Source organism: Amblyomma maculatum, chromosome 1 (assembly GCF_055883805.1).
Source record: "Amblyomma maculatum isolate TAMU_Amacu chromosome 1, ASM5588380v1, whole genome shotgun sequence".
NCBI classification, from domain to species: domain Eukaryota; kingdom Metazoa; phylum Arthropoda; class Arachnida; order Ixodida; family Ixodidae; genus Amblyomma; species Amblyomma maculatum.
The window spans coordinates 330,688,564-330,760,652 of record NC_139344.1 but is presented as its reverse complement, the minus strand read 5'-3'; the positions used below and the strand labels follow the sequence as shown (position 1 = coordinate 330,760,652).

The 72,089-nt window shown below is 46.1% G+C and overlaps 1 protein-coding gene and 1 long non-coding RNA gene across 2 annotated transcripts; one reads left to right on the top strand and one right to left on the bottom strand.

Annotated features, from left to right (window-relative positions):
* Window positions 1-18,291: 18,291 nt before the first annotated feature.
* LOC146207420 (uncharacterized) lies at window positions 18,292-20,246 on the bottom strand. Its single transcript, XM_084587231.1, has one exon. The coding sequence runs from the start codon at window positions 20,134-20,136 to the stop codon at window positions 18,766-18,768; it is 1,371 nt and encodes a 456-aa protein (XP_084443357.1). The 5' UTR covers window positions 20,137-20,246; the 3' UTR covers window positions 18,292-18,765.
* Window positions 20,247-22,626: 2,380 nt separating this feature from the next.
* On the top strand, window positions 22,627-71,468 carry LOC146207419 (uncharacterized). The gene is made up of 2 exons (XR_014700285.1): window positions 22,627-22,831; window positions 71,424-71,468. It is a non-coding gene; the product is annotated as an uncharacterized LOC146207419 (long non-coding RNA).
* The last annotated feature ends 621 nt before the right edge of the window (window positions 71,469-72,089 follow it).

The window sequence follows — 72,089 nt, the reverse complement described above, 5'->3', positions numbered from 1 at the left end:
TAAAATAAATAAATCCCCCTCCACCGGAAATCAAACCTCCATCCTTTGGATCCCCAGCCGAGCGCCTTAACCAACTGCGCCACGAACGGGATCGTGAAACGCGCATTATAATTTTCCTTGTCTACCGTGCGTATAATAGTAGCGATTACAATGACGCTGAAATTAGTGATAACAACAATGATGGTATTAGCAATGATAATGATGGTGCATTTATAGCTGATAATGATAATGAGAGCAAACGTGATAAACCGTGTGCACCAGCAACGCTTAAGCTTTCGCATTTTTGAAGTGTAGATTCCACAGTGCTCTCGGAATTTTTTTTTAAGCACACAGGGTTCACTGTCATCCATGAGCAAAGCTCTTAGTGACATTGTTATATTGTTTTCGGACAAGCGGTTTCGTTTGTTGATTTTTTTAGCGAATAGCAAGGCGTCAACCCAGGCATGTGTTGTTTTTTTTTAAATAGTTTTCATAGAATTGTTGCCAGTGATGCTGGTAACAAGGTTTGAGTTCTTTTTTAGAGCCGCCGAATCAACACGGATGATACACGATTCTACACGTTATCCCAAAGTACCGACAGGAGCATCTCTGTGGGTAATGTGCTGGCGCAGGAGACTAAGCCCATGGCAATAATATCGCGAGAATACCTCAAACCTATAGTGAACGACGAGTAACGCTTCAAACCAGCCAAACCTATAATCAAGAATATCGGTGCTTCTCCACGGACGTATTCACCTACGCCCTGATGATTTGGAAGCTTCGCCTAAAGAAAAGGTCAGGAATAAAGCAAGGAACACAACAATCTTACACAACAATCTTGCGCAAGCAGTCTCTCAGCGGCCGCCGAGTTCTTCCTAATCCTCCCTGTGCGGGTCACTCTACCCGGATGCCATCGTAGAGCCTCGATACAACCTGACAACCTGTAACTCCCTTTCCCTCCCCCCCCCCCCCCCCCCCCCCCCCCCCACACACACACACACACACCAACCAGCGTTTTCGCTAACTTCTCTAAGACTGCACATCATTCGGTAGTCTATAGGGAGAGCACAGCCTAGCAACTGATTTGATCTGTTTTGTTATGTGTACTATGGCTCCGATAGATGGAACGTGAGAAGGACTCACAGAAGAGGGGGATGGGCTGGAAACCAAGACACGTCATGCAGGCATCTCTGGCGAATATGTGATAGAATTGATTTATTCAATCCATGTTAGATGCGAGCAAACAGCATATCACGACGACACGACCACCGCGCTGTGTTCCCCTCGTCTAACATCGTTCTGAGTGTGCAGTCCAGTCCCATGTCCATGCAACGCAATCGGCCTGAATCTGTTCGGCTCTATGTAATGATTCTTGTGTCGCTCGCGTTTCGCAAATCAGGCAGAACATGCACTTCTCACCACTGTTTCTGTTACCCATTGCAGAATAGGATTGCCTATAGGTGCTCCAGGAAACGTCCGTGTGCTCTCGTGTTTCACAAATATATTTAAAGCTATCACGATGCTCTTATTTAAAACTGTGCACATTTTCACCGTCGACATCGGCTATAAAATGCTTTCCTTTGTATTAACGCAGTATCCGCTTGGCGACAAAGCTTGAATGTGAAAAAATAAATGTTCCTTTCTTAAAGCGCTTTTCAGTGCAGGCATTACATCTTCCGTCACAAATAGAAGTTTCAAGCAAAATGTAGCGAAATGTTACGCAGTGACATTTTATTACGATGATGAATTTGTATTTCATGCGTTTAAAAAGTTTTATCTTTGTTCGGTGTCGTAACATTTGCGTCGTCTACTATAATTGATTTAGTGTAGGTGAACATAGTATATACATTGTGTTTTTACAGTGATTGATGCTGGTGAATTTGCATGAGCGTTGTTGTTTTTCTCTAGTACGTGCGCAGTGCTTCGTTCATTAAGCGCTCTAAGTTAACTCACGCATTTCATAAAGCATTTGAGCACTAAATGGCTCATCGTTTACTAGCCCACAATTTCTGTCGTAGGTGTTCTTGATCTGTGTTCTGTCCTGAAATGTTTTCTTGCACAGTTGATTGTACCTGAAATAAAGCCAGGCCAGTTGATGCACTGCCCAAAGTACTTCCCTTTAGTTTTCACACGCTCCGCTTCTCTGAACTCTCTAAAAGGACGACAACACTTCCTGAATTAAACCTTTGAAATCTGAATATTTTGTAACAAGAAACCAATTACGGCCGATTTGCATAGTTAATCACACACGAAGTAGGTGCGTAGCACTGCTTATCCCTGTTACACCTTTCCATCGCTTGCAGTCGCACAGCCCGTTGTCCTGGAGTTTCTACCGTACGTTTGTTACTCTTCGCTTCGGCATTCGTTTCACGACGACACTCAGTGTCTTGAGCAGTTTCCTGAGCACACTCGGCACGTTTGCTCATTCTTTGTGCTAGATTCTTGCACCGTTTAGCTGCAATATCATAATCAGTAAACTCACAATCCCGCTGCCTTGGTAACCGTTCTACTTCAGCACGTCGAACCTGCGACGCAGTTCCAGACGGCCCGGCTTCATCCATTGCGACGTGAAGCAAACGCGCGGCGCAGTCGCGTCCTCAGCTTTCCTTACACGATCCTCAGAAATGAACGAAAAAAGGCACAATGAACTCTTCTACAATGAACTGCTCTGCGGCCGAAAGGTCTAAGGTGGGACCACAGGGGAAGAGAAGAGAGAAGAAAGAGAGAAACGCGCTTGAAGGCGAGCGCCAGTTGAGGCACGGAGGTGAGCACAAGCGGCTTCACGACGAGGCGAGCGGCTCGGAGCCGAGATTCAGGGAGCAGTGCGCGTGAACGCCTGCTGTTCGTGAAGGCTGATGAGTGGCTGACGCGAGGGAAGAAATGCCGAAGTTGAGGACGAGCGAGCGACACACGACTGCTCACTCCAGAGTAACAAACGCTTGTGCAAAGCTGCCCAGTGACGGCCGCCACGCCCGCAACAGACACGCTCCTCTCTCACTGTCTTGCTTTGTCACTGGGTGCATTTATTCTATGCGGCCGTTCCGCCCTCTCAGTGTTGTCGCGTGATTCGGGAATCGCCGCTTTCCCTTCCTCCTCTTCAAGTCCACGGAGAGATGGATGGCGAGAGAGAGAGTGGCTTGTGCTGTAGCTGTGCGACCACTCAGCCTCCTCAATGCTGATGCAGGCCGGCGTAACCCGCGTCCAGTACCCCCTCCCCATGAATACCCCAAAGACCTCATCGTCATCGTCATCCTCAATACTGAGCCGCGCGACGCACGCGTCACCACCTTCTTTTTTTCCGCTTCAAGTTCACGTAAAGAGAGAAGGAGTGAGCGGCTTCGGACAGGCATCGGTGAAATCCGTGATTGCGGCTAGTAGTGCTAAGCACTAAAAATTATTCATTTTACTCCGCATCCGGGTGTACATTCACACTTGTCTTAATGCTGTCGTGACGCTGGGGCTACGTCGACCCGGCCTTCACTTGGTAGCGTGCAGAGACTCGGGGTTGAAGTAGGATTGAATCTTCGAAGTTGGTGAAATATGTACAAGCAGGTTTAATGGCACTTTGAGAAACTTATTTACAAGATTATTTACACGAAAAAGAAGGGTACATCAGCAAAATGGCAAGCGTTAAGAGTTCATAGCGAGAAGCGACTGGATGAGCCGTTTACCCAGGGCCCAGAGCGACATTTCGTGCTCTGCAGCGTCCTTAAAACCCCCTATGTCCAGCCCCTCTCTGAAGATGCTGACCAACCAAATCCAGGGCACGCCCCTCAGGTATCGGCATCCAATCGAACACATCACTGCACTGATGGTCTGAAGCACTGACTGGTCCGGCATTCATTCGTTGGGCGTGATCACTTGTTGGCGGGAAAAGCTTGGGAACGGCGAGGAGAGGAGGTACATTTCTATTCTTCAGCAAAGAAACCACAGGCTGGTTCTGACAAGTGGTTTTACTTCTCAGAAACCCGAGTGCACGTGGCGCCGCATCCGCTCCCAGCATTGTCCGTTTTCGACAATTGCAAATCTTTCCTGCATTCCTGGGAAATCACTTAATGGCTGTATGCGTCATGCTCCTTTCTTGTCCTGCACGTCAGCGGACATGTCACTCTGTCGTCTCCTTTGGAAAGTAGGCATTCCTCACTGGACGATAGGGCTTATCGACTGGAAGGGTGAACAAAAGAAAGAAAGCACTTCCTGCATTTCCCGCAGGGGGACGTTTCTTTGTGTTTTTCCAGACGTTCTCTTGACAGGGTCAATTTGGCATTTGCAGGTTGTCCACAAAGCAAAACAGGCTTACAAAACAGGATTCCTGGAAACAGGCTCACTTAGAGCCATTGGACCATCACCACATATTCACAATACTTTTCCATGCCCACAGGCGAACAATAGAGCGCGCAAATGCGGATGCACGGTCGTAACAGCCTCCTCCCCCGCCAGAAGAGACTCGGAGGGCAGCAGCCGCAGCTGCTGCATGAAGAGACGACTTAATGGCCTGCACGTGAACGCTTGAAGCTCGCTGTTGCTTGTCGCGTTGTCTTGATTGTCGTAGGCCAAATTGCTCGAGCTGTCTGAAACTCAACCACATGTCGAAGCAAGCACTCGGCTCCCGTCTGAAGAGACCAGGTCAAAAGAAAACTGCCATTGTTGTTCGAGAAAAGCCCACTCTCAAGACGTTCAGGACCCACGTATTCCTAGAAAACCAAACGTGCTGCTTTACATAGCCACACATATACAAGCGCACGAAAAAAAAAAAGAAAAAAAAAAAAAACCTGATTATCAATTTGGATACATGGTGAGGAACATCTCGGACCGCTTAGAAAGAGCGGCTAAGCGCGTCCGCATTCCCATTTAACTTCCCCTTTTTGTACCTTATTTCAAAATTGTACTGCTGTAAAATCAAGCTCCACCTAAGAAGGCGACTGTTCTTCGATGTCGCAGTTTGCAGCCAAGCCAGGGGACAATGGTCCGTCTCTACGGTGAATTTGGCCCCTCCAAGATAGCACTGCAATTTTTGAATGGCCCATACAATGCAAGCGCACTCTTTCTCTGACGCGCAATAAGCCCTCTCTCTAGAACTCAGTTTTCTGCTCAAGTAGAGCACGGGGTGCTCATTACCGTCGTCATCTCTCTGGCAGAGAACAGCACCTAACCCTCGATCACTGGCATCACACTGGACCGTGAATTCTCGGCCATAGTCTGGAGCTCGCAATACCGGACGGCTAATCAGCACAGCCTTCAGGTTTACGAAGGAGGCTTCCTTTTGTTCGTCCCAGACTACATTTGTCGGTTCTGTCTTGCGGAGAGCGTCGGTCAGAGGGCTAGCCAAAGCTGTATAGTTAGGGATGTAGTGATTGTAGTACCCAGTCAGACCTAGGAATGCTCGAATTTCCGTCTTCGTGCTCGGCCGCGGGTAGTCTGCTACCGCAGAAATCTTAATCTCGCTGGGTTTCCTGAAACCTTGACCTACATTGTGACCCAAGTAGTCCACGGTCGCCCTTGCCAGGCAACATTTCTCGGCCTTTACGGTTAGTCCAGCTTTTTTTCTTCTCTTTCACGCTTCTTTTCCTCTTTTTCCCACTCACGTTCGCGCTCCTTTTCCTCTTTTTCCCGCTCCTTTTCCTCTTTTTCCCGCTCTTTCTGCTGTCTGAGCTGCTCCTTTTTTTGACCGATGAGGTTCCATGCTTCACTGAGCTCCTCATCATCGGTTCCCAGATCAGTGATTGCCTTTATAATCAAGGGTTTTCGTGCCAAACCACTTGTATCAATTCCCAATTCCTCACACAACAGCAACAGGTCCGGTTTCTGCAGCTTTTGTAGGTCCATGATCGCTCCGAGTGTCGGCTACTTCCAAAACAACTGTGCAAACTACCAAACCTAAAGGCGTTTCCACACTCCCTTTACCAGTTCTAAAATCTAACCCTGTTCTAGAACCTGGTCCACATCAGAAGAAAAGCCAAGCACTCACCCACACATGCGATCGATGTTCCGAGCTGCCCTCTTGTTGGCCGATTGTTGCTCCTGCTTGTTGCTTGAGATGCCACCTCCGATCACCAGATGTTGTGGTTTGTAGATTCAGATCCCAACGCTGGTCACCAGTCGTTGTGCTTGTAGATTCAGATCCCACCGCTGATCACCAGTTGTCGTGACGCTGGGGCTACGTCGACCCGGCCTTCACTTGGTAGCGTGCAGAGACTCGGGGTTGAAGTAGGATTGAATCTTCGAAGTTGGTGAAATATGTACAAGCAGGTTTAATGGCACTTTGAGAAACTTATTTACAAGATTATTTACACGAAAAAGAAGGGTACATCAGCAAAATGGCAAGCGTTAAGAGTTCATAGCGAGAAGCGACTGGATGAGCCGTTTACCCAGGGCCCAGAGCGACATTTCGTGCTCTGCAGCGTCCTTAAAACCCCCTATGTCCAGCCCCTCTCTGAAGATGCTGACCAACCAAATCCAGGGCACGCCCCTCAGGTATCGGCATCCAATCGAACACATCACTGCACTGATGGTCTGAAGCACTGACTGGTCCGGCATTCATTCGTTGGGCGTGATCACTTGTTGGCGGGAAAAGCTTGGGAACGGCGAGGAGAGGAGGTACATTTCTATTCTTCAGCAAAGAAACCACAGGCTGGTTCTGACAAGTGGTTTTACTTCTCAGAAACCCGAGTGCACGTGGCGCCGCATCCGCTCCCAGCATTGTCCGTTTTCGACAATTGCAAATCTTTCCTGCATTCCTGGGAAATCACTTAATGGCTGTATGCGTCATGCTCCTTTCTTGTCCTGCACGTCAGCGGACATGTCACTCTGTCGTCTCCTTTGGAAAGTAGGCATTCCTCACTGGACGATAGGGCTTATCGACTGGAAGGGTGAACAAAAGAAAGAAAGCACTTCCTGCATTTCCCGCAGGGGGACGTTTCTTTGTGTTTTTCCAGACGTTCTCTTGACAGGGTCAATTTGGCATTTGCAGGTTGTCCACAAAGCAAAACAGGCTTACAAAACAGGATTCCTGGAAACAGGCTCACTTAGAGCCATTGGACCATCACCACATATTCACAATACTTTTCCATGCCCACAGGCGAACAATAGAGCGCGCAAATGCGGATGCACGGTCGTAACAATGCACAGATTAGTACTTTCTGCCTGTCACAGACATTCTTAATGGCGCAGCGGTGACAGGTGTACACTCACCTCACACGATGCACTGAACGCAAGAAGAATCTGTCCCTAAGGCATACGCACCGATTTGCAACGACACGACGGAGTCTGAACTTTCGCAGACAAAAGGAACAAACGTCCTCTGGGGCGGGAACAGTCTAAGAGGGGAAACCTGGAGCTCTTGATGGAGATGACCATCAAACAAAAGCCGTCATAGCGGACAGGTTGAGAAACGCGCTAAGAGCCTGCACTTCTTCATCATCTCAAAATGCGATGGCGCGTGCCAACGTGCTCGAGTTATCAATAATGTAGAGATTTCCCTCGGGCCACCTACGTGTGCGTGCGTGTTTCCTTGTGCTTTACGAAGCGCTCAGGGAAAGAGAGCAACCGGGCGGCGGAATAGGATTACACGGTGATAACACCGTAAATCTCGGAGACGTTCGCGATCCATCCTGAAGGTCGCCGGACAGGCGGTGTGCTTCCACGAGTTATACTAGTACATGCCCACCGCTCCCCAGCTAGAGCACTCATTGAGGCGGTGGGATATTAGTGTTGATGGGCAGAAAAATGGTCACTGTCCTCCCGGCGTTCTTCCCTTCACTCTCACTGGTCGTGCGTATAAGTTACGCGCCATTTAGTCCTAGTTATTTTGCATCTACACTCGGTTGCGTTACGCCTGTACTGAAGCTGGTTGGGTATACGGACGTTGCTCAATGAGACCCTCGTTTTGTCGCTGTGTTCGTGTATGCTCTTGTGTAGGACAGGAAAGTACTTAAATATTCGGTCAGTATCACAGCATTTACGGTTGGTCCACGTGTTGCTCAACCTCTAGTAATTTACTGCATTGCTCCGTTATCGAAAGTCACTGCCTTCATGGCCACCACAGATTTGGTGAGCTTGGGGTAGACAGATCAGGGATGCTTTCAAATGATTTCGACGTTTACTGCGGCGTGGACCACGGTGTTACACAGTGGCGTGGACTAATCGAAAGTTTAACCGGCTAGGAAGAACAAAAATACTGTTGGCGGCTGCGGTCGTCGGGAAAGTACGGGAAAGGTTGTTTCGTCACAAGCCTGACAAATCTGGACAAATGTTCTAATCTGCGAGGCTCCAACACTGTTCCGCTCTCAGAATCGCCGAGAAAGTTTTTAATGTTCAGCGTATCTCTCTTATTTTCTTTTAGAATCGTAAATGCTTGACGTGAGCTCAGGAAGCATGTTATAGGCTACATTTGGCAGCGAGAAGATGAACTGGCTTATGGTAAGCATCATGTTCGCACGAAATTTTTTAAGATCGGTCCTCTTGTTTTCACCGAATTATCAAGTTTAAAATATCCTCATTGTTCTTCAGAGACTGTTCTTCAGAGCCAGCCAACATATGGAGGTAGTTGCTCACCTTTGTCCTATTCTACATTTGGGTTTTACAGGCGGCGACCAATATCCCGCGGCGCGTTGATGCGAACGTGTAATCTCGAAACTGCAGTCGCCAGCCAGAAAGAGCACTCGGGAAGCATGCATAGCCGAATGTCTACGCGCTTATGTGGGCCAGCAGTGCCAAGTAAGAGTATTCAGATCCTTAAACATATTTTGTAGCCTTTGTAGACTACCGCACACGATTTGTGCTCACCGCTATTTAAAAATTAATAATAATTACATTCTAAGCCCCGCTTCCGACCATCCAACTCTCCTACCTGTTGGTTGCGTCTAGAGGTCCACCTGTTTCGAAGAGTATCCCTTTGTGCAATCGTTACGATAGTATGTTGAAGCGTCTTCGGTCTTTCCAAAATCAAGAATGCCGCGCCGCAAATCCAACCCCGTTATATTACCTTACTACATCCAGTTCAACCTAAAATATCATCTTCGTCAATCGATTTTCAAAAGCCTGGTTGCCTGACTGAACCGAAAATAAGGTATCTTTTCTTTCCTGATCTTTTCGATTTTGTATGATGTTCAGTTGTCGCTCGTGGTCACGTCGCTAACGTATTTCGCATATGTGTCGCCGAAGGATAAAAATAAATCATTTGCATTATTCTTGTGGACCTTTCTGTGTTATTCACTTCGTTCGCTCACTAAAAGTAAGCATCCAATGCTAAGCCTAACTGTCATGTACTTTCAAGAAACTTGTGAAACTCTACTAACAATCAGCCTTACAGGCGGCCGGTATACGCGTATATCTAATGAACCCGGACGCCAGATGTAGCGAGGCAAGCGTGCAATTTAATCTGCACCAAACCAATGCTCACACGAGCCCAATTATAAATAATCCCCCCTTACACTATCTTCATGAATGCTAAAAGTGACGGTTACGCGGATCCTAGTTAGTAAAGGTTGATCTAGAATGGAGACCCTGATCCCCGAAACCAGAGTGTTTCCCGTCGCATAATCTGTGCTGAAATTATCTGTAATGAATGTCTTTTTTTTTACTAGCTATTGGATGTTCACTACTCTAACCATGCCCAATGTCCCTGCGGTATATGAAAGGGCCGATTCAGAGTTTGCAATGATGGTTGCCCCAAACTAAACCGGTATAATTACTAAGCTAGAACTCGCGTTGAAAAAACGTCAACTAACCCTGTTTGTGCAGGCGATGCACACGTCACTCACACAACAGGATTCCTTTCATTAACGCTCAGTGAGTTCCGCTGGCTCAGCGTGAGAATGTTCCGAGCACTTCGGCGGTATCTTCGCTTTGATATACGGCAATTTTCAGTGTGTAGATAAGAAAGTGATCATTCCTCAGTAAAACGTTTCAGTGTACTACAGAGACCCCATTTTTCGTGAGGATTGTACTGGTGGAGACAAAAGTAAACGGTGCTCACTATCTTCTTCTAAAATTTTTCACGTTTTACATAATTGAAACTGAAAGTAACGCGACATGTGAAGCGGTAGTAGATGCCAATGCCATTTCACATGGACAAATATTTTCTTCTTTTTTTTTCTGGTGCACAAGGCATGATTTTAATTTGAACGGAAAAGCGCGCTCCGTTTACTGAAGTCCGCACCTGTACGTAGTAGGGAGTGGGGAGCTGAAGCACGTTTATTCTTATACTCTCCACTGCATTCATCGATGTTGTTTCCACGCTTCTCCGAAAGTTTGCCAAATTATAATGATTCTTGGGAGGGTCCGCATAACGAGTCAATGGCAAAAGGACATAAAATATGGATTGACTATTCAGCAAATACGACTCTATAGCAAGTTATGTTGGCGACTGTGGTTGAATATGGGTTGCTAATTCCACTTGGAAGATTTGATTTTGTGAACTACATTCTGCATGCATTGCCCGTATACCGAAGACTTCAAATTTGTACCAGGCGTGCCTGTCTGTCTATCCAAACACGGAACTGCGAAGTATATACCTGACTGATAAATCGTCCGACGCTCCTATGTGCACACCTAAGAGACTCACTCAGCCTACGGAAGAAATAATCTTCTGTGTCATTAAAGTGATGTGAAACGATATTTATGGCAACATTCTAATAGAGCCGAACCTTCGAGCTGGTGTTTTTTAGTACTAGAGTAGAAGTTAAAGCTCTGCATTAAAATTTACAAAAAAAAATGTAAAACCTGCTTGTGACGACCATTCGCAATAAAGTAACCGATTAGAGCGACACCTCACTGCGCGTTCGTAGCAGCCCTGCTTTCGTTGACGTCAACGGGGCTTTTGCGGACGTGCCCTTTCATTAAGCGTGCCTAACCGACGCCTGCGCGGCGGGAGTGCTGAGGTGTCGTTGGTACCTGTTTTATATTGGAGAGAAGCGAGCTGAAGGTCAAATCAGTTTTGGAAATGACCTCGAACGCGAGACCCGCCGCCGCAATAGCTGAGCGGTTCGGTGTCACGTCCGCCGCTCCGCAGACCGTCGTATCGCCCGCTCTCAGAAAACGTCGTCGCCCTTGCCGCTTGGGAGACTAGAAGATGCTTAACCGAGCTTTTGCTTAGCTGTGTTGAGCTACGGCTGTCTATTTTTCTTTTTTGATCGCCGATATCATCAGCTTTTGTGAAGCTAGCTTTAAACATTTTGGCTTTGAGAAGACAATTGATGGAACATCGATTTTTCGTGCGTTTTCTGGATTTAGAAAATCGACTTCCCTGGTCCCTTTAGGCTGCCTAAACTCGTTCTTCGGAAGGCGTATGAACTGTGTCGCTGTATACGCACCACAGTTACGATAGGAGTTCGCTTTATTGCGCAATCAAAGAATCGAGATTAATGTATGGCCTGTTATAAATTTTAGTAAATGGCTGGTAGCAACCCCGAACATACTTTGTTCGTTTTTGTTATGATCGTCTTGTTAGGCGTAACGAGCACAGGCGCCACTATTGGAAGGAAGATCTAGCTGCGCTTAAAAACGAACTGTGCTGTAAGCATGTCGCAGATGCTGTACGCTTAATGGAAAACTGTACAACGCAAAGGGAAAATGTGCATTATATATATTTTAAAATAACTATTAGCCAAATACGGATAATTGCTATCTTTCAATATTTTGGCTAGCTGTATTATACACTTTTTGCACCTGGATATACAAGCTAAGCGACTCAAGCACGTAATTACCAATGTCCAAAAAAAATCACCTATGTTCCATTGTAACTCCAGGAGGGAAGCTTGAACGCTCCTCAGCCTTATTCTCAACATTTTTTTTTTTTTTTGTTCTAACAATATGCTCCTGACGAAGATTTTCTGTTCGGTACAGGCCGCACACAAAGAGCTTTGAAACAGCTTATATATATTTAGCTTTTGTGACAAAGCGCAGTTCTTGTACGATTCATGATTTTTCCAACAAGACTACAGAACTGACAGAGAACAATAATGGACACAAATACGTTTAATGTTCTTGCAGCAAAGCTGGGATTGTAGGGAGAACTGGGATCTACCATTCTTGTACGCGGCTGTCAGCGAACCTGTGGAGGTTGAAATCACCTAAATGCTTCGGATGCCGCCACAAAGGTGTGTTAAAAAAAGTCGATAAGAGGGCGTGCCGTGCAGACGTTTGCTTCGTTAGTGCGCACTCGATTCCAGCGGACTTCAAAACATTGCTGATAAAATGCAGCGGGTGAGAAGCGGAGTCGCCTAGTTTCCAAGTCTCCGAGACACGCTTTATCGAGAGACTACACCAGCAAAGTAATAAGACCACCTGATAACAATATTAGAAACCTCCATTAACAATAAATAATAACCATAAGGGTTCATTTCTTATCATGACAACAAAGGAGGCCTGACAAAGCCTTTCGGGGCTTCAGTGGCTGCGGCTTGGTGTAGAAAGCATATCAGGTATATATACTGGAATTAAAAAAATAATAATAAGTTATTGTAATTTAATCACCAGGAAAAAAGAAGAGCAGAACTAAAATGGGCGATGTCTGTGCACGTTAAAAACCCCAGGTGGTCGAAATCTCCAGAGCCCTCCACTACGGCATCTCTAAAAGCCTGAGTCGGTTTGGGATGTTAAACCCCATAAACCGAAGTAAACCACACATTTAATAAATGAAGCAGTGGTAAACGCACAACTTAATCAGTAGTCGAAAAAGATACAACTGAATTAATGTGCAAATTATAAGAGATGACCTATGGACATTTGCGGAAAATGCTTTCTTAAGCGTTCGTCGACCGATGCACAACCTAGTATATAAAGTCCCCGAATTTCGCTAAATTATTTCGTTGTTGGTGTCGCAAAACCTGCCTGAAAAGCTTTACGTCATTCTGAAAGCAGAAATGCAGTTGCCCTATTACAAGCTCACATGGCCTTCGATTGACCTTTCTTAGACGAGCGCTTACACTAAACTGAAGCCAGTCCCACCTATACGAAAGCCAAAAGAACGGCATTATACACCAATGTGTTGCGAACCTTTATTCTGGTGATAGTAATCTGTCTTTATTAATTCTTTTTTCAGGAAGCTCAAAAATGAATCAAGAATTCAGCAAATGAGTCGAACACTTTCGGAAGTATGAGGTAAGAACATATTCTACTAGTAGTTCTCAACGGCAGAGTCATAGCTATAATTTATCAAAAGTTTATGGTGTGTGAAATTTAGCCTGTCTTTTTGCCCTATTCATGGCGTGTGGGAAAACGCGTAAAGCAAAAGAAGATCGTCTGATAGTTTTTATTCTACGATAAGGGAAATAGGTTGATGGTGTTCAAGACGCGTAATTCTACATGCTAACAATTTATTTAAAGAAACTTCATTACTCATAAGGGCATTTATTTTGGCTTCATTTCCAGTATTGACGAAAGTGTTCAAATCTCCACTATTTGTTTTCTTGCTTTTAGAAAAAAAACGACACCTAAAATGTTTGTGGCTGTTAGACGCGTAACGGTCGAAAACTAGCAAGGAAAGGCGGGCAGCCGTCGCTCTAACGTTGACTTTGGCGCTTATGTTTACCTCTGTACCTACTGTCAAAGATCCTTACGCACAAATAAAGAAATCAAAGCATTAAAAGTTTGCTTCCTTTCACATTGATCGGTAGAGCAGAGAAAGAACCGGGCTGTTTTGAAAATATGCCGCCAGGAAAGATCGATCAGGATTAGGGAAAGCCGTCTAGCCGCGCATTTCTGTCATGACGCTCAGCATTGTCTTCCGCGTCGACTTGCAAATGGCGCAAGATAAATTGAAACAGTGGGCCGACAGGCATCGATATGAGCCCAGTGGGCGCGGACTCAGTTCCCGATAGCGTCGCCAAATCGATCGCCGGACTTTTCCCGTATGAGCGCGTTGCCCACAGCTGGCCGGAACCGGCGACCGGAACCTGCTCTGGCCAGGAGCCCTCCGGGCCCTGCGCCCGATAGTCCGGCACGCCTAAAACCCTGCCGCGCGGCGTGTGCACATACCACGCAGAACACGTCCGATACTGTATCGATCTTGACTTGCGCTTTCAATGAATGCATGCGCGCGCCAGATCCGACGGAGCTTCCAAACCAACCGGGGCCGAGCTCAGTCCCCTTCGTCAGTCCCCTTTGTTTTACTGCGTCGAGCGAGCGACAGAGAGAGAGAGAGAGACGGAATGTTTTGTTATGTTTGGTGAGAGAGCAATACGAAACGCTCCGCACGCCGCCCTCTCGTGCATGCCATAGTCGACGCTGGGACGTACCGACTTGTACGCGGGAACCGTTCATAGCCAAGCTCCTTACGGATGCAAAGCAAACATGGTCTGTAAGCGATGACAGAGCCGCCTGCCGGCGTCCACGTTTTGTAAACAGGGCATCCAGTGGTGCACTTCAGTTTCTTCACTGTACCCTCCTTTTGGCATGTCTCTAGGACGTAGTGAAGGTTCAGTCCCTGGCGAGTCTTGTTGGGCAGGAGGGAGTGAATAGTGCCGTCATCGCGAGCGACAAAAGAGGGGCTTTGTTTGCTACAGGCAAACAAATCTTTGACTTCGATTTGCACGTACGTGATCTGCAAATCTTTGCACACGCCTGTCTGAACCCGAGGACTGCGACGCCAACAAGTGTGATCTTGTCAATCGACAACTGAATGTTTGTTCTGCTCTTGAAAATGTTGTCAACATGTTTTCGAAGCCCAGAATTTTTCTCGGAGTAATTTTTTATCCGATTTATTTGTTGTTTTTTTCGAACTGGAGGAAAAATGCCTTCAAACTGTTCCCCAAAATCAACTTGCCTATGTGTAGGAGTGGGCGCTTTCGGTATGAACACACAAGCACATAAAAAGATAAACATCTGCCTAACTCGTTCCCTGAAATTTAGTTTTAACCGGGACATGTCAGTATACTCTTTAGATGTACGCCATAGATGTACGCATTATCGGTAAAAGGAGAGAATTAACAATATACTGAAGAAAATAGCGTTTTAAGGCAACAATAAGTCGTGCAATAAGCAGTGAAATAAGTCGTGCAGTCTTAGACGTTACCACGTTGGTCCTCTATTTTAAGCAGGCGCTGAGTGCTGACAGACAGGCCCCACTACCTTGTCAGGCTTCCTCAATCAACCTTCTATACTCAGGCGATGCTCTCGAGCCTTTACTTTGTTAAGAAATTTTTGCCATGGCATGCAAGGGCATTGAACGCGTTTGAAAGCATAAAACACTACCCGTCAACCCGAAACAATGCACAAGCGTAACACTGAGGTCAGGCTCTGGGTTCCGCGACGGTTAAGCGGCACTGCAGACACGCTTTTCGATGGAGGCGAAAAGCGAAACACCCGCAAGTTATGCGTTGTCAGTGCACGTTAAAGAACCCCAGGTGGTCGAAATTTCCTGAGTCCTCCACAACGGTGTATCTCATAGCCTAAGCCGCTTCGGGACGATGTGCCCTATAAACCAAACCAAACCACTGCTGACATTCATGATGCTCACTGTGCAACCTGAAGAACTTTGACTACTTCCAGATTTTGGCTGGCCATTTTTCTTTCTCTTCCTAATCCTAAACATCGCTCATGTGAAAGTTCGTGACTGAACTGGTGAGCTGTGCGTCACATGGAAAAAGTACTTTTCAGCTTATCACAATCAGGTTAAAACTATTTCAGCCTGAAGGTTACAGGATGGAAATGCAAAGTTCCCATCGCTAAAGTTAGTCAAGTGTACATCTGTGTTCAGTTTGGGTATATGCTTGCACGTATTCTGCTTTCCGCGCAACCAAGATTTCAGGAATAATTTTATCTTTATATTAATGTTGGCCTCGCCGGTTTGGATCAGTGGCTGCAGCGCTCGACCACTGAGCTAGAGGACGCGAGTTTAGTCCAGGTCGCGGTGGCCGCGTTTCGATGGTGACGAAGCGTAAGGCGGCCATGTAATGTGCGATTTCAGCTCGCATTGCAGTGCCCCATGTAATTAAAACTCCGGAGTCGTCCTATGGCGTCCTTAAAGGTGATGATTTGAAAGGGTGACCCCTATAAACTCCATGCTTTTTTATTATTTTAACTAAGCTGCTACATGGAACGTTCAAACAGGATGCGGGGAAAGCAAGCTTAAGCAATGATTAAGGTATCGCAGCCCTAGCGGCTGAAGCAACGTTAAGAATATGAGAATGTCATAAATGAGGCTTTAGAGCTAACACTCCTGCTGCTCCATTAGCGAAGCCTAAATATTGAATCACCCATCGAAGATAGCGCAAGTTGTATTAAAGAATGACTGCTTTGAGCGTGAGCTCATAGAGGTCTGATGAATAGTTCAAGTGCGCAATACCCGCCTAGGTTTAATGTTCGCCATCTGTGCCAGTGTGCGAAATAATATCTAATATTTTATCAGGATTGTCGACACTAAGACGAACGTGTATAAAGGTGTGGAGCACTTTGATGAACTTTCTATCCTCAAGGGTGCTCGTGATGAACCAATAAATACGATCAACAAGTAACAAATGTCTTAATATATGAGCAGCATGAGTGAATAGCATGCGGAGGCAATATGGAAACATTACAAAGACCATTCCCTTATAAATATTTGACCAGATTTTTTTACATACCTTGACTGTCATCTGTGAGAAACCGGAAAGCATAGAGACGATACCACGATCAACAATGTATGTATGTACGTCACGTCCTATCGAAGAACAAAAATGAAATACAAGAAATTCTACAACGTCCGTGGTGATATTTTGGAGGATCTTAGCAATTTCCCGGAAGTCGAAACAATTTCAATCGTTGCAACGCGTCGGACCTATTACAGGTCAGGCCCATAAAAACGTAGTCAAACAATCATACCAATCAACATGTCATTGGCTCGATCTCGAGTGTCAACAATAAACTTCCTCGCAAGCACTCTCCTTCCCACTCTCCTTCCCTTTTTTTCCCAGCTCATCTAGGGAAGAGAAATCGGCAGACTGAAGCAGCCATCGCCAAGAAGAGAGTGTGCTTTAACCACGAGAGCCCCAACAAAAGCTCAAGTACCTATCTCCTCATCTGCTAACAGGTCTTCTTCAAGAGGCACTACCATTACCAATACTCCGAGCACTCCAAGTTTCAGAGGCAGCGGCTGTGAGAGGGAGCTGGCGTCAGACGTTGAAGCTGGGGAAAATGGGGAAGGAGAGCAGCAACGGAAACAGCTTCCCGGCTGCAAAGAGAAAAGCGAAGGCCGCATGGCGTGCACGTTCTCGTCGGGGGCTCGACATCAAACACCAATTAAGCGGTGCCCCGATTGCTCGTTAGCTGCGCGAACAATCGGACAAATAAATGCGATACCTCGTCACACGCCTCCCTTCCTCCCCATCGTCTTCCCGGATTTCCCTCGCCCTCTTCCCCGTTTCGTTTCGTTCACACCCTGTACGCGGTCTCCTCCCACGAGACGATAACAAACGGTGTCCAACGGCTGTCGCCTGTTCGCCCTCATTTGGAAGGCCCCCGCCTCCTGTTCTGGTCTTGCATATCCACGAGCGCTCCTCTTTGTATACATGTTTTCTCGCCCTAATATGGCCAATAAATAAGACAAGATATGGCGAGCTAATTGATTTTGGCATTGGCCTGTTCACCCACCCTTTTCAAAAATTCTCTGGCTCACAAAAAGTAATATATCGAAATGGTGATAGTGCAATATAGATTTTTTATTGAGTCTTGAGGTGCATAATTTGGGCAACTGTAGTGCTGCTATGAGTTAGCAGTCCTGTTTTCGTCTTTCCGTGATATAGCTATCAAACATGTCATGCATAGCAGCAGGCCCATGCAGTTACCGAGAGCATCGTACGGTTTATTTTTATCTATTGACACCTCGGGCAGAACCATTGAACAGGAATGAAAGAATTCCGTGTATTGTTTATCGAATAAAAGCGTGTGCGGAAAATACAAGAACTGTTTTTATCATTTGTGACAAATATAACTGCCCTCCACCCCCCTCACCCCCTACCACTACCACTACCGACACGAGAATACTTACGTTGTACACGAGTGGCGGAACGTAGCGTTAAAGCGGAAACCCCGTTTGGCTGTGCCAGAGATGGACACTTTCCCGTCCCACACATGTAATTGTAATCATCTACATAAATCAACGGCTCAAAGGGACATCGGGGAAAAATGTGGGCATAAAGTTACCATATCATTCTTCATCTACATTTTTCCATCGACACCATAATACTTCGGTCATCGTCATCAGCCTGGATATAACTGCCTTCTGTCACAGCTTAGTTTGGTAGCAAGGTATTTTTTCCACCTCATCATTCCATGGCTCTCTTCGAACTGCACAAATTGCCAAAATCTAATTCGTCCCAAACCTGTGCAAGAACAATGGGAACGGCTAAACTAATAATGAGGTGGTTACAGATGTGCTGGCCCTGGCTCGACATGGCAACGGAAACGCGCTCACTTTCAATGCTACACGGGCTGTCAGATTTTAGCTCCGTACTAAATTCCTCAATACTCTGCCTTCTCATAAAACAAGATCAAATATTTTTTTACGCGAAACCGTGTAGAAAAAGAAGCAAATTGTTTATCATGATAGCTTTGTTCCACGTGACTTTCGTGAAACTTTATTCATTGTACCAAGGGTTAATGCAGACTGATATTGTTTCAGGCTCGTATAATCATGCAGACTCATGAACTTGCACCAACACTGTTCTTAATGTCCTTTCATGCAGATTCAAAAGCGGGTGCATTCACAACTGCCAAAATAATCGGCATGAAGACGTAGACCACTTGAAAGCTTCTGCAGAGCTGCACGACAAAATAAATGGAGCGTTTCTGATGACATCAAAGCGACTTTCACAGGAGCCTGGACTCATAGTAATTACCAACTTTACGCGTTAGCGGAGATGTTTGCGACAGCGGAATCGTTGTGTCAGAGCTCGACACGGAAGCATCCTTCATTTCGGTCGAGGTCTTCTCTTCTGCCGCTTTTCGACCGCTGTGCCTGGTTTTCTTGTAACTGAACCTGGCTGAGCAGCGAGCGTAGACAGCCTTCAGGGTCGGCTCCGATGACGACGCTGCGGAGGCCGTTCGACTTCTCCCGCGACGATCGGGTTCCGCCGGCGTAGTATCTGTGCTAACGTAATCGTTGTCCAGGTAAGATCCGCCGCGCCGACACGTTCGACAAATGTTACCAAACAAACACTTCAAGCAGCAGACTAAGACTAAGATGATGCCTGCCAAAGCGAGGACTATGCCTGCGACCAGTGCCATCTTCTTGGAAAGTGGGTAGCCAAGGAAATAGTTATCCTGGTCAAAAACTGAGGTGCGATTGAACGTTGATGGCGTCGTCGGCAACGGCCTCAAAGCAATCGGCGCAGCATGGTCAGAGAAGACTTGAAAACCGCAGAGAGCCAGCTCGAACGCATTCTCGGACGTCACTTGTGCCATGACGTAGCTTCCCGGAAGAGTTTTGAGGCAAGGGGTGTACAACGGACGGCCGTAAGGAAATTGACCAACGAACTGGGAACACAAGGGATTCTTGTCGAGATCCGCAATGTTTTCCCCGACCCACATGTCGATGGTGACGTTTTCGGCTGTAGCGGACGGACTGGTCTGGTTGGCAAACTCGAAGCTCAGCACTTGAACCTGGTACACGTCTTCAAGGTCTATGTACCAGAAATGAGACGTGCCACGTGCAAACAAGGAGCATGCATTTCTACCGCCGTTGATTCTGGCACTCCCGGTGGAATTTGTGGTATTGACAGTGTGGTTTTTGTTGACGGGATCAGTGACGACCGTGGAAGAATGGACGGTCTTGCCTTTGGCGATGTCTTTGACGCAGAAGGGCAATCCCGCAGGCAGCCATGTGCCGTTGGCCTGGCAAGTCCTGAAATGATGGCCAAGGAGGTCGTACCCGGGGTCGCACACGTAATGCACCGTGGTCCCGCTGGTGTACACGTTCGCCGAGAAGAACAGGCCGGCGTTGTGCAGTCGTTCGGGGATTTCGCACACGCCTTGAACAAGTGTCGCTAGGAAGGCGGCAGCGATCGAAGCACGTAGCAGCATATCGGCCGAACGGTGGCCTCGTCGCGAGCGAAGTGCATGGGGCTGTAGTTCTTTGCACACTGAGAACATGTGACTTCCGACGACCCGAGTGTTGGTTAATGAAAGGGGCATTACTTGAAAAGATTTGGTGAGTGTAGCGACACGGCGGCACATGAGCATTGATTTCAAGAATATCAGTTGTCCTCGCTTTCGATTTTTTTTAGGCCAGTGACAGCGTCTTACAAATTACCAGTATTTCGATGTGAGGCAGAAAGTGATTTAAGTGATAAAAAATGGTCTTGAAGAAAAGGCTGTGCACGTAACGGTTCATATCTCGGCGTAATAAATTGCTACAGGCAGTGACGTAGTTGTGTTTTTTTTTTTTTCTTCGATATTTAACGGTAGCGCTTGACGTGATCTTTCTGACTATGCGCAGTCAAACATCCTTGGAATTACCCTGTTGCTAGTTTCTGCTGCTTACACTCTTGCTGAATATCAGCAGGCTGGTGATATTCGATCGTAGAGTTGAGATATGCTGAAGCTGTGATGAAAAATTGGTCTACACGGGATTATCTTCGGTATCGCTTGCTCCTTAACTCTTTGGGAAGATTTCGATCGGGGCTAATCTTTCCGGCTTTTATAGACGGCCGCACGACTAACCTCAGTGAAACGATGCTGAAATAACAATACTGACTGTAATTAGGGCAGGTATGTCCCACACATTAAAAGCATGTAAAAAATTAGGAATCATACAGTTAACGAACTACTTAGTGGCAAGAAAAAAGACATATATTCAATAGAAAAGCCTATTTGCCTATGTGTACTGCAATATAGTGCGGAACACTCATGCTGACCAAGCATTTTCCACCTAGCTGAAACTGAAAGGTATTTTTAAAACTATAAATGAAAGGTAAAACATATGCCGAAGGTTGAGCAGTCATCAATGCGTGAAATTCCCTTTAACGTTCGCGGGAAACATCATCTTGCATGTATCGACCAAACAACACGCGCTAATACACAACTGATTGCATGTGGAAAAAGGAAGATTAACGGAGGCACACGCTAGCGATCATGAGAAAGAGCTGGGCGATTGTGTAAGGTGTCCAAATAATCAGGGTTGTCGAAGGTTTCACTGGATTTTTTTTTCGCGATAGCATGAGGCAATGTACCGCAGAAAAGCAGGCGTCGGCGTTGTTGTAAATGTAACGCGAAAATTAGCCAGGAACAAAAAAAAAAATAAGTCTTACCGACCCACGAATTCGAACTCGGTTTACGCGCACGTGTCGTCGTACCACAAACATGAGAGAACCTTTCTTTATGCAGCGTTACGGGCGCTTTTTTTTTCTTTATTGCCGCTAAACAGCTCATGCCATTTCTCTTAAAATTTGACATTTTCTAGACAAGCTGGAGGCTAGGGATTTGAACCAGCGACATACGTAATCCCGATTGTATGACGTGAATAGTAAGCTTAGGTGTCTACCGAAAAATGAGATCCTTCTCCCACAAGGAAAAAAGAATTTATAATTTGTGGAATGAAACTGCCCTGCAATAGCTCTATCGCGTCACTTTTCCGGCGAGACTTGAGGGTTCCACTCTTATATTTCGTTTTGGCCATTTGCGACAGGTTTATTTGATATCAGCCAGGAAACGGCTATGGTTTCAATCAAACCGGCACGTGCAACCTAAACTGCTTCTGCGTACCCTAACGTAACATACCCAGCATTCGGGCCAATTTCGTGGTTCTCGTTTCCAGCGTTTTCAAACCAAGGAAGAAAAAAATGAAGCAAGAACAAAAAATATTTTCCAATTACGGAAAAGTTGCTGAGGCTGAAGATAATAGTTGGCGCTTTTAAGCAATCAATAAAAATAAAGACCGGCGTAATGCAGTTGCCAAGGTCTACAGTAACTCGACACGCGTTACCATGATTGTTTTCGCCCCAGACGCTTATCAAGCTATGTGCACCGTTTTTCGAGCAAAAATACAGCCGCACACGCGCCCGCTTTCTGCGTTATTATACGCCCCCTTTTTTGTGCAACTATTAGTTAGCGCAAAACTCACTTGAGAATGAGAAATTTGTAGAACCAGAAGGCGAGGTTACAGGAGAGTATTTACGGCACCCAAGAAAAAGAACGAAACTATAAAATAAAAAGGGAGCTAACGATGAAAACATGACTTCGGGGGCCAACGAGTGTAAAGATGCGCAGAGACAAAAGGCTTGCTCAAGACACGCCCGAACGGGCAGGCCGGAAGGGAGCTCCGCGCAGATGCCAGTGCAGGGCGCTCGGCTGCGGTAAAACAAAAGGGGCGCCAGAGCTGCAGACGAGGTTCCGGCCAGAGCTAGACGCCAGATAGCCAACTTATCAGCGAGCACCGGCGTACAGCACGCTGCTCCCGTCAGGTCGGTTGTGCTGCCTGGAGGGTCGAAAACGTTGTGACGTTGCTCCTTTCTGCGTCCTTGTTTTTGCCCCTACTCCCAAGCGCCAAAAGCGCGATCTACGCAGGCATCGAGGCTGCGGCGGAGGTGGAAAAAAAAAAAAATCAAACAATAGCTGCGCTTTGACTCGCTGAGAGAGGGTGAGCGAAGAGGGAAAGGAAGAAATGATCAAAAATAGAGAGACGCGAGAACAGCTTCGCGCGGCTTCTCTGTGAAAAAAAGAAAAAAAAGAGCAAGAAGCAGCATTAACATAACTGCAGGCGGGAACAAAAATGAAGATTGCTCGAAACACTGCGCGGCCCGTGTTTCGAACTAGTGCCGAGGTGTTCTGCTCTGGGGCGGAGCGCGAGCGAAAGCAGAGGACCGGCAGGAACAAGCGGAGCAGGGCGCTACCGCCAGTCTGGCACGCCGGTGAACCAGAGGAAAAGGGAGGCCTCCCGGTAGGGCATTATTTCTACTTTGGGATCGCTCGCGAAGCTTCGCGCCTTCAACCTATGCGAAAGAACGCCAGCGCACGGAGAGGTCTTGTCGACGTGTCCAAGTTTATTCGGAAGAGGAGGGCGGTTTGATCGAGTCTGTCGGCTGCACCGATCGAAGTTGCATAGGCTTGTCTCTGAACTATGTGGCGGTATTTGATTAAGACTGGGCGCGTTTTTGTACTTGAAGGTGTAACACGGTGAAAATTGTTGTATCAGCAGAGAAGACACAGTTGTAGGCTTGATTAGTATGAAACAAAACGTGAATTCTTGGGTCAAAGCCATTCCACTCGTCGACTGAAAGTAGCAGCGTATGGATGCGGTGGCGTTACAGGCCCCATTCATCAGAAAATCTGACGCTGTCGCTGTTGTGCGCATTCTTCACAAAATGTCATAAGGTATGCATTTGGGATATGGTAGGAGGCATAGCGCGGCAAACCGATTTTCCTTCGTTACGTGGGAAGTTTAATACCTCGCTAAATATGGAGGTAATGCTAAACAATATTCTAGCATTCAAAAAACATTGCTGTTATGAAGCAAATAGATTGCGACAGGCTAGTTCAGTGGTCGGTAAAGTTAACTCAGAATAATTACAATAATAATATAAGGAATATTGCTCAAAATGGTATGCAGATTCACAAAGAGGAGGGCTTGTGAAAGTGAACGTGAGACTTGTAGGACTTGGTCTAAATAAAAATCAATTTCAGATGCAGTTATATGTAATACCAATAATATTTGTTTTATTTTTTCGCTTTCTTAAAACGCAATAGAACTTCGTGAAAATAAACCTTGTGCTACAGTGTTCTTCCCGATTCTAACACCATAAACAATAATATAAATAAGCGACTCAAGCTATGGGGACGCCGTAGTGTTAGGTTGTGCTAAATACGACATGGTGGGATTCTTTAAGGTGCCCTGTCGTGGCAAAGTAAGGGGGAGGGGGGGGGGGGGTCGTGATAGCCGCCTTTATTGAAAGGCAGCCACCGCAGGCGGGATCGAGTCGGCATTCTTCCGATCAGCAGTCGAGCGCCCCAAGCCACCGCCGGGGGGCTAGAGTAAGAAAAATAGGCGCTGTAATTATTAAGGGACAGTTCCACCGGTATAGGCCGAGCAATATATGTATATGTCGGTGTGTCTTAGCGTTGAGAAATCAGCTTGTGGCTGTTGAGGATCGCCTGTAGTCAGCACTATATTTATGTTCCCCAATGTTTGTCTATTAGTGAAGACTGATCATCTAACTCTTTAAAAATTGACTTGGGGACAAAGTGCCAATGCAAAAGTTGCACATCATTCCAAAAAATAGATAACTACGTTGTTCCTTATCAAAGAATAGTAGTACGTAAAATATTCTTTTACCGGCCGTAAACGATAACTCTCGCAATAAAAAAAGAAAAAAAAAATGCCCCATATAGGCGACGCCATTTCACGGTCGCTAGAGGCGTTTGAGGCAACTAAATACACCTTTCAATCCAGTGTTTTCTCCTCTAACGCCTTATGTGCGCATAATCGAGTAATTCAAGGCTGGCCACGTGAAAGCTTTCTTTGAAGGCCAAAAAATTAAGCTACGCAAGTCTTAGCACGATCTAAACAAGGCATCTAGCCGCTTTTCGGACGATTTACAATATTTGGGGAGGCACATTGTCCCTGAAGCTAATAAATAAAATATTTTATAATTAATCTTTAGTAATACATTAAGCATGGTGAAAGAAAAAAATAGTGCAGACTAGAAAAGACAAATCTCCACCGCTCTCGGTTAGATTCAGAGGGCTCGGGCATACCATCATTTTTAAAACTTTGGCTGCGTTTATACTGAACACCAGAATTATTTCACAAGTGCTTCAAGAAAGAAAGCTGGCCACTAAATCTTAAATGAATTTTTTTTTTTTTTTTTTTTTTTACATGAGGACGACTTCTGCGGCACAGCTGTATCAGTGTGGGTGGTCATCAGAGAAACTTTTATTTGGAGCAGGCGGGAAATATTTTCCCAAGGTGGCCAGCCTCCTCAGTCCAGGAAGCCGTGGACTCAACCCATCTTCCAAGTCGGGTCGACGAGGCTACACTGGTCCTTCAGGCTTGGGCTTGACATCGGGGTCTCCCGCTGCTCTTCTTTTAGATCTCTGGCGGTTATTGCGCCATGTGGTCCTTTGCATCCACGCACCATATCAGGCCACCGTATCGATCATATGATATCGGAGTTCAGAAAACTGGGGAATATTGTTACGTAGTCACCTGGTCAACTGATATACAATAATTAACATTTGAACAACTGCAGTTAGGCATCTAGCATGCAATCATAAACTTATAGCAAGAAATTATCATTATCCGGTCTGTTTTTATTAATTAGAAAACGCGATTACTCTAAACGCTGTGGACCTAGAAATTGTGACTATCTCGCGAGAAATAAGTGCGCTTTCAAAACGTCCGTGCTGTAAGCAACGCCTCCAGCCCCGTCAATCAATGGCGCTGGCACCATGTCACCTTTTCTGTGTCATGTGGACAGTGCACGCAAGCAGAGGCGAGCATCGCACCGCAGAAGGGAAAAAAAAGTGACGAGGTGATTGCACCATTGCTTCACAGCACTTTGGGCAGAGCTTAGCAAGCGGATTTTTTGAAAATGCCCATTTTTGCCCGAGGTCACCAAATTTGCAAAGCCAGAGCGCCGAGGGCATTCTCGGTTTTGAATTTTTAAAGCCTGGTAGGGGTATTAATAATGGCCGGCTAATGATCGGAGGTCTCACTTCTGATACTTATATCCCCGCCCAGGGTGTCCAATATGTAAAAATGAAAATGTTGCAGCCGACATTCACCACTTGCGGTGGGACTGCCCAGCACTAAAACCAACACGAATCCGGCGCCCGACGATAGCTGGCCTTTCAGCAAGCAATCCTGCCTCGTATATCGTCTGGACGCAGGGACCACATCATCGCACACTCCTAGACTTATAAAACCAGCCAACCCTTTTCCATTCATTTAATCATATATTCATTCTGCACTCATCTCATACCTAACTGATGCCCTGACGAAATAAATATTGTAAAAAAAAATAACCTAATTGTAACATACACCTATAACTGTAAAAGTTGAAAAAAATTAATTATCAAAAATTAGTTTGCCAGCTTATTTACTAATCTTAATCTTGTTTTCTGACATCCGCCAACAATGGTGTAATTGTGCAAAAGAAACCTTCTTCAATCCCAAAGGGCCTTAGAGGCCGGCTTCCTTGGAACAGTAGGTATGCAGTCGAGACTACTCATAATGGCCCTAGATATTAATGAACATTTATTTATTACGAATGGTGATGGGGTTATCACAAAAATATGAATTAGGGCTATGATAAAGCATCGCGCATGAAACGAACAACTGTGCTCACGCCGCTCAGTTAAAACGAATATGGAGGCTCCGTAAATTCGACCAGTCAATATCAAGCACGCTTTCCGTCAGTGCAGAAACGAAAGAGCGTCTTCTAGCTACGTATTCTTCCATAAAGAAGTGCCGGCCCCTGCTAGAAGGAAGCAAAAAAAAAAAAAAGTGGTATTGTGGCAGTTAATTGCCGGCCTAAGCACGTCACGAAAGGCTACAAGGTCACTGTGTGTTAGTGTTGGTCAGTCGGTTTTTGTAACCATATTGCTGCTCTTAGGTCGCTTGGGTCTATGCTAGTGGCATCATTACATCGTTAGTCGGTGTGTAGATGTATGCTCGTCCGGCTAAAAGGAAGCAAATGCGCGGTAAATGTGTAGCAGGTTGGGTTGAAGGTGAACTCACTATACATTGTAGGTGATAATGCTCTGAGGAGTTTGAACATTCCTCATAACGATGCTTTGTTGGCCAAACTAAGTGCGGGCTTGGCCTTCCAATCGGATCGTCGCCTTCGGCGCTGCTGCCGATTGCAGGCAGCGCGCAGACTGATGCGCCGCCATTGTATAGAGTAGTCGAGCAACACGCATATCAATGAAAAACTAAATCAGACAGTACATAGTCGATGATTTTCGGCGGAAGCGTTCACTCTCATTTGCTTTCTAGGTTTGTGCGGCTCTACTTCCACGCAAAGGTTGCTTTAGTTAGCGCGATGCGGAAGCTTTACTCGGAGCCCAACGTTTGAGCGCTTTCCATAATAGTGATGTGCATGGTATGTGCGCATTTGCGCTGCGATATGTTCATCGCGGCATCCTTACAAATTTGTAAGCTATCGAGGTTGATAATACAGACCTATCAGGTGTATTTGTGAGCGCCCTAATTACTGCTGTTGTTATCGCGTCCCTATGAATCACTTCGTCAGCACGCAGCCGCTCAGCCCGGGATGCGTGACCGTGATTTCTCACGAAAAAGGGGGCTTGGCAGGGTATGCTTGGCAGAAACAAACGTACACAAAATTATTAAAAAAAAATCGCCACTTCTCTCGGTCTACGTATTTTCCGGCTGTAATAGCACAAGTGCACGTAATACGATCTTCAGATAGAACGAAAGCAGCCCATGTGATCTTCAAATTTGTGTAAGTGTACTGGGCTGTGCATATATGTACAGTATTCTGTAAAGAAGTGGTTTTTTTTCTTATTTCACAGAAGTTATGCCTAATTCAGTAGCGCACACTCACATGTAAACCATTACATACAGCTTCTCAATGTCGCCCCTGGCATTGCTCCTGCCGGTCGAGAACGGTTGTCTGGCATCCGCTACTGTTAACATCACTTAACAATTTTTCGGCAAGCAATTCTTTTGTGCAATGTTTTCCAGGGTACATGGTCAGTATACGACATAAACAAAACTAAATTATTTCACTCCGTCACACCACTTTAAGAAAAAACAAGGTCTGGAAGGCCGACACACCGATCCACTGACAAATAACTTATGTCGGCTACGTCACTGTATCCCCATGAACGAGCAGATGCCTCACAACTGCATCTTTATTGCTAGTCATGCCTGGCTCCTAAAGCTCCTGAACTAAATTCGTTCCACGCAATTCTCCTATTACTAACTCACTGCTGCTTTCGCAGGATACTGAACTTTCTGTAGTCTGAGAATTGTGAGCCAAACTCTGAACATCGCGCATGCGTCCAAGCATTAGTAATAAGTCAAAACACAGATCCAGACCACCCGCGTCACGTAAAAAAAAAAGTAATTAGTTAAGCATTGCGCTCCGTAAGATTCAAGGCAAAATGCATTAATCATAGCAGGTTAGGATTCGTCGAAGTGCTCACTAGTTTTATCAGTTCAGTGCTCATTACCATAACTAAGCCCCGAGACTGAATTCATGACACGCATGGTAAACAAAGTGCGCATGAGGCCGAGGCAAAAACGAGACTGAGCCACCAGCAACGTCTGGCGTCTAGGAGACGCATCTTGCTTTTCCACCGTGTCTGAAGACAAGCGCAACAAGCAACGCAAACAAAGGTGTCAGCGACGCTCGGGAAAAATCGAAGCCAGCCAAAAGGCAGCAAGTGGCACAAAGAAAACAGAGCGAGGGCTACGAACCACGCTGCGTAATCGAGACGTCGTCAACGGGAACCTAATCTAGCCTGACAGAGGCAGGCCGCAGTGGTCTGTTATATACATTGAGACGAAGGAGAAGGGCGGGTTCAAAGAACGGGAAAATGCTTCGGCGAATAAGAATACAAGGAAAGGGATCTTGGGAAGAAGGAAAGCATGTCACGGGAAGGGACGCGTGAAACATTGCCGCAGGCGGGCAGCCTCCGACGTGTAACTTCAGCATCCCGTCCACACTCCCCCCCTCACTCTCGCCTCAACCCTCCCTTCGACTGGCATCTCGAGCGACCAAGGAACCTCGGACAGGAAGACGGTGGGAGGATGGATGGGGAACACGAGGAAGAAAGGAGATGGTGGGTGGAGGCGCAAACAGTGACAGCACGGTCCAAAGCCAAGCGCCATGAGGAGGGACAGAGGGAGGAAAGGAGGCCCAGAGGGCGCTAGCTGGAGGCATGATTAAATGTATCCGTCACATCCGTTTCCTGCGTGCGGACGGCGCCTTGCGGGACAATAAGGAGGGAGATCGGTGGGGAAATCGGGACACCGGTGAAGCCCCTCATCGTGCGGCCAGGTCACGTCTTCGCTCTGCGGCGCGGTGGCTGCGAGGTTGTGCCGCGTTGCACGGCACGGGCGTGCCTTCGGCACCTAGAGCTCGCCGCTTCTCTTCCTTTTTCCCCCGGGGTGTGTGTGTGTGTGTGTGTGTTGACCGCAAATAGACAGCTCTGTGCAGCGCTGAGGAAGCTGAATACGCTCGAAAAAATCGGCCAGTATTTCCTGAGTGCGTAGCGGACGGAGTGGTCTCGCATTAGGCCTTGCCTGTTTACGAGGTTCCCTTCTGGGAGCCATATATACACTGACTAGGATCCGTATAAGAGATGAAGGGAAAAACAGAGGTCGCAGAGGCATTCGCTGCGAGTCGTGTGAGTACAATGCGACAAGGACGCGGCATCCGACAGAAAGCGTTGACGTATTAGACACGCCGCCTGTGTCCAAAGATAGAAAAGCTGCAGCTCCAGCTGTAATGCCTGCAACTTCATCGCGTCAACGGCTTGGCTTTCACTGCCATGACGTCACCGCCCACATCGTTGCTGATGCTGAGTGGTGTTGCCGCTGCTGGTGAATACTGTAGGAGCCGGCTGTTGATGCTGTCGACGCCATTGCGCTTGCTCCGAGATCCGGCAGCGGTGGGCGCTACGTCAGAGTACATGCACAGGGGAGGCGAAAGGGTGTCTGGCAGCACCGACGGGAGAAAGGGAATGGTCCGTGGGGATAACGTTCCGAACGAAACAGCCAAGAGGTACGAGGCGGAACGGAGGTGAAACGCGAGGATGGTGGCGGGCGGAGGAAAGGATGGCGAGAAAAAGGATCCGGCAGCGAACATCAATCTTGTGGTCTCATACCGCGCCTCGAATCGCAGCGGCACGGCTAAGGCAAGTCAAAACTCACGTCGCGTTCTTGCTATGTTTCGGAGGGCGATACGGATTGCTGCGTTTTCGCTTTTTTATCTATAGAAATGCTTTCAAAACCAAGTGTTTTCTTTTTCAGTTGCGCATTAATCTCCTCGCTCAATAACAAATTCACACACTTGATGAATAAATACTCACCTTCTCTCTCGCTAACGTTTCACTCTCACTCATTCACACACATGAATTCACTCATTCAGTCACTAAGCTGCCCAATATATTATCCCTATTGAATCAGTTTTTATAAATGATGGTACTTGTTGCACCCTCGTTCGCTTGTTCACTCACTCAAATAAGATCCGAAATGGTCGCGCCTCACAAATGTCTAATATTTTGTGATCTATGTGTGTTCTTCTGACACTTGATCTCTTGATGTCTTGGGTGCAGTTGCCTGCAGCCAAGGCAAGTTCTTAAAGAAATAAGAAAACGCATGAAAACGCATGAAAACGCAATTCGGCACATTTAGCAATCATGTTAGGCGAGCGAATAAACATGGCAGGTTAGTTGGTGTAGCTGGAATTTGCCGAACACCCAAGGTTAGAAAGCTGATTCGGCCCCAAGTCATTCCATGTACGGCGCAGCGGTATAATTTACTCCCTGAAATGAAGTCTCTTCGAGCGCTGGCATCGCAGCACTCACATTCCTGTCTCAAAGGAACGTGTGATATCGCGCTGGCAGATTATATATGAGTCTGTGCTCTCACATTTACAGGTCCGACGTGGTCCTCAGGACTCCCTCGAAGCGACAATGAAGAATGAATGGTTCTTGGCGGTGCATTGCGAAGGTGCGTGAACGGCAAATAGAAGCACGAAAAAAAAAAAAAAGGAAAACGGAAACCCGCTTCGAATGACGGACAAGAGGCAAACACCTACCGAAGACGGAAGTAAAAGCGGTAGAAAAAAATAGCGGGCTCAGCTGCGGCGGCCGGCAGTGGGGAGCATCAATCTCTAACCTCGGACAGCTTCGCGCAGGAGCCGTCGGAGGTGGCCCGTTTCTGGGGTCGGGTGGCGCGCGATGGTGCCAGCAAGCAGCGAGTCGGAACAAGCCCCCTCCCATTCTTCCTTCCTCTTCCCTCGACTCCCCCTTCTCATCCCGTTTATGTCCAGGCGGTGGCGGAGAGAGGACGTGGGTGCACTCACTGGTATGGCCAACATTCGGTGCGTGTGTACGTAGGAATCACGTTCGCATGGCTGGGGACAACGGGTGGGCGAACGATGAGAGGCCTTCGCTAGCCGACTGGCGAGTATTAGCACACGACAAACTTCTCTAACACCGGCGGCAGCGCGTGCCTAGCCGGTGAAGAGAGGGAGGCATATGAAAGCGTATGCACCTGACAGATCAGTAGCAGAGGTGAGACGGAGGATAAGTTGGAGGATAAGTGCGCAGTTGTTGAAGCGTGCTTTTGCTGTCAGTGCAATTCTTTTCGCCGTCTGCGGCTCTCAACTGTTATGTCGTTCTTGAGAGTAGCCTCAGAAAGGGCCAATTTTGTATCCTGTCCTCCTCCCAGCGGGTAGTGATTAAAGCTTAACCTTTCGCCGCTCCCTTCATTCTCTGCGTGCATGATCGCAGTAGCTGTTCTTTAAAACCTCTGCCTCGTTGGCTGAGAAAAGCTGTGATGCAGAAAAGCCGCGTATTTCGCATTGCGGAAATGCGAAATGCGGAAATGCGAGTTATATGCGAAAGCATTAGTCCAGGCAAAGTCTGCAAAACCCGACCTCTACGTGAAACCTGTGTCAGCGTCGAAACAACGACCAACTCCAACTAGAGTAAACCAAGTGTACTCATGAGTCATATATGGCATGGGTGGGCCATGGGACCACTTCCAAGCTAGTCGCCCCCATAGAGCATGATTTTGACTTTGACCTTTCACTTGTAAATGGAGATAGCCGGCCTATGAAATTTGGTCGGATAGTTCTTATTAGCAGAGATTTGAACGCTTTGCATGACTCTGCGTTGGATAGCAGAGTCAAACCGTCTTTCATATTTAATTGGTCGAGACGACTCTTTACAGAGATTTTCCTTGTTCTGGGAGCATGGTAATAAGACTAATGGGGCGTTGTAATTAATTCGAAATTACGAGAATAGAGTTTTGATCGTCTACTTTTACTGCGACATGCCAAACGGTCTACTTTTACTGCGACCGTGCCAAATGAGACAAAGATCATGGGGAGCTTTTTATTTACCCAGAAACGAAGAAAGTCATAGATTTAACAACCCCACAAGAATAGTGAGCACAGGTCCGGATGGGTGAATCAAAAGCGCTGCAGAAAAGGATTTTGAGTATGCATGCACGTTTAAATGAGACGATATGAACAGGGCATGCGTAGTCGAGTTCGTGCTCGGTCAGCACAAAGTGATTATTTTTGACTAAGCAAGAGCCAAGAGTACATAAGCGTTTCCCTTCCTATGTTTGCGCCCCGCTTATATGCTATACACAGCGAATAATTCGCATTGCTTGCACATACTTATGAGACTGACAAAGTAACTACAATTATCTCCTAATTATCGCGAAACTTGCTGACCCTGTTCTAATGCGTACTGAGAACAGAGCAATTAATTCCTGCTCAGCCGTGCACGATGCCCACAGATCCCGCACAAAGGCAGCAAAGCAAGACGTAGCAGTCTGAGATCAAGGCCCTGCCTTGGAAAAAGGCAGCTGCGTCTCCTCACGGGTGGGGCTGAGGTTATTTTTTCGCAGTGAGCCCGATGACGGCGCTCTCTCCTCCGCGAGGGGATCAGCTTGGGAGAGGGAGGCTAATTGTGCAGCGTACCGGCGCCATTTCTAGCGCGGTGCGTACGCAGAACGCGAACGTATTTATAAAGGACCAAGCGTTCCTGAACCGCAAGATGCCGACGTGTCGGAAGGGGCGCCGGAATCTTTTGCAGAGAAGACGCGGCGTAACTTTCGCGCTGGCGTACCCATTCTCCTCAGGAATGGGGCTTTCCGTGCGGCATTATCATTTGTCTGGAAGGTGACTCGATTACGAGTAACGCTCTTCTACTAATTCTTCTCAAGAAGGCAGCTTTCGATCTGGCGTATCTGCGTACTTTTTATGGCACCGTGAAAAATACAAAGGCTGTACGCAGTTTTTCTCATACTGTGAACCTGAGCAACAAAAATGTATTGCAACGCGAACGTTTCAATAGCGATGTATCTGGTCGGAAAAAAACAACAACTAGAGATGAATGGCTGTGACACTTCAACTAAAGTGTCATGAGAGAAATTGACTTTTCGGGACGAATTTGGCACCTCCTTTCAGAGGTATGTTTGACGGTAGCAACATGTCCGTTGATTTCCCCTCGGGACTTTTCGAGTGTCGTGCTATTTACTGTCAAAAACGCACCACATCTGGTTTGTACGGCGGTCTCTACTCGGAGAGATCGCATGGCAAACTTAATGTTCGAGATCTTGCAGCGCATTAAAAGGGCAAATCAGTGCCCTCAGTATGCTTCTGATCTCACAATATTGCCCAGCTGCCACATAATTAAATCTTACCACCGATAACCCTGGATATGGCGTCGTCGCATATTGTATTATGAGCGCTGTACGCTAATGGCACGATGTAGCACTATATTGCGTAATACTTCATGACTGTGTGCAATATAAATATATGTCTTTCAGCGCTATATAAATTATAAGCTTTTACTGAGCTGTTTCATAAACCTGCCAGGGCAGTTGACCTTCAGCATTACGGTGTAAACTGAGTTCTGAAAATCTTGCATCTAATGTCTGTCGGTCGCCATTGCGCAACGAAGCGTAAGTAGCAGGAAATAACAGTAAAATAAACAGGCCATCTTGAAACTCCCGACGTCGTTCCTGCCCTCAATCTTTCGCAACGCGATCTCTTTTGCATGTGCCATTTCGAAAGGTGCAATAACGGGAAAAACATGCCCGAAGCACTATCACGCATTTGGCAATTCGAACTCCCATCTCGAATTATCTTTCGAAAGAGTTCACTTGCGAGTGCCTTCGTTAATGTCAACAATATGAAATAAAACTGTAAAGCTCCAAAGTTTGGTAAAGTTAGTTATGTAGTGATTATACATTAACCAAAAGGAGACACATCACAGTTAAAGCGAGCGCCTTTGTTAATGTCAACAAGTTGAAAGAAAACTTTAAAGTTCTCGAGTTTGGTATAGCTAAGGTATGTAGTAACTATACATTAACCAAAAGGGAGTCCTTGAATTAAAACGTGGATGCAACTGAAATTACCTTCAAGAGTACAATGCGACACCGTCTCTTTTCGCGTAAGATGAGCACCTGGTGAGGCTAGTTACCTAAATATGGCTATAGTGTGCTGTTGCGGTGTCTACACTATAAGGTTGTTCTGTAAACTCTCAACTATTTCACTGAACTAAATAACCTTCTTTAGTGATGTAGAAATGTGCCCGGCTAGCGACAGAAAGCTTGATCCTCCGTTTGATCAGCTGTTTTTGTTTTTTTCTTTTCAGAGAAAGTGTTTAGATGACGTTACTACCCTCTCAGCGAATGAAAGTTCCGGAACATAACTGGCTTTTCTCGAGAAAGGCCGCTCCCTCTATTGGTATAAAACTGAAAAAGAAAACAAAAAAAGATATTGCGACGTTATGTACGAACTCTGCCTATATTAGGCGTATCCTATTCCTGCGCTGTCCCAGTGCCTACACTGTCTCAGTAGCGAAGGATATCACCCTAGAACTTGTCCCTTTTGCACAAGCTCCTCACCCCATTCTCTTGAAAGGAATGCTTAGCGCATTTTAGAAAACAGACGCCTTAACTGAACGCGGACGAAGATGAGCCAGCTCCAAAGGCGCCACTTAAGCGCGTGAACTTGCAGGCAGCTGGGGTATAAAAAGCCACCCGTGCTACAAGCGCTGCTTGTTGCTGCTGCTGCTGCGTCTGCTGCTGCTGCTTATTTCGCTCAGAGTAATGAGACATAAGAACGGATCCAGCTTCCCTCGGCACTAAAACATGTCCACAAACACGAAAACCGTAAACGCCAGGCTATTAGCTCAAAATAACCGAAAACGTGTACGCCAGTACCTCTTATTCAAAGCGCTGGTGTGGTGCGAAAAAAAAAAAAAAAAAGCTAGAAGAATAGTAAAGCTGGTCTCGCAACTGGGAGCAAAGCGGTGCCGTTGCGCAGTGGCTCTCGTATTAAGCACATACATCGTCGACCCGAGCAATGGCGAGGAAGGAATGCCTCCTCCCTCACCGTTGGCGTCGCGCTAACGCGCGCCCGAATTCATACGGCCGTTCCCCTGGTACACGAAGGGGATCACGTATGAGCACAAACGGCCTTCCAGGGACAACGTCTGCGTCCTAGCTCGGTTCTCCCGGTTTTCTTCTTGACCGTGCAACTCTCCCATTCCCCTTTCAGCCTCTTCCTCCTGCGCTTGCCCTTACACGGGCTATATGGCACTGCTGTAGCGGGCGCCATTTCATTAACGGCCCCGCAGCTGCCTGCATGTGTGTGTGACCCCGCTGTACCACCAAGACCGTGGGTTGTCTCGTTTTTGCTCTTCATCAGGCTACATTTTCCTTTCTTTTTTGTGCTTCTCTCTCTCTCTCTCTCTCTCTCTCTCTCTCTCTCTCGAAGGTGTTGTTGACTTGCATCCTATATATATATATATATATATATATATATATATATATATTTTTTTTTTTTGCTCACCGCCGTCTTTCGAGGTGTATAAATGGGCGCGGCGGGAACTACTCATGGGCGAGTGACTCTTCTGCTCGTCATTGTTGTTTCTCGTTCTTTTTTTTTTACCCTTATATCTCTCGCACTTAGAGAGCGGTAACGGAGAAAAAAGACGAGTTTGGTTCCCTAGGGGCGGACAAGTGCAAAACGTTAATGGGACGCGATTGGGGTTTCCTTGTTTTATTGCCTTTTTTTTTCTTTTCGCCGGAGGTCATAAGCGCGAACGATGTCCAATCCCGAGAAGGGTTGAGAAGGGTCGTTCAAAGATTTGAGTCCGGAATTGTTATTCAATAAGGGCAAAATTTCAGTTACACATTTTTTATATACATATAAATCGTGACAATATTGGAAGGCAGAATTTTGCACTTCCCAGACCCTTCGATACGCGATTTTGACCTCGCTGACATTTGCATACGTCGTGAGTCCGTACTGGAAACATGAAGCATTGGTCATTTGCAAACTCTCAAGCTTGGAAAACAAGTTGAACTAAAACGGTAACAGAAACGTCTATAGACGCGTTAGCACAAATCTTTAAAACGGCCGCACTTCCCCTCAAATGTCTGACTTCAGATGTCACATGCTGACTATTGTGAAAAGTTTTAAACATAACCTGCAGTCATTTCTAGAACATTACATTTCAGTAGAAACCGATACAGAACCTAAAACAAAAACTAATTATGTACAAGCAGATTTTTTTGTATGTAAGTTTACGTGCCTAACATTCCTGCATTCGTTAGAAAAATTCATTGAGCTTGCAGACTCATCAGTTCTGTCATCAAGCCAGACTTGATGACCATCCACAGTGTGTATGGTCTTACGTTTTTTCTCACTCAATCATGTACCCAGTGAATGATTGTTGTAAGGAATACTTTTAGACTTGTCTGAGCGCATGCTTTGAAGGCCAGAGTTGGCTATCTTTCATTTTCTGTTTCTCACTCGATGTTTCCGCATATGAATGCTGATTGCTCGTTTTTTAAACCTGATTGCTGGCTTTTGTATTATGGTGTTGTTGACTTGCATCTCTGTTGTCTATAAATCCACTCCTGTAACGATCCCAAGAGGGGAGCAACATTATGTTCGAATAAATAAATAAATAAATAAATAAATAAATAAATAAATAAATAAATAAATAAATAAATAAATAAATAAATGTGTAAGATTTCACTATTAGAACAAATATTTCCATAGATGTTTCCTCGCCAAACATGCATTCGTCTGCTACTTATTATGAAAAGAATTACCCATTGGAGATTTGGGAAGCCCTAATATTGCCAGTGCAGGACTATTTCTCTAATCGTCCAATGTTGTACAGATGCCAGGTGATTATTTCAAACAACGCGTCCTATTGGTTTCCTACGGCAGCATTAACTACTCAGCTGTAGTGCAGGACAAGCTTTGAAAACACGTTTTTGGCGTATTGGCAGTTTAGACTACTTTCCTCAATAAGTTCATAGCAGCTTTACACAATATTATCCAGTTCCCTCGTAATCAGCAGTGACGTTAAAATAGAAGTTGGAAGTGGGTTGTGCATATGCGGAAGAATTAAGGAAACGAGGAGCTCAATGCTAAGTTATATCTTCATACTGTGGCAAGAGGTTAACTTCGGGTTAGGCTTTTACACAAAAAAGCAGGAATGACTTCAACAAATGCTGCGTCTCATATCAATCAATACAATTGAAAGTTGACGTAGTGAAGAGCTCGAAGAAATGTCCTGGCATAATTAAGTGGCTGGTTTTAATTATTCTCATGCATACACAGTATAATGCCAGTTGAATGATTTAATTCGTGACAAGCCTTATGCAGCCGCGTCTAAAAGTGTTACGTGGTAACACCTGTGCATAATTCCATCGATAACGCGCACGTGTTGAAATCCGCGTCACACTGAATTTATTTCATTTAGTTTTTTTGTCTTTCCATAGCAACGAAATACGCAGAGGAAGAAATTCTAAATGTAACAGGCGCGCGCATATTTGTCATTGAGAAGCGTCAAAGAGAGAAGACAGCTAGCCGTGCTGCCCACCAATCGCGCAGATCCCAAAGCGAGCGGAGTATTTGTTAACGAAACCAGAACGTAATAAGGGAAACCCAACGTCACGCAACCAGAATAAAAGTAGGAATAACAAAAAGGCCAGCCTCAAACGAAAGGCGTGGAAGTGTTAGGAGGGCCAGGGGAGTCCGGGGATCCGAGGCGACTAATGAAGGATAACAGAGCAGCGACAAGCAGAAACAAAGGCCGCGAAGGCTAAATGCACAAGCGGCTCAGCATACAAACACAAGATAGGCGAAGGGAAGATAAGCGCGTCGCCCTTCGTCGAGCGCGTCTCGCTCTGCTAAAGGCTTCACTGCGCTTGTGTGTCTTTTCTGTTGTGGCCCGCGCCTCGAATTAATGGGCAGCAATCGACACGGGAGGGAGGTTCGCCGGTGTAGTTGCCGCGAAAAGGTGAACGCGGGGATACTGCAGGGACAAGGCTTAGCGACGATACCGAGAACGGGAGCTGAGCGTAGGAAGAAATGCGACGCTGAGATGACGGCGACGGCGAACGAGACAACGCCGCTCGCTGGATGAAGAAGAACGATAAGTAGCAACGTGTGGAGGGGCGAAACGGGAAAACCTTCGGCAACGATGTAACATGCCCGCGAACACACAGAAAGACAGGCTAAAATTATCTACAGAAGAAGCCGGTGCAAAAATCTCATCCGCGCGGCGGACGGCTCAGGAAACGAAAGAGATATAGCCGTGTTGAGGAATAACAAAGAAGAAAAAGAGAAGGCTCAGTGAAGCGAATGGGGAAGAAAGGTCCCTGACGAGAGGGAAGGAAGCGTTGCTTGGGAGCGCGCGCGCGTTACGTTTTAGCAGGTTCCGCCTCGGCGGCTTTCGGCGTCAATGAGACGCGGCGCCTTTGAAGGTGGTGGCATCGGAGGCGGAAGAGACGACGAGTAACCGGAAAGTAAAAACAGCAGCAGCGGTGGCGCTTTGCGAGCGAGGTAACACAACCAGAACAAGAACACCGAAGCGCGATTATGTACACGGGAACGAAAGGAAAAAACTTAAGATGGGTGCATATTGACGGAAAGACAATAGACGAAAGAGCAATTCAGGGAAAGAGAAAGAGAGACATACAGAGAATGGGGGGGGGGAGGAGGAAGAGGAAAGGAAAGCTTCCCGAACGAGAAAAGAAGATTATTCGAGGTACAGTGCATGCGGGAGAAGCGTTTAGCAAACAGGCGAGAAATAAACACCGCCCGCTTCTGCTTCGCTTGCTGCAGGCATGCGTTCGGGCGCTCGGGGTTCGCAACGTGGCGAAAGAATAGGGTGACGTTGTGTTTGCGAATGTGCGGGGAAATAGGGATGTGTTTGGTGGTAAGGGAGGAGGATAATGGCTTTCAGTTACGGGAAGCAGAAGAAGCAAGAGGGAGAATTAAATCTGAGCATACGTACTATACTCTGAGGGGGAGAAATGGGAAGAGGAGGATGGAACAGGAGTGAGCATTGCCAGTGATACTGGTGGGAAATAGGGATGTGTTGGGTGGTAAGGAATGGGGATAATGGCTTTCAGTTACGGGAAGGAGAAGAAGCAAGAGGGAGAATTAAATCTGAGCATACGTACTATACTCTGAGGGGGAGAAATGGGATGAGGAGGATGGAACAGGAGTGAGCATTGCCAGTGGTACTGGTGGGAAATAGGGATGTGTTGGGTGGTAAGGAATGGGGATAATGGCTTTCAGTTACGGGAAGGAGAAGAAGCAAGAGGGAGAATTAAATCTGAGCATACGTACTATACTCTGAGGGGAAGAAATGGGAAGAGGAGGATGGAACAGGAGTGAGCCTTGTCAGTGGTACTGGTGGGAAATAGGGAAGTGTTGAGTGGTAAGGAATGGGGATAATTGCTTTCAGTTACGGGAAGGAGAAGAAGCAAGAGGGAGAATTAAATCTGAGCATACGTTTTCTACTCTGAGGGGGAGAAATGGGAAGAGGAGAATGGAACAGGAGTGAGCATTGCCAGTGATACTGGTGGTGGTGGTGGCATGGTGGGGGGGCACAGAAAAACAGGATATTCGCAAAGGAGGGATTTGTTCCTGTGTGAGGTGCTTGAGGAACAGCATGTTGTTGGTGACGCTATTGTTGTTTCTGCTGCTGCAGTCGCTTACACAAGAAGAGGGAGGACGAGAGAACCTCTATTTGCGGGGGGTAGGAAGCGAGGAGGACACTCTCGCGTTGTGACGCTCAACAACGTCGAGCGACGATAACGCGCTGACGACGCCGACGCGCGAGTACTGAAGCAAACGTGGCGAGTACGTAGCGTTAATTAGAGCGGCAGACCCGGCCAGAGGCTCGGAGTGAATCGCCTTTAAAGCAAACATAGCGCCGCATAGCCCGCCCTAATCACCGTTCTGCCAGTTTTGTCGGGGATTAGAGTACTCGAAATTTGATTTTTTTTTTCTGTCATTTTCGTTTTGGTGCTCCTTTCCTCTGTCTTTCATCTCTCTTGTCGGGGTCGTCTACCCTTAATCCTCGCTCCACGGTCGTTTCACGCCTGCATTCCAGTTCAGCCTATGCCCTATTCGGTGCGTTACTCTTACAATACACAACCGCGGTAGGGCTACACACTTGTTAGCATCGTAAAAAAGGCAAAACTTAATGTAGAACAAAGACTGAGAGGAAGAATCTAACGGAAATTGCATCGGGGAAAACCTGAACTAGAGAAGCGAGAAGTTGTGTTCCCCTGGGAGGCCTGTGCGAGGCGAGGAGACGTTTCGAGGCGGCCCGGTTTGTTGAAAATCAATTGCGAGCTCCGACCACCAGGCCGGGAGGCCGAAAGGAAAGCCCGAGGGATTCGAGGGAAGCTTAATTGAAAACACTGCTACTGCTTGGTTTTAGACGCGATTGCAGAGTTAAAGTTCAGGTTTAGGCTGTGTCTGTTCAATAGAAAGAGCAGTAGGACTTCAGTGAAGTGCGAACGAAGACTTATTATAAAACTGACACCAAAGAAAAATTATGTGATCAACGAAACACAATTTCGTTCTAGAGGAGAGGGGAGGGGGGGGGGGGGGGGTGAGGTTTTCACAATCTGCTCTTTTTGCTCTGCACAATATTATTGGTCGTTCTGGTGGTCGGCGCATCTGGATAGAAGTGAAGTAATAAAATGATCCTGCGCTTTGCGATATCAGTGCACGTTTAAAAGCCCTGGGTACCTGAAATTGACCCGGGGATTTGGAGGACGAGCTCAAATTCTACAAATACTACACACCTCTTAAAATAAAAATTGAGAAAAGTAGTTAGCGCGTCTAGCTAAGTAGTAAACTAAGTAAAGCATATAGCCTTTTATGTGACATCTGTCGTAGCTCTCAATACAGCCCCCGAGCTGAAATAAATCTAAAGCAAGTTAGTTCTGCCTTAAAATGTTTGACCTAAAAAAAGCGCATTCGGTGTTAGCAGCGAACGCAAAAATATCACATGTCTCGAAAAGGGACGTTCAGGAAGTAGCTGTAAGATCGAACTGCACTTAAAAACGCTCCCAAGAGAAATGACAAAATGAAGCAAAGATTTAAGCCTCACCTCATTTAGAAAGCAGCGAGAGGTCATTGGAAAGCGCTGAGACGCGTGCGTTTTGACACATGTCTACTTCTTAATGCGGGAAGCTTAGAAGAGTCATCCTTGATTAATTAATAACTCTGGAAGCCAACGAAGCGAAGCCATCACTGCTTTACAGAAAAAAACGTGCAACAGTATGTCCCAACGCGCTCGCCAACTTGGAAGTATGAAATGACGACCGGAAAAGGACACTCCGTGTCCTAATGGAAAAGTCTCCATCGACACCAAGAGAAGTCAAAGGAAACGAACGCTCTTTCATGAAACAACCGGGGCAGAGAAATGAACAACAATGGTGGCAAGAAAAAGAAACATCAGCAAGGAAAGCAGAAAATACTTACTCCTACCCATGGACGCAGAGCGAAGAAAGGAAACAATTCTTTCGAGCTGGGAGCACAAAGGCGGCACGGAATACAAAGGGGCCATCGTAGGCCGCCCGCCGCCAGAGACCGGCAAGCAATTCATTTATCTTTGAGCGCTCATTACCTGTCTTCTAGGCCCGCTTTCGCGTAGCCCGTTGCTTCTACTCCAGTCTTGCGGAACGGGGCGGGGCTCACGAAGGAAAAGCGCTGATATATATGTGTACAAAAAGCAAACAATAAAAGATGACTCCTACGTCCCAACGAAACTTGAGCGCTCTGAATGAGCATCTTCCTCAGAGTGCAAGAGATTGCTGCCCGGAAGCCCAAGAGCGGCCAAAGAAGCGTGCTGTACTATATGTCAACAGTTCCGTTACGGGCCTGCGTACAAAGTCAAAGGCCAAGTGTAGTTACACTACGCCGAATGCCACAGGCTGCGATGGGAGTAAGGGCGGTGCCACCGGGCACGGAAGGCGAAAATAGAAGACTCGAAAAAGAGTAGATGTAGGAAGGAACGAATAAGGCAGCCGAAAATGGGATACATCTTAGTTGCAGGCGCTAGCTGATACTCAAGTCTCCGAGGGAAGACTGCGTTTTAAATGGAGTTCCGGTAATAGAGAATCTCGCATAGAAGCCACCGCGACGAAAGTGCAAAAACAAAACAAAACATAAAGAAAGAAGCAACAACAAAATCTGCATGGCGTTAAGGAGTACTCGCTTTCGAAAAAGATATTCGAGACGAGAGAGCTGGAGACTCAAATAGGAGAGGCCAAGAAACGGCAGGCACGTGGTTTCTTCTTCCGAAAAAAAGTAAGTAAGGCAAGAAAACGAGACGAGTATGTGGTCTTGTGCTAGGGAAAATGAGACGGTGAAGCGAGGGAACGAGAGGAAAGAAAGGGTTTTCGTACTTTAGGGAAGGAAAACGAGAAGCAAGAGCTTAGCGCAGAGAACTTGTCCTAGTCGTCGCCGTCTTCGCCTTGTCTGTGTACTTACATGCGGACTGGAGGAAACAGCGGCAGCCGGAGCAGAAAGAACAAATGAGCGCTGTTTATCCGGAGAAGCTTAAGAGAGAACCCGTCGTTTCTTGTCCCGGGGCGCAGGATCGCGTCTCATCCCTATGGTGCACGTCACGAGGAAGAAGATCGCACCAGCTAGAGACGCTGGGAAGAATGCCCGAGGCACACTCTGAATGGATTGACTTGAAGCCTTACTTATCCCGGAAGCCAATAGTATACTTTCGGCCTTTCTAGGTAGCGTACTGATGCTAGAAGATAGCACGCCTTTGGTGAAAGATCATACTCTGAGTGTATAAAAATCAATGTGAGCTCGATGGCTAAAAACACAAATACTGCAGCGAAATAATGACTCCGAATTTCTATCGCTTTCCCTTGATTATTTTTCGTGACATTTAAAATCTACCATTCTACAAGTTGTAGGAAGAAAAGCGAATTCAGGTAGCAGAATAACAAACCGCAACTTCTGAAAATCTTATCATGTTTTGGAAATTTATGCTGGCACCCTTGCGGATACTGTTTGTCGGTTGACCTCCCTTGAAGTCTCATTTTTTTTTTTTTAACGCAATATGCGCGGCATTTGTTTCCTAATTTGGAAAATTGTTTCCAATTCAGAACGGGTCTCAAACGACCCTTTTTTTCCTCGCACAGGCGCTTTCACCTTTCTGCTTGAATTTCCTTAGGAAGTTTCTTAGTTGCCTCTCTATGTGAGATAAAGAGAAAGAGAGAGAGAAAAATAGACAGAGAGATAGAAATAGAACCATCCGAATTGATGAAAGCTGATGTCTATTGAGATTTCATTGTTTCATACTTCGTTAAAAACATCGGTGCCATTAAACTACGCATAGCATTGAGCATAATTAGACTGATAATGCACCACGCGTTATCTCTATTTTTGTTCGTTGGGTATTGAGATAACATTGAGCGTTCGACAAACCGGAGCACTACCTATGTATAAAAACCTTGGGAATGCAAGCCCTGGTTTTAAGATGTGCCTGATTGCGCGTAATTAAATCTGCATACGTCAGCTCTGCTATAAACAACTGCTTTGATCGAATGTACTCGCCAACATTGCGGTATGCAACAAACGCCCGATTACTACATTCAGCGCAACATCAACCAAGGTACCTCACAATTCGCGAAGTTACCTGGTATTGTGGAATGATCAAGTCATATAAGATTGCAGACATAATACTTAGGTTCCATCCAGAAGAGACTATCGCGGGAAGTGTATTATGCAGATAAAACAATTTAATAAACTCACGAAAAAGGTGGGGTCACAAGAGATAAGAGCATAAAATGGAAGTTAGAATTGCGGCTTGGAAAAACAAACACAAAACAATTTGTAGCTCATCCAGACAGACTGGGTGATGACAGAACGAGCGACGGACTGAGAGGATCCCGTGTCGAGCCCGCAAGACGAGGCTATGTCCGCCTTGCTAACGCCTGTTCAGATGGAGCTCGGCCACTTTAATTAGGGAGGATCCTTCAAGGAATCGTGGCACCACTGAAACGAGAAAGAAGGAATGAAGTAAGCGGCTTTCAGAACACCACATTCCTTCCCAAGAACGCCCTCCGAAGGATAATATTTCCACTTTTGTTTTTTTTTTTTAATTGCTTAATTTGAAGCGCATTCAAGGAAGCCCCACTGTTTGCCATCCAAAGATTTCCGAGCCGAAAACTGCACCACGTCTTCACCGCTCCGCCAATCATGGATCTGAGATAGCAGCACGAAAAAAAAAAAAAAAAAAAGAAACGCAATGAAGCGGTGACGAGGAACTACTAAGATATCCAGGGAGACAAAAAAAAATAAAGCAATGCGTCGCCAGACCTTTCCCCTCGCTCACCGATGCCTCCACGCCTTTATTCTCGTAATTCCCGGCCGCCTTTCACGTGCTCGGTGTCCTCCCCGCTCCAACCGGGCACACCGAAGAAGCGCACTCGTTGTCGACGCCCTTTCGTCCGACATTAATTTCCTGAATGACTCGCTCTCGTAATTAGAGTGGTGTGTGACTACCGAAAGCAGTAAGCGGCGGCACAGCACATTGCAGTCAGCCGGGCCTGTCCGCCCGCCTGGCTGCCGAGACCGCGGAAAGAGGAACCGGGGCGTGCGTGCCGTCAAGAGGCGGAAAGGGTCTCGAGCGAAAGCTTCCAAGCGCTGCGTGGGACCGCAGCGGACGAAGGAGGCTTCGGCGCCTGAGCGCATCACCCGCGCCGCCTTCTTTTTCCTATTCGGAAACGAAAAATACGTGAAGAAAAGGTGGCCCGCAAGCGCGAGGCTGTATGTGGCTCGCTTCCGTCAGTATAGAGAGAGTGCTGTCGAGAATAAGATTAAAGAACGAGAAGCAAGGGAGATGAAGGGGAAGACAAGAAACAGTAAGCGAGAGCGAGAACGTCCAGCGATGACAGGAAATGGAAGGAAGGAAGCAAAAGAGGGATTAGGAAGGGAAAAAAAAGGGCGGAGAAAGCGTGAAAATTGTTGCGAGCCAGACGTCTGAAGAAGACAGTGCGGCCAGGAAGGATACCGGAAACGAAAGGGAACAAAAGACGGACAAGTGTTTTTGACGAGCCCCGCCCGAAAGAGCGAGAAAGACTGTAGGCGGTGCTCGGCTTGATTGTTGCTTTTTTTTTCCTCGGTTAAGTAAAAATTCTTCTATATTTTTTTACATTTTTTTTCTACCTTTTACCTGGACTAAAATATGCTTGATGGGGTTTCATTGTGTGCCCCACACTCACTTCACTTTTTAGCTGTCTGCATCGGTGCTGTCGCCTTATACGATAGCTGCTCGTACCGCACTACATCCCTCTCTTGTTCGCGATGGTCACAAAACATCAAAATAAAATACAGAAATTGTGGACGAACTTTAGTATGGAGGATATGTGCATTTCCCAGAAGGATAATTTAGTGTTTATTTTAAATAGTCCTACCTTAGTCGATGAATTTCGGATTATTCTAACCGCGTTGCCGCTTAACCCTTTGAGTGTAATGCCCAAGTATACTCGGCCGAGCCGCCTGTTCTCGAGTATAGTCGTATTGCATCTTGAACTCTCTCCTTCTAAATATAGACTTTGCACGGGTTCAGAAAATAATCCTGGAGTGGCCCTGTAATATATAGAGTGTTTTGATGCATCCCTTTGCTCCCCTTCGCACGTGTAGGGTAGCCTACTGGGCATTGCCTAGTTAAGCTCCCTGTCCTTCTGTCCTCTTTCTCTCCCTCTCTCTTTCTCTCTCTATATGTGTGTGCATATTTTGCAAGATGAAAGGAAGCTGAAAGGAAGAAAGAAAGCAATGTGTTGGTGAAATCGTTTGAGGCAGTTAAGTTCCTTAAGCCTATAGAAAATATCAAAATTGCAGTCGGGACACGGCCCCGCGTGCCGATATCTCGTCTGGGGCTCCTAGCCACCAAAGTCTTGCAGGGAACGAGGCAGCTGACGCAGCCGCCCGCGCGCTTTCTCTCCGGGCAGTTTCCTCGGGACTCGAATTGGCTGAGGATATCTATTCCAATCCGGCCTACACATTCAAAGATATTGTAATTTTTATCAAAACTGGCCGCGCAAATACCCTAACCCTTGCAAATGGTTAGGAAAAGCGAACGAGAGGCTGCTCCTGCGCCTCTTCACTAACACGATGCGGTGCCCGGCTGTACTTCAACATTTTGACTCCGAATTCATTGGCCAGTGCCAGTACTGGGGGGATGTGGCTGCCATCTACCACATGGTATGGGCCTGCCAACGAAACCCATCTCTTCCCCCATCCCTAAACCTTCCCGGGAGGACTGGGAGGCGACCCTACTCGGCTGCCGTTGCTGTTGTTGGTGTGGCTGTAGGAAGAAAGAAAAAAAAAAATGCACTGGCCTGCTACTGGCTCTGTAGCTGAGCCACTGTTTGACTTATAGGAAGGGAAAGGCACGGTAACTATCTCACTTGTTCTCTGTGGACACCTCAACCGCGCCGTAAGAAAAGGGAGAAAGAGGAGCCATAGTGGAGGGTTACGGAGTAATTTCGACCACCGGGGGATATTTAACGTGCGCTGACATCGCACAGCAGCTGAGCCACCGCCACTGCCTCGTGCGGACAGAAGACAAAATAGACAAGAAAAAAAAAAGAAGAGGGAGAGAAAGACGCGTGCTGCCGCAACAGCCGTTGTCCAACACCACCGAAGCGGTGGCGGGTGCAATGACGGCCTACAAGAGATAAACATTCAATGGCAAGCTAGCCCCCGCCGCAAGCGGCGGTTACCTACCTGTCCATTTCAGGTGCTCGTCGATGTCAGTGCACGTATAGTGCCTAGAAGTGCACGTTAAAGACTCCAGGTGGTCGAAATTACTCTGAAGCCCTCCACTACGGCAATCCTTTCTCTTTTTCAAGTTTCACTCCCACCTTTCTCCCGTTCGTTACGGCGCAAGTCAGGTATCCATAAAATAAGTGCGACAGATACTGTGCCTTTCTTTTCCTGTGGAGCAATTATATATAACAAAACTTATGGAAGTATCCCAGAATAAAAAGATGCCGTTAAAGGCGCTATCGAGTCTATCTTTAGGGCGGCGCTTGCGCCTCCACCTAGTTTTATTGTAGTACCGAATCTTTCATTCACACTTCTATTAAATAGTAAGCCGGCTTCACCTCATCCCCTCATTTCTGGCCCCACCGGGGTGGTGCTGTGGTAAGACGCCCGACTACTGTGCCGGAGTACCCGAGTTCGAACCCGACGTCGGCGACTGCGTTTCGATGCAGGCGAAACGAAGAGGCGTCCGTGTGCTGTGCGATGCGAGCGCACGTTAAAGATCCCCAGGTGGCCCAAATTACTCCGTAGCCCTCCACTACGGCTCCTCTTTCTCTCTTTCCACTTTCACTCCCACCTTTCTCCCTTCCCTTACGGCGGTGTTGAGGTGTCCACAGAAAACAAGTGAGACAGTTACCGCGCCTTTTCCTTCCTATAAATCAATCAATCACCTCATTTCTGTAATTTCATAGTGGTGAGAAAGCAAATATTAAGAGCAATACTTATCCTTTGTTCGCGTATTTTAAAAAGTGGCATTTGCTCTTCGCTTACCGCGGACAACAGGCACTTTCAAAGTGGTGTGCTTAAAATGCTTATTTTTTAATCCATAAATTAAATGTTTTTCTTTGTACAACATGTCGTAGTGTACCCAGTAACCAACTGCGCAGCGCAAATTCACAGAACTTCGCTTCATGGTGACATGACCGTGCTCACGGTTCCGCATATGCATATAAAATCGCCCGAGAATGCATCGACAGAAAGGGCACAAGAAAACCATTTATTGAGCCTCGTTTCGACTCACGCATTCGTACACTCTTTCGTGGTAAACTAATTGACTTTCGCTGGCTATTCGTTGTGAGCTAATCTCCCCAACAGCATTCTACGCATCTATCTCCCCTTCCTCTTGCAGTTCTGCCTCTCTATCCTTCTGCCGACGTTCACAGGAACGAATAAGAACGATCAGGGGGATAAAGGCGAAACAAAGCAAACACCAAATGTGGGCAACCAACACCGTCGATGCCAGGAGACAACCGACAAAGCCAAGCGAAGAGCGGAAGCGCACCCGTTTGTTCGCTTTCCTTTCCATTGGCTCCGGCGAGGCACCTCTGCGTCCCAATCGTCCTAATAGTGTCCATCGCCCAAACTCCAAGCGCACCTGCGGTGTGTCCACTCTCGTTCTTACTACGTGCGCTGAAGACGGTTCGTGGAGAGAGAGAAAGAACCTGGCCATTTCTGGCGCCTTCTACGCGCAACGAGCTGGGGCTTGGTGCTCCTTGCATTTATTTTTCTTTCTACCTTTCTCTGTTCATCTTTGTCCCCTGGTCCTTCAACCGTGTTTTCTGTGGTCGGAAAGAAGGCAGATAAACGAAAAGGAGGTAAAAGCAAACTGCAAAAAGAAACCAGACAGTATGCCAGCCACCACCCGCTTCGGCGTCGTCTCCTCCCCCGTCGTCTTTCGTCGTCGTCCAAGCCGCTCGGTTCCACGAAAGCGGCCGGGGTCTCCCTTTTCGCCGCGAGTATTGCAGTATTGATCAGTGCGTAGGGCTGCCCGGTATCCAGCACAGAAGCCTTTCAAATAGTGATGTCATATTCCCGTGATTGTGGACGTAGTTATGAATGAATAATATAATGAATTATCCAATTGCGTTGAGTGTAGCGTATCCTACTTTCGGTAGAAAACCTGGACAGTTTGGGGTCGTTTCCACAGGGCAAATAGCAGTTGTGACAGGAGCAGCCCTAAAGCAGTGAGGCCTCGTTTTTCAAAACACATTGAACCGGTAAGCACTATGCCAAACGGGTATTCTAGCGGCTCAGGACAGGGTGTTCTTTCATATTCTTTTTATATTTAAACTACCGACAATGGTAGCCTTTGGCAATGGTACCGTACGATTGTAACGGGAAAAATTATTCAACTTCAACTTCAACTTTGACACTAAGATAGTGACTATCAACCGGACTGGCTGCCATTGTTTGCGTGTTGTCTTTCCTTGCCACCGTTTTAGTGAAGTTGCACAGAGTCGTATTCTAGTTGTGTGGTGTGTTGTATGTTTAAATTGGATTTTTCGGCTACAGGCTGATCACTTTGTAAGTAATGTATATAGCTCTTTCACCTATTTAAAGACATGTAATAAATACCATGCTAAAAAAAAATCCTGGGTGTGGCACAGTTGGTTAAAGCGCTCGGTTGTGGATACAAAGGATGGACGCTCGATTTCCGTTGCAGACAAGATTATTATTTTTTTGATGATGTCATTTGATTGACAGCTACAGTGTAACCGAACGAACGCCGATAGTATGAGCCATTAAAGGCTTTCGTCTTGAAATTTTACTAGATTGAAGTTCAAAAAAAAAAAAAAAAAAAGCTATTGGTGTTCTTTCTTGGTTGTCCTTCGTAATAAAAGTACATGATAATGAAACTTGCTAGTTGTCACTGCCATTAAAAAGAGAATCACAAGAGGTATTCTGGCTGACTAATACGTACACTTTTTGAAAATTTTATGCAAACGTCTAGGGTGATATGCTGATGCACTATGACCTTTATTTCAGGTGCAATAATATCCACCAATGTTAAACAGCTGTAATTCCTCTTTGCTGCTGCTTTCTTTTTCGCCTTCGATGAGGGACGAAAACAGCCTGACACTAACCCGATAAAACCCAAACCAGTTTAGTAAAAGCTGGTTCACCCTACAAGCTTCGTTCCGGCTAATGTCTCCAGCACCAATTAAAAGCAGACACACCCGCCGGCCGTATCGGCCACTTCCCGCACGACCATTCTCGTCTGGCCTTACGTTTCTTATCTCTGGGCCGCGCTGCACTCCGTCTATTCTTGTCATTGCTTCCCATTCGACACAGCCTATCTGTCCAGGCACACTGCGCAAAAGGAGAGAATGGACGCAAGCAAAGGAGGAAAAAAAAAAAAATAGGCGAAAAAGAAATGGTGTAAAGGCAGGGGACGGCTTGCTAAATAAAGACTGCAAAATAGAAGGAAAAAGAGTCAAGAAAGAAGAAGGCATCGGGAACGTGACGGTGGTGCACCGAGAGATCTTGCAGGGCGGCTGCGCTGCGGCCGGAGATAACAAGCTACTTTGCCCTGGGACACCCGAACGTGTCGTGTACGGATGCTGGCGTGTGTCTCTGCCTTCATTCTCCCCCCGGTTCCCTCCTTTCCTTGGTGAACCCTTCGTGCTTCCCATCTTTCTCTTCAGTGTTCCTATAGGCTTATGCCTTTTGTTTTTTGCACATGTAGTACTTCACTTCATTGATGGTGTGTTATTAGGCTGCAGGCATCCGTGTTCTTACACCATTTTTCCTTAAGTGTTGTCGCATGCGATACTCTCGAGAAAAGCGAAAGTTTGGGCAGTTTCAAGTCACATCTCGCCCTTTCTATTATTCTTCTGGTGTTCTGACGAAAGACGATCCACTTTTAACATCACTGCCGGATTCTCAACTGGTAAATCAGTGGTCTGGCAACCTCTGCCACAGCGCTCAGTTCGCAAAAAAGGTACCCGTTTCTATGAGGACACAACCGATTCGACTGCCAAAACGTTGGCTGCACTTTTAGGTCAGTGAGGCAATAGGAACCCACAATAGTAAAAGAAAAAAAAATATTTAAAAATAACATTCATTTACCATTTTCAACTGCTTTTCAGAATCTACCAACTTGATTGCACCGTTCACCTTTTGTTTGGCGCTCTTTGGCCTGAGATGCCCATGCGCCATTAAAACCCACCACCATCATCATCATGTTTTTCAGAAACTGCGGATTCCTCAAGTCGCCCATTTAAAGCGTAACTAGATCATGTGTCGCACCCTCGCAAAATGTATAGGCATATCGGATAACTTTAGAAGCACTGTTGTGAAATTACCAGCAATGCACTTAAGCCCATCGAAGTTTTTTCCGTATGCAACGTAAAGCTAGATAAAATAGCATATTTAAACCAGTGGCTTTAGTTATCTTCTAATCCTACAAATCTTCGCAATACCAGCTCCGAGTTAGTCGTCTTTGTTAGCTAAAAACAAGACCTGCTCGGCCGTATATGGCAACGTGTGTCGCAAGACGGGAACACTTAAGGCATGAAATGGAAATTCTAAGCTTCGAAAGGGGTTTAAAATCTGCAATGCACTTAGTGTCGCCAATGCCTTCTGGCGCTTCACGCAGTTTCCCCAACGCACGATAGATATACTGCATCGAGTGTAGGGAATATACACGTATGTACACCTAAGTACTGAATAATCTTCCCTCTGGCCCGGTCGTTGATTGACACTTAATCCAAACTTAAGGCTTTAATATTCAGACATACGTTTGGAGTGTATCAGCAACAATTCAATTCCTTTACAACGAGAATCCCCGATTGCTTCAAAAACGTCCAAAACTTACGGATATTGGAATTTTAAAATTTTGGACAGAATCGTTTTGAGCCGTAGAACTGCGTTAGTATTCGTAGTTATTCTTTAAATATCCCCGTATAGCTGTATATATTGTTTATTTACGAGCGTTTGCTACAAGGCTATTCGTTTCTTCATATAAAAAAAAAACCTATTTGATAGTTATACGTCACCATGTTCTTAATATCCCAGACGCATCGGAACGTACTAAGCATTTACTTCAATACATGAATCATCCAGAGTTAGGCTAAAAAGAAATGATGACAGACAACTATTGCGAAAAAATGACTGAAAAATCCTGTACTCTGCAGTTCGAAAAAAAAAAAAGAAAGAAAGAAAGCTACGAGCTGCGAATTTAAAGGGCTGACATGAGCACCTAATCTGCTGAACTGGCGACACGGTGTTCACAACATTGAGTTAGAGACAGCAAATAATGTCACCCCAACGTGACAGCACCTCTCTAAAACACCGCCCATAGTAAACAGTAAATTGACAGTTCAGTAGATTGAACAAGCAATGCACTCGGACCTTCAGCAATGCTCTTCGCGAATCGGGGCTCTTTTGGTCTACTTCTACAATTCGTTGGCCTCGTATCCACTGTACACCGCCGCGAAACGAATTCATTGTCATCGCTTTGTCACCACGACGTTATACAAAGCCGTTGAGCGCGCGGGACGAGCTTTTCGCAAACGTTTCGAAACTGTCGTGCACGTGTCAACGGGACAAAGCGGAGGCCTCCTTTGTGCCTGGCCGTGTCTGTCCTTTCTTTGTATCCCGACCCGCACTTGAGCCCACAGCTGTCAGCGCGTGTCCCTTTACTGAGGACGTGGAGGAAAACGATCGCATTTCTGTGCCCTTCATATCGCGATACCATTTCAGAGTCGGACTCGGGGTCATGTGATGTAATTTAGTGTTGCTCTATCTTCGGAAAAACATGAGAATTTAAGGATACACTCGATCTTATTTTTGTATTTACTTTTTTACTGAAATATGCACTTTCCCCGTCGTGGGGATTCGAGCTTAGATCTTTGCATTGTGACCTTGCTGATCCTGTTGAATGACGACTCGTTCGCATTCATTCGAGATTTAGGCACTTTTCTCAAGTTCGCGAAACCGAGTTTTGGGGTGAAATGCGATGTGTTCGCAGGCCATATTTAGCAGTGCTGCTTGACAATAAACAAAATAGTGGCGTAAGTAGAAGCGCATATTTTGCAAAATCTTAATGGCATTTTGAAAAACAATACTCGTGTAGGTAACTTTATTTGAAACAAAATACAGGTTTATTTATTGCACTTGTGGTGTTTCGTCTAAATTACCGTCTTTACGGCTAATTGTCCTAATAGTCGTACCGCTGCGTAATCAGACTTCCTATTAGCGATGTACTAATTAGGCACTGGCACATCTATATTTAAAAGCCTACCAGAATAATTATTAGCATTTGATGAAGCGGCTAGGCATATATGTGCAGAGTGTTATTTCAGGGGTAAATATACTAGTTAGGGTAACGGTAGCTGTTATAAGGGATTACGTTAGAGTAGAAATTTTAATTGTGTTGCGTCGAAAGCAGTGCATTGCAATCTTTATCAGCTTTAAACAACAGGGACACTCTATAAAGATAGGTACTACCGTTTATACGGAGCACATTGATGTTCCAGTGCCGATTATAAATTCAATTTTAAAATTGTAAAAACTCGCAGAGAATGAAGCAAGTTGCAGGCGGTGAGCTGTGAACCGTATTCTTCATGAATTTCTTGAGTGCTCGCATGCGTTTTTGCATTTAACGCCCACAGACTGACTGACTAGACACACCTAGTCTAAGGGTTACATAAATGAGATATCGTTCCGGAAACATCTACAATGAATATTAAGACAGGCGCGATTCGTGTGTGCTGTTTTCTTTATGGGCTCATCCTGTAATGCTCCTTTGCGGTAGATTATTACTTTTTACCTCACGCTCAGTTGTCTAGGGTATTGCTTTGAAGCTCAGTGTGCTTATAGACAGAATGAACGAATGAAACTTTATTTGAAAGAAGGGATGGCTCCGGCCGCTGTTTGGGGGAATTAGGGAATTAGGAAAGATAAGCGTGTAACGTCTCACTTCCCGTTTCTTCTCTCTTCTCGTTTCTTTCCATGCTGGCGACCTGAGCGATGTGAGAGCGGCCTGCTTCAAGTAACGTAAGAGAGGTCGACTTAGAGACAGAACAAAGCATATACTCTGCTTGACCCCCTTCTAAGTTTCGTGTTAAATAATAATTATTATTGATGATACTTCACGACATAGCAAAAGAGAAAAACAAACAGATACTACGAATTTGTTATCAATTTATATTTGTGAAATTTTGCGTGAGAAATATAGAAGCTGCCTGCTCTCCAGAAAATGCCCAGTATTGCCCACTTTATTCGGTTGCTCTCATGGCATTGATAGATTTTGGTGAAAGTCTTTTTTTTTTTTTTTTTTTTTTTAGTAGCGTTTTGCAGCATTCGCGTCTTTTGTGTCCTCCGTATTAAACGTTATCGTATCGAAAGCAGGTTATTGAGTATTAGTGCAGAGTAGCGTCATTACATTGCAATGCATAACGTTTCAAGAAATCGAATCGTTCAGTGCGTGTTAATTTATATTTTAATTTAGATACTTCTTTTCAATTGAATAAACGAAGAGAAAAACATTGGCTACGCTTAAATTACGCTTAAAACCAAAATAAGACAGCATTTATTTTAACAGAAAGTGAAGGTTGGTTGGTTGGTTTGTGGGGTTTAACGTCCCAAAGGAACTCAGGCTATGAGAGACGCCGTAGTGGAGGACTCCGGAAATTTCGACCACCTGGGGTTAAGTTTTGACGATTATTAGTGTTGTCGTAATGTACTGTTGTATAATCTGTGGGATGAGGTGATCGCATATTATCTTTAGACTATCACTCGCGATAAAATATTCTACACTACCCTAGAAGTAACATGCCTGGATTTGAACTGAAAGGAAAGCTGTTCGGTTATCGATTAGACCACCATCTACTTTCCAGGCAAAATGCTTATGATGACGTCACAGCCTTTTAGATCAGTGGGAATTTCGTGGCACCACCGGCCTTTTTCGAGCACGGGACGTCAGATGCCACCGAATTATTGTGCTTTTAAGATTTTACTAAAGCAGTTTGCGTAATTATGAAGTAAAGTCTCGTGTTCGAGGTTATGGCACTAATTAAAAGATTGAGCATAGAGGTCAGGCAGGTTGAAGCGCTGCGTATTCTTGAGAAGCTGGCAATATATTTGAAGCCTCATATAGTAATCTATGGCCGAGAGAAAGAATAAAAATAGGGAAAAAAGTTTTTCAGAAATAAAAGGGAGGGGAAGCTATTAATTCAAATTAGGGAATAATGACAACATGCTAATGTAGCATACGTCCTTAAAACACGACATGAAACATAAAAATGAAAAGCAGACTTCTCGAGCTAGTCCGTTCACCGCCCTCCCTATCCAAACTGGCTGCATCATACGTATGTTGTGCTTTACGTTTCGACAGCAAGCAGAAAAAGTGCTGATGAGGGTGATTGATTGATAGAGACGGATGATGCCTGTTGAGTTCGTGCTAAGAGTTACATCATATTACCTCTTCATTAATTCTTGCCCCCTCCCCTCCTCCTTTTTCTTAGAGCGCTGAGACCGTACAAACGTGAGGAAATACAGTCACTATAAATAATATAGACAAAGCAGCTGATCCACACGAAACAAAATCATTGATGAGTGACCCCAATACCATTTGCAATGCCAAATTCGATAAATGTTCGTAAGCGCACTCTTGCACTTCCAACGTTTCCTTTATGATCTTTCGTTTGGCGGATGGTTCCGTAGGAATTAGCAAGTTGCATAATATTGTTAAGGTTTATTTACAGAATGGTTCTGCACCTTAGCCTGATGTGCTAACCAACAGATGGTGAGCTTCCTCTTCTTCCACTTCTATCCCGGAGAGCATCTTTTTGCACTTTGTTCTCTTCTGTTCTCATGCCTGACATTTCCCCCTTCGCAGACGAAGCCCCTGGGCTGTCAGTCACAGTTCCGAGCGAGAGTGGCAGCGCTTCATTCTTGCGACATGAACGTGTATTCCGAGAGGGGCGACCTTGGGAACATTGGCGAGACACGACGTAGTTCAACTCATTGATGCGTTTGAGCACAATAAATGGGCCTGTGTAGTGCGACAACAGCTTCTGGGACAAACCACGCTTGCGGAGAGGTGTCCAGAGCCACACTAAGTCGCCGGGAAGATAGGAGACATCCTGATGCCGACGATCGTAGCGCTGCTTAGAGCGGTCCTGCGAGGCCAGAGTGCGTAATCGGGCGACCCGACGAGCCTCTTCAGCGCGGCAGAGGGTGGTCGAAACAGATGGCTCGGTGTCGAGCGAGAACGGCAAAATGGTGTCAAGAGAACGTCGAGGCGGACGGGCGTAGAGGAGGAAAAATGGACTATAGGAAGTTGTCTCATGCTTCGAGGTGTTATAGGCGTAAGTAATGAAAGGAAGCACGTCATCCCAGTTCTTGTGCCGCGAGTCAACATACATCGCAAGCATGTTCGTCAGTGTCCGGTTTGTACGTTCGACGAGGCCATTTGTCTGGGATAGTACGGCGTAGAGTGACGCAACTGGCAAGTACAATAGCGCAGAAGCTGTTCCACAACATCTGCCGTAAACTGGCGGCCTCGGTCACTGATAATTACACGAGGAGGCCCATGACGGAGAACGACAGCGTGAAGAAGAAAGAACGAGACGTCAGCGGCGGTGGCGGAAGGGATGGCGGCAGTTTCACAGTAACGCGTGAGATGATCAACGCACACGATGACCCAGCGATTGCCTTTGGACGAGCGGGGAAACGGGCCTATGAGGTCAACACCCACTTGCTCATATGGTGTGGTCGGTGGTGTCACCGGATGTAAGTGGCCCGGCGGAGAAGTGGTGGGAAGCTTGAACCGCTGGCACTGCACGCAGGAGTTCACGTAACGCTGAGTCGTTCGACGCATATTTGGCCAGTAGAAACGTTCCTTAATGCGCGTAAGAGTCCTGGCAAACCCCAAGTGCCCAGCTGTAACGTCATCGTGCATAGAGTGTAGAACAGAGGAGTAGAGGCTAGCCGGAACGACTAGCAGAAAGCGTGCACCGCCAGACGAGTAATTTTTTCGATACAGCAAACCATCGCGAATGCAGAAAGGGTTCGCAGATGCCGGATCATGAGCTTTTTCAAAAAGTGATACCAAGTCTTGATCTTTTCGTTGTTCTCGCTGGAAAGTGGCAAGATCCGGAAATTGTACGGAAACGGCGGCAAAATAGTCGTCAAAGTTGTCATCGCAGAGGGTAGTTGCGAGAGGCAGCCGCGAGAGGCAGCCGCGAGAGGCAGCCGCGAGAGGCAGTCAGCGTCAGCGTGTTGGCGGCCACTTTTGTAAGACAGTGTAAAGTTGAACTCCTGAAGGCGTAATGCCCAGCGGGCCAGCCGACCGCAGGGGTCGCGTAGATTCACCAGCCAGCAAAGCGAATGATGATCGGTGATGACTGTAAAGGAACGTCCATAAAGGTACGAGCGAAACCGCTGTACTTCAAAAACGACGGCAAGGCACTCTTGCTCCGTCACGGTATAGTTGCGTTCAGACTTGCTAAGGGTGCGACTTGCGTAAGCGACAACGTGTTGGTTTCCGTCATGCCGTTGTATGAGCACAGCACCCACGCCGATGCCACTTGCATCAGTGTGGAGTTCAGTGGGAGCTGTCGGGCTGAAATGACGCAGTATGGGCCGCGAGGTAAGAAGAAAATTGAGCTGGCGAAACGCAGAATCACATTCAGGAGTCCATTTGAAAGGAATATCCTTCTGCAAGAGGCATGTGAGGGAGTAGGCTACTTCAGCAAACTTAGGGATGAAGCGTCGAAAGTAAGAGCAAAGTCCCAGGAAGCTCCTGAGTTCTTTCACAGACTTGGGCTCTTTGACGCAACTGACAGCTTTAATCTTCTGTGGGTCAGGCCTAACACCGTCTTTGTCAACCAAATGCCCAAGCACAACGATCTGTCGTTCACCGAAGCGGCACTTCTTAGAGTTCAGCACAAGACCCGCTTCCTCCATGCAGTTAAGGACCACAGCTAAACGGCTGTTATGCTCGGCGAAGGTCCTCCCGAAGATCACTACGTCATCTAGGTAAATCATGCAAATTTGCCACTTCAGTCCACGCAAAAGAGTGTCCATAAATCTTTCAAAGGTAGCCGGAGCGTTGCATAGGCCGAAAGGCATCACGTTAAATTCATACAACCCATCGGGAGTCACGTATGCCGTCTTCTCCTTGTCTTTCGGATGCATCGATATCTGCCAATATCGGGACCGTAAATCAACAGATGAAAAGTAGGAAGCTGAATGGAGGCAGTCAATGGCATCATCAACACGCGGAAGCGGGTAAACATCCTTCTTGGTGACAGTATTGAGGCGGCGATAGTCGACACAAAATCGTCAGGTGCCATCTTTCTTTTTCACGAGAATCACAGGGGCGGCCCATGGGCTAGATGATTCCTGAATGATTCATATCACGGACCTGTTCGTCAATTATCTTACGTTCTGAAGGTGAAACACGGTATGGTGTCTGTCTAATCGGGTGTGCAGATCCAGTGTCGATCATGTGATGGGTGCGGGAAGGCGGAATCGGTGGTGGCTGATCTCGAGCAAAGTCGAACACGTCCGCATGTTTCATAAGAACCTCCATCAATATTCGGCGATCGTTGGTGGGTAGTGATTGATTTATCATGGACTGAAACTGGGAATCAGCATGATCTGGACGTCTAGTTGAACGAGCAACGCCGTCACTGAACGCGGCGATATGCATAGAAAGGCGTTCTTCAAAGTCGGCGAGTTTCAAGCCACGCGGCAATACGGCAGGTTCATTGGTATGGTTGACAGTCCAAAGCGTGGCACGGCCCTCGTTCACTCGAACAACGCTGCGGGGCACCAACACACTCTTTTTAGCACCGGAAAGGGAAGCGGGTTCCACCAGAGCGTCGAAGGCATTGGGAACCGCGCCCGAAGACACAACTGGGACGAAGATGGCGGACATCGCCGGAACGACGGTATCCTCGAAGACAGAAAACACTTGGACAGCCCGCGGCGAGTCTTCTATGAGGGCCGATCGAAGGCTGGGGCTTATTGATATCTCGCCACTGTTGAAGTCGAGAGTTGCGCCACACTGCTGTAAAAAGTCAACTCCTAGAATAACGTCGTGCGTAGAGCGAGGGAGCACCGTAAATTCAGTTCTAAACTCGTGTCCAGCCATCGCTACATTTACATAACAAATACCAAGTGGAACCAACGATTCTCCCCCTACACCTCGAAATATGACAGTTCTATCCCAACCAAACATAATTTTGCGGCCGAGACGGTTCTTAAAATCTAAGCTCATCACGGAAACTGCAGCACCCGTATCCACTAAGGCCATAACACAAACACCATCCACTAACACTTCCAAGCGGTTCTTCAACATAACGACCGGTAGAGGAATTGGCAATATCGATGACCTGGCGACCGCACCTCCATCAGCCGCACACGCTAGTTTCCCGGTGGCGGAGAAGAACGGCGGGGAGAAGGCGATTGTCGAGAGCGGCGGGCAGGAGGAGTCAGGCTGCGATCAGAAACTGGTGAGTCGTTGCGTTGTGGTACGTAACGGTAGGAGCCCGAAGGAGGGGGATAGGTCGGGTCACGGACATCTGGACTCACGGTAGAACGGCGATTCCACCATTGGCGCTGGTAGCGTGGTGGCGGGTTCCGGCGGCGGCAGAATCTGGATATGTGGCCAAGCATACCACAGCGGTAACAGACGGGTGGTTCACGAGCACGGTCCAAATAATAGCCCTCGGTAACAGGATCGAAGTGATCAACAAAGTCCAGCCGCTGGGGTTGTTGCGGAGGAGGTGGCGCCCTGTAGTGGGTACGAGCTGGGGGAGCAGGGCCATATGAGTCGTTTGGGTGGTTACGGACGGGAGGAGGAGCGGTAGAACGCCAAGAAGAGCGCTGGATGGGAGCTGCCTGCAGGGAGCAGCTATCGCAGGGGATTGCACTGCGGTTCACATCATGATGGCGGGAGAGCTCATCACGGACAATTTGGCGAATCATGTCGGCCAAATGCGGGGGCTCATGTGAATGCTCGTGAGAATCCACGCTTGCAACAGTGGTCACGTTAGGCAGACGGCCGAATTTCGGGGTTATGCGACGCAGCTTTAAAGTTTCAAACGTACGACAGTGCTTGATCACTGCCGTGGGAGAATCCAAGTTTTCTTTTGTAATTAAAAAGTTGTATACGTCCACCGCGATGCCCTTTAAGAGGTGGCCAACTCTGTCTTCGTCGGACATGCTCGGATCCACCGCTTTGCAGAGTTTTAGGACCTCTTCCATGTACATTGTGCATGTTCCACCAGGCCCTTGGGCTCGCTGGAATAAAGTCTGCTCAGCGCATTTCAGAGTTTGAACCCGACCTCGGCGGCTGCGTTTCGATGAAGGCGAAACGAAGTGGCGTTCGTGTGCTGTGCGATGTCAGCGCACGTTAAAGATCCCCAGGTGGTCGAAATTACTCCGTAGCCCTCCACTACGGCTCCCCTTTCTCTCTTTCCACTTTCACTCCCGCCTTCCTCCCTTCCCTAACGGCGCGGTTCAGGTGTCCACAGAGCAAGTGTGACAGATACTGCGCCTTTCCCTTCCTATGAACCAACCAACCTAACCTATTTCCGTTTTGCCGTGGTATCCCCGAAACAATTTCGAATTTCCTCTTGAAAACGCTCCCAGCTCGTTAAGGACGCTTCATGGTTCTGAAACCATGTCAGGGCTGTGGAGTCTAAGAAAAAAACAACATTTGCCAGCATTACAGTGGCATCCCAGCGATTGTACTTGCTCACCCGCTGGTAATTGGTGAGCCAGTCGTCCACGTCTTCGCCAGCCTTGCCAGAAAAGGTCCGCGGCTCACGGTAATGCTGCCATGCGGGTGCCGCTGGACCTGGCTGCCGTGCATCGCCGTCTTGGATCATTGTAGGTGTCAAAGGGGGGAGCCCAGCGAGTCGTCGGCTCGAACGAGGTAGAGAGGTATCCGTGGTGATCTTTCAGCACCTCCACCACACTGTTAAGGTTTATTTACAGAATGGTTCTGCACCTTAGCCTGATGTGCTAACCAACAGATGGTGAGCTTCCTCTTCTTCCACTTCTATCCCGGAGAGCCTCTTTTTGCACTTTGTTCTCTTCTGTTCGCATGCCTGACAATATTACTCTGTATATTTGTCCATGATTTATGTTCTTGCGACCCACTTCAAAAGCTTGCATGGGGATTGAAAATTAAAAAAAAAAAACAGTAAAATTAAACTTTTGACTTGTACAAATCAAATTCTCTTCTTTAGAAAACTGTCTTTATGCTCAGTTTTAAAGCTATATTAGGCCACTCTGTTCAGAAAGTTTCAGGACTGCTTTGAAAGAAATAAAAAAAAAGACCGTGCTATATATTATATGTAACTTGTGAGTAAAATATATTAGCACCTGTGATGTTTTTCTCGAAGCGCCAGATAACAATGCTCCGCGTCGAGGTTAAACGCACCGATAAAAATTACGCCAGGTGCGTTCACAAGCAATGGTGCAGCGCCAGCCGCATCGTGCAATTTTCGCCGCTCCAGTTATCTAATTGTCTTAATCTTCTTTTTTCTTTTATTCGCCGATGTAAACTTTGAGTGAAGACTGCCTTTGTGCGGGAGGAGCCGATGGAGACAAATACGATTAGTTAAGAGTGGTGGGAATAATTATTTTTATTCGTACTGCCTTTTTACTACTCGTTCATAATTTTAGAAGATAAGGTGTAGTACATGAAACCTTCTCACATCTCACGTAGAAAAAAGAAGCGTCAGCCTCTAAAACCAACTGGCCACCTCTAATAGAATTAGCGTCTGCTGTTTGTCCCGAATACACAACCCTCACCAATAAACATGAGGGCACTTAAAACTCTTTCAATAGTTCATTAGCTACCTTCATCTGAAGTAACGCTGCCTCAGTTGACCACATTAGTTTTCTTTAATCGTTTGCTCAGCGCACTTACTGAACGAAATAATGCGTGTATAGATTCGTGGGCATTCCTAAATGTTTATTTGAAACAGCCCAGAATAGAGAGAAGCTCAGCAAAAAATGTTAAATCATGTTGATGCACGTCTACTAAATATCCTCTTTTTTTCTTCTTCCACGTTCTTCTTTCAGCGATATTTTGCACTTATAAGTTATTCAGAGCAACACTGAAACAGTGTTACATTGTCACCCGAAAGGGGTATGTTTTTTTTTTTTTTTTTTTTTTAGTTTTTCATGCTCCACATATAATTTAATCTCGACTGTATTTACGCGGGTCTCCCGACGTTATTATCGAACGACTTTGTGTGCTCTTCGGATACATGATTTACCACCTCTGTTTCGCAAACAGCAAAATACAGAGGAGTGATATGCTAGAGCAAAAGGTAGATCTGATTTAGGCCTATGCATTCTTAAATAAAAATAAAATCATACATATAGTGCAGTCACGCCTATTAGCCCTATTTAGTACACGAAATCTGAGAAGATATGTGTTCGTTTTTTTGTCCTCCTTATGTCTGATGGATTTCTATACAATAAACTGGGCGCGAATACGGGCGCGCTTAAATAAATCGATAAGGAGAGATATATCTATGAAAAACGATATTCTTGCTTACGATTCGTTTCTATAGGTCTCGAAATAGAGTGAGTATATAAAGCAGTCACACACACAAAAAGAAATAAGCAGACCGAAGGAGAAAAGTGGGTGTGTTATGCCTGGAGCCGACATCCGAGCGTAGACGACCCCCGGCGGGCATTATCCATCGGCGCATGCAGTCGGGCAGAGGGAACCTGATCTGCTCGGCTTGCACGGAAGCCAGGGGGACACCTGTAGCCAGGCTTTTGCCGCTAGGGACGTGAAAAGGAAGCGAGAGGGTGGAAGAGGGGGGGGGGGGGGGGAGGGCGGACGGTGTGTCGGCTGTAGCACCCGGGCGTAAGACAGACGGCGACGGCGGTAACCCAGGCCTGAGTTAGGGTCCCAACGCACAACCCCTGCTACTGTTGACAATCCCTTTTTCTCTGATGGAAAGAACATCCCTCCTTCTCTCTCTTTCGCTCCTATCCTTCTTCCCCATCAAGCTCACTTGCGCGTCGGTTGAAAGACGCGCGAACGCTTCTCCCGACGCGATAAGGGAGACTGCCTCCCGATGAACCACACCGCCGCAGCGGAAAGATGGCTGAGGAAGGATTGAGGGAAAGTCTTAGAACATAAATTTCCTCCCTCCTCCTATCCCAGTCTTTTAAATTCTAGTCAATTTATTTTTATTCCAGATAAGAAGGAAGTGAGCAGGAGATGAAAAGAAGGATGTTCAAGACAGGGCAAGCGCATTTCTGCGTGTTCGAAAATGGTTTTCAAGCTCGGGGGGAGATAGAATTCTTTTTACAGAGGATAAAAAGATAAAAAAAAAAAGAGCCGATGGTTTTTCTTTTCCTTCTCTTCTAGTGATGTAGGTTTCACGTAGCTCTGCCGCAAAGTGTACTTGTAAGGCGATCGCGTGAAAAACGCGGTGCATTGAGCGGTCGAGTTTTTTGAGGAACGTCATTTCCCTCACTGTCGCTAATGCGACATATAAAATAAAACATATAGGGGTCAGAGTTATTGAGGGGGCTTGTTGCGTTGAAGCATCACCAAAAAGAAGAATCTTAGGCCAACCATTTTTATTTTTTAGTTTTTCAATAGCTGCCCTTCAGACTGCAACATATGCATGAAATTCCCCGGGTACGTATAAAGACGCACTGCTCTTAATACTTGGGTGTGGAGTGTAGGTGTTTTTTAAAGCAGTCTTTGTCAGCGCCTTGACAGCGGCGTCGAAACATATGCCTTAAATAACAGTTATATTTATATTGCAAAATCTCGCCGAGTAGAAAACTAAACAGCGAAATCTAGGAGTGAAATAAATATAAACAATAGCGTCAATGATATAGAGCTGGCCCAAACGATTGATGGCCTAATTAGCTGCTGCAAACTTGCTTTTGCGCGTTAATTGGCTATCCCGCAATGCATTCGCATTTTGAAGCCGAGTGAAGAGAGCATTTGCTCAGCTTCATTTGTCAATATTTGCCTGAAAGGAGATTAGGAAGTATTTCTTTGTGTAAGGAAGGGTAACTATCATACATAATTGGACAGACTATTTCAACGCAAACATACTAATGAGGCTGTTTAAGGCCGACCAAATAGTAGCCTAGCTTCAATTCAGGCTAAGAAACTAATCACCAACCATTTGCTTGTTAACGTTCGACTAGACTTTTTCACAAACTTGGTTGTTGTTTAGTGGGAAAGAAACAGGCGCTGTGAGGTAAACGATTCGCCTAATCGAAACAGACGCTTTCTAATTTTCACGGAAAATGAAAACTTTCATAGTATGACTGAAATATTTTCAATGTTTTTAAGCTTATGTCCTAAAACGTGTTTATTTTATGGAATGTTTTTGCTGGAAAAAATGAACTCCTAGTACAATTTTTAGCAGAATACAGAACAGAAAGCATTCCGTTTTGGAGAACGCCTCGAGCTTCATTGCTGCTCCCGGGTTCAAATTCCCCGCATGCAAACCTTGTGCTTGTCTGCTGTGATACAAATTGGTAAAGTCAATCCTTCTAACAAAAAGACAACAACAAAAATAGCCGATAGAAGAGACCTTTACTTTCTGTTCTCTGTTGATAAAATGTATCCAGTATAGGCGAAGAGTTTGTCACTTTCAACGAAGCTTGTCTATAATTTCGACTCAGTAGGAAACATCTGTAAACATTTAAGCAAAAGATGCTCAAAATGTATTGAGGAAAATGAAATTCTCAACTTCGACATGTTGCCGACGTTTTAGACTACATGTTTTAATCTCGCGGCCACTAGTCACTTTTTGCTGGAACATGGAATCTCTAAGAACTTTCTCCTTTGCAGAGACAGCCGGGGGCCGTATTTCATAAGTTTCTATTTTATTTTCAGTTTGGTACAACGTCAGCGTGACGGCAACAATAGACAAAAGCAGCGAGTAGCCGGTAACATGCACAAAAGAGCGAGTCCCACGATCTGTGATAACCGTCTCGACTCGCCTGCTGCACTGGCTAAAATATGGCTGCGCCATGCAGCCAGTGCTGAGGTACGGTTGGTAATAAACAAATGGTCCGGTTGTTTTCCACAGTGCCTCTGTCACTCAAGAACAGTCAGCAATGCCCGAGGAACAAACGGGACCGAAATGAAAAATTGAAGCCTGTAAATTACGGTCACTCTTTTCTACAAGTTTTTGCTGTATTAATAACCTTGTGTGTGGTTGTTTTTTATTCTCCGAATTAAGAGGCACACTGCGGGAGTAAACGAATTCCCTTTGAAAGTCTAGTAACACATAAAGCCTTGAGCAAGTGGCCAGCAGCCTATTACATAATCCACCTATGTCGTGAGGCCGGTAGGCCAAAAATGAATAAAAAGCATGCCATTTCTAAAACGTTGCGGATATTTCTGACGTAAGAAGTAAATAATAAATTAAAAATTAGTTTCGCTTCGTTCAGGTTAACACCGAACTTGTGCAAACTAACTGTAAAGCATGGTTTTCTGTAAGACAGTCGTGTATGCGGGCATAGCATACAGTTAGTTGTTTGGTGTAGTCTTTCTCTTTTCTGAAACACGAAACCTTAAAAGAGAAAGGGCTTGCACAACCACACAAGTCACATCTCGCTGTCAAGGCAAAATTATTAACAAATTCTACACGTGAATGTCTGCAACGTGAGTTGAAGAGGTACTGTTCGAAAGGAGCGGAAAAAAAAAAGACCACGGCAAGTGAGCATTAGAAGCGATAAACGCGCTTCCTTTTTTGCAATGATGCCTACCTAGCATCCAGTAAATAAAACTGCAAACGCTATTGTACTGATGAAAACAAGTTTAAGCCGAAGTACTTAGATCTTACCGCAGGAGAAAAGAAACTCGAGACGTCTAGGACCACCCATGCGTATGAAAGCTCTTCCCCATTTGCTCTTAAGGCATCACTAACGGACCTTTAGGTGGCGGCTGCGCTGCTACGCCCAATTCTAAATTGGCCCCTGGTCTAGGTCACGTGGTGTTGTTAGATTATTTAGGGAGGTTATGCAGGTCGGTTTGAATCCCTCTCGCCAACTAAACAAGCAGATACGTGTCAAATAGGCGAAAGTTTATGACATCACCCGCAACGCTGATCGAAGAACCGCTACGCTAAAATTTTGGTACAAAAGAGGACAAACTTGGCGCCACGTGAAGGCCCGTTAGAGATGCCTTAAGAGCAAATGGCGCGCCAGAGACGATAAGATGGGAAAAGCCTTGGTGCCGTTGTCCCGCAAGTCGCTTCAGGAGCTCGATAACGGCTGACTTCACCCATGACCTTCTCTGGGGTTTGAACCCAAGATCTTTTCTGAGCTCGAACATTAGACGTTTCGCGTGGTTCAAACCCTAGACGTCAATTTAGGACTAGAACCCTTGATCATAATTTGGTATTCGAAGCCTCTACCTTCTCTCTCTCTCTAAATCCATTGACACTATTACGTCACACTGACGTCACACAAATTCCGAACCATATCATGCGGACAATTTTCGTGACAGGTTCTGAGGACAAGAATTCGTCTCATGAGCGATGACAATAACCCAGTACAGTTTAGTGTGATTTGGAAAATGAAAATCAGGCTCACTAGCGGTTCGAGGCTTTGTTTTAACATCAAGTAGGCTTCAGACGAACATCCGCTAAATCAGAAAGCGGAGGCCTTCAGAAATTATGGGGTCTATTAATTCCCCTTAAAAGAGCTAAGTGAAATCGCTGTGTTTGGATCCATTACGCACGAATGGAAGTTGATGATGACCTCATGCAAAGCACAGTTTGAGAGACTGGTAGTTCAGCACCCAGGATTTTTTGCTGCAGTGTTGGCGCTGCGTTTTAATGCAGTGGCGAATGAGGCTGATCTGTTCACGCCACCGCGGCTCCGAAAAATAGTCGTGCTAAGGAAGCGTCTTATTTTTATTTTATCCTCCACTGCTTCCTAGCACCGACACCTGTCAGAGACCAAGGATTAGAGAAAAAACGGCGATATCTGCGAAAGCCTACAAAGTTTAGCTCGGGCCAGCACGCAGTCCCAGTGAAAAAGACCGCTTGCTCTGGCAAGGCACTTTAGCCATCTGGCGAGCCCGCCCGAAACCGAGAACTTCAGGAATGACGGGGTAGATAAAAGAAATAAGAAAGGGCATTGTCGTCCTACATTAGTGCAGGTTGGGCTGTGTATTTCCCCTCACATTAGTACAACTGAAGCAGTCAGCCGCGTGGAGGATATGGCGCCCATATGGTCTCCGTGTCCTTTGAGGTATGTCACGCGCTGTTTATATGTACGAACCGGTACGAAACGTCATTGAAACCAAGAAACACATCAGATATTTTAATCTTTCTTTCTCTCATAGTGTTGTGGATTGTAGTAAAAATAATGCGCTTAAGTTTTTCATGTAGAACACAACTTTAAGAAAGTAGAAGAAACGAGTGTCATATGCCGCTGATGGATTCGAAGTCGTGACCTTCACTTATCTGCCTTGTGCAGTGTTTTGTTTGCTGAGTTAGGGTATTGATTTACGCTTTATTATATCAAATTTGTCTGCTTAGCGTGTTGGCTAAATTGAAAATTCTCATTAATGCAATAAGTAAAAACGTTTCCGCAAAAATAGAACACAAAGAACAAAGAACACACAAGACGTTTGACAAACGTCTTATGTGTTCTTCTTTGTTCTTTGTGTTCTATTTTTGCTCTAAATGTTTTACTTAATGGATCAGCAACTAGTCCGGCAAGATGCTCTCCTCAACTTTCAATAATGCCGCCCACAACTATTGTGACTGGACGTCAAATATCATGTATTATCGCAAGTGGTATGATCGAAAGCGAAGACAGAAACTTGGCGAGAACCACATGACGGTCCATGTCACGCGAGGTAAGACGTTCAGATTAAGCTCCCCAAGCCCTAGATCAATCACGAGGAAATTGTCCTCCCTTGCTGAGCGTGAAGAGACCTGTCGATTGATCACGGTTATGAAAGCCAAGACAATCTCCGTAAGACTTTGCGTTTTATCGGTCGAATTAAGAGCTGCTGCGGAGCCAAAATCACAATGTTCACCAGGAATAAAAACGCGACCTTGAAATTTTATTATTTTGGGCTGCGTATGTAACAAACTTCTCGCCAAGTTTGGTTGTCATCTGCGGAATAGAAAAATTAAAATTAATTGTTTCGCGATATTCGGTGCTCTCCCTATCAAAAGCGTCTATAAGCGCTGATTTGTAGACGCAGCCGCATAGCGGGCAAGAAACCGAATACGCAGTGAATCCCAAGTTAGAATATGTTTTGTTCGTACTCTCTAGGCAAAATGAGGATGCTATCGAGAGTACAGCAGGAAGCTTAAAAGGAAAAAAAAAAGCAAATTTTGGGCCGTGGCAACAATGGGTTGGATGTTAAACCGAAATAGTAGCTTGGATTGACTAAAACACTGCACGTAACCTTTGAGAGCTATTTTCGCACCACTGGGACCCTTGGTAACAAACGTGCTTGACAAGCTGGAGGTAGAATATGGAGCCTAGACGAAGATGTACGCCCAGCAAGCAACTAAGGAAAACATGTCACATAAGCAGATAAGGGCGCTGGATAGCGGTAAAACTGAAATAAATAAATAAATAAATAAATAAATAAATAAATAAATAAATAAATAAATAAATAAATAAATAAATAAATAAATAAATAAATAAATAAATAAATAAATAAATAAATAAATAAATAAATAAATAAATAAATAAATAAATAACACGAAACTCGAAGAAATCGATACAGAACAATGTCGTGCTGAAAAGGACGGCCCAATGTATGCACCAGGCTACTATCATTTATTAATTTAGGCACTAAATTTGAATGGTACGTTATTGAATGACACGTTCTTGAGGGGACAAGGGGGCCGGTGGTTTGGTAGGTGTGCGCATTTGGAAAACATTTTTCAGTATGTCATGCATTCTAGACAACTACAACATTTATGCTGTTCAGTGCCTGGCAAATGTAGATATAAAGAAACAGGCTACCTGAGCTGATCATATCTAGCCGAAATATATGATATTTAACACAAACATGTGTGTAATTATATTTATGTAGCATTGGGTATTCGTCAAAATAATTTGAAAACGAGGTTCCTGTGCATTTTCGCCACAGTAAACTCTCCTGTTCACAGAGCGTCGACTCAGGCCGTAAGCGGGTTGTTTGGCTGGGCGCAGCTAATCGCGTCAACGAGGCGTTCGGGCGAGAGACAGCCAACCCCGATCCCTAATTACGCGGTGCATAGAGTATCGATCGCACACCGGTTTTAACGAAGGCCTACGTAATCCCGGTGAAAATAGTCACACTGTCTAAACTTCCCAACTTGGGGCTGTGTGGGGGTAAGAATAAGTACGAGGGACTCCTTCGCCTCTGTTATTTTAGAGTTGAAAGGATAAACTCCGTATCACGTCTTTTCTCTAGATACTAAGCGCCTCTCCTTCTTTTAATTGAAACTGAGACGAAACCCGAGACACGATCACCAAAGATAATGAGAATTAATTGCTTCTAACTCCAATGCTCTACTTAACTATGGACTTAAAGGGGCACCATATGGCAAAACTGGGCCACTGACCAGCAGAAACGAGAACGTTGTGGGGGCTCTAGTTCAGGGGATCACGTGGGCTGGGCGGCAGGCTTAGCTCTGCGCGAGCCGACCCCCGTCGACAGACAACATTAATGTACATAATGCAGTAAGCCGGAAAAAGATAGAAAGGAAATGCCCTATCACAAGCAGACGTTTCAGTGAAAGGTGAGGATGGTGAAACCTCTAAAAATTTAGGTTCTATTGGAGGAATGATTCGCGCTTGTTTCAAACGTGACGTTGAACGTAACTTGAGTGCATTGTTCTTTCAGCCCCATCGCGTCTATACGTAGCCTAAGCGCAGATTCACGCATAAACCTGCTGGCAAACAATAGTTGCACGGGCTACAGGCAAACACACTCACACCCTCGGCTCATCGCAAAGCAAACGCAGCGCTGATCACACACGCAGATTCAATTTGGTCGCCGGTAGGGCTGCTGCTGGGTTTGTGGCGACGATGCTGACAGCTGGGAGCGAAAGCACAATAAATTGCCCTAGTGCTCGGAAAGAAGCATCCGCTGGCGAGGGCAAAGAGCGTCCTTGCTCTGAGTGGGAAGGGCAAAAAAAGGGGCAAAGCAGTGAGTACAGGCGAAGGCTTCTAGCGCCTGAAGTTAATTTTCTGCTGTGTGGCAGTGGCGGAACGCACTTTTTTCTTCCTTTGTTTTTCTCTCACTACCCTGCTCTCGCCCTTCGAACTAAAACAACACTCTGGGTATTATAGGCTCGACGCTTCTGCTGCGGGAGTTTCCCCGGCCCCCTTTACGCGCGGGGAACATACGGCGTTCAGTTCAAATCGTCCGGAGACTTCGCCACGCTCGCAGAGAACCATCTCAGAACCATCTGCTGCAAAAGAAAGCGATGCGAAATATAGAGCGGGGTAAGTAGCCGGAGTCGGACCGCGGAGGCTGCGCTTTGGCTTCACATATGGCACCACTAGCCGTGGCGTTGGAAATCAGCTGTGTTCCGGCTCCTTGTTTTGGTTTCGTAGTTTCTCTTGCTGATTCCCTGTGATGAATTGTCTATCCGTCTCGAACTTGTTTTGTGCCGTTCGGTAGTGCTTATGGACAAACAGAACATTGAGAAATTCGGTGCAGATTGCGCGAAAACGTCTTTTTTTTATTCATTGGTGTGCTATTTCTTCCACATTTTATTGTCTTCAGCTGATTTAGGGCTGCTGTGCTGTGTAAGTGATCGATTCTGGCGCACATCCAGCGACGATTTCCTGGAGACACTTTCGGACAGGCTTCGATTACAGGATGGTCAAGTGGACCGATCGCTCCATCGCGCGCACAAGGGTTGCGTCCCCCCCCTCCCCCTCCCCCCCTCCCCCCCCCTCCCCCCCCCTCCCCCCCCCCCCCCAAAAGATCCTCTTGTCTTCCAAAACACTGAAATGTGTATAGATACATTGCGGTTGGCTTGCTTTCCAATGTTTGTGTCTGTACAGGCACAAACGTTCTGTAGTGCCAAACATCTCTTTTTCTGGCCTTTTATTTTAGAGAAGAATATATATGTGCTACAAATGAGTCCTTATGCTAACCGAGACTCATTTTTTTCGTAATAATCTCACGAATCAAAGTGCAAGTACCCAATTAAAAACCAACACTCACTCGATCAACACGTTGTGTTGTCTTCTCTGCTCCTGTGTTCCCATTACGTTGTTTGCGGTGTCAACCTATAATTATATCCTTGACGTCGGGTTCCTGACACACGTTGATAGCATACACATTATATACATTGTAAAGGTGCAAACGACACGAACACAGGAAAATAAGAGGACAAAAAGAGTGCCGTAATACCGCTATGTGAAGTACTCACCCCGACCTAGTGACCCAGGCAGTTGCTCTACAAGGAGCCTTCAAAATCACTGCAACCTTTGCTTGATTAGTCGGTGTTCACGTTGTGAGCAAAACTGCACACATGTTAGTAGCCACCTGCTTAGGCCTCCTTAAGTCTGTGCACGTTCCTTTGGTGATTGGGCAGAATGTTTGTCTGGACAACTATTAGCTTGATGTCCTGTACATATAGAGAAGAAACGGTATGTCATCGAAGTAGCATGTGAGTCTGTTCAAGTTCGCCCATGGAAGGTTCGAATTTATGCATAGGTTTATCAAGACTCGAGATGTTTAGCAATCTGTCGAAACCATTCTGCACTACTTTGTTGTCGACTTCACTGATTTGGTGCGCGACGCCTTGCGCCGGGAGTTACGGATTGGAGCTGTACTCTTAAGGGAATTAAAAAGATGCTCGAAACTGCAAGAATATATATTGCCGGTGATTTGTAATCCTAAGATCCTATCGTTCATAAGCTTTACTATAATTTCATTTTCTTCGTTTGTTTCAGTTCCGAATGTACAGTGTGCTGAAGCTGCTCAAGCCCGCCAGGTAATAACAATGTTGGTTAAATCTCTCCTCTTGTATTGACGAGGAAATACACTTGATATTCTTCACTCATATCTAACTTACGTAGCGAACCTTGTGTAGGTGCGCACGCAGATCGAACTCGTGACTAAAATTAGGGCACACTACCGAACGTTACAAAAGACATCCTGAACCGAAGTTAAAAATAAGACACGACTCTCCAGAAGCACTCAACTAATGCACATGCCGTGCATCGCTACCAAATCAAGCGATGACCGGATCGAGCAAGGAGCAGCAGCGCTGCTTGTCGAATTTTCTTTTTTTAAATTTTTTTCATCATTTAGTAAAAACCGGCTTTTAGACGAACACTGGTGAAGCACAGTTTCGAGGTTTCCTTTCTTTGTTTTGTTACAAAATTTCTTCTGAACCGGTAAAAGAAACAGGTTGCTGGCTAAATGTTCGCAGAGTGTTTAAAGCTCGTTTTTATCTACTTGACTAGTGCAGTTGATTCATGTAGAATGTATTCACCATGTGGTATCTTTTTAAACATGCAGCCCATTAGTGAACGTTCCATTATTTGCAGTGGTGGAGCTCAGAGGTGAGAGGGAAACACCGCCACGTGCGATGTGCTTCCTCTTCTTTCATAGCC

What these genes read in the sequence shown, in the direction of transcription:
- LOC146207420 (XM_084587231.1), bottom strand. Translation starts at nt 20,136, where the DNA reads ATGCTCATGTGCCGCCGTGTCGCTACACTCACCAAATCTTTTCAAGTA.